Source organism: Myotis daubentonii, chromosome 3 (genome assembly GCF_963259705.1).
Source record: "Myotis daubentonii chromosome 3, mMyoDau2.1, whole genome shotgun sequence".
Lineage (NCBI taxonomy): Eukaryota > Metazoa > Chordata > Mammalia > Chiroptera > Vespertilionidae > Myotis > Myotis daubentonii.
This window is the reverse complement of record NC_081842.1, coordinates 11,444,092-11,516,180: the sequence shown is the minus strand read 5'-3', so window position 1 is coordinate 11,516,180 and position 72,089 is coordinate 11,444,092. Positions and strand designations below refer to the sequence as shown.

Sequence of the window (72,089 nt, the reverse complement as noted above, 5' to 3'; positions counted from 1 at the left end):
AGAAGCAGACACATGCAATTAATTTTAAGACAAGGCAAAATAGAAGAGTATAATAATACAAGTACCCATAATATGGGTATTTAGAAGACAGGGTTTTTTACAGGGAGTGTGTGTGTGTGTGTGTGTGTGTGTGTGTGTGTGTGTGTGTGTGCATGTGCATGCACACACCCCTATGAGGTAGATTTAAGCAGTCTTCATGCAAAATGTGACTTTTAACTGTGTAGAGTTTTTTAAGGAGAGATGATGGAAAGACAAACTGAAGGAATGAAATGACAAAGGCACAGAGACTTGGGAATACAGAGAAAATTCAGGAATTCAGGAAAGGAGACAGCTTTTGTGGCAGAATCGTAAGTGTGCATGATTTGGTACAATAGTCAGACTTGTGGCTGGAAAAGTTGGTAGGAATTTGAATGTTATAAGTACCCATCATCAGCTGGATTCCAGAGTCTGGTCCTCTGGGGTGAGGAACAGAGCTGTAAACACCCTTTAAAGTTTGGAGTCCCCACAAATGAGAATCCACTGAGTTTCTAAATGCAACAGTGTTTGGGAAGTTGGTAGCTCTGACCTGGTAAACTTCGCCAAGAAGGTTTAGTTAAACATCGAGGGAAACACACTGCCTCCAGAATTTAGCTTTGAAATGACAAAAGCCACTATTCACTCCCCATCTATGTCACGTGCACAGTGAATCAGAACAAAGGTGACACATTTTTAGCGATTGGCCTCAGGTTGGGTGGCTCATGAGTGATACCATTCACTGTGTAACAGGTTTTTGAATGAAGCCAGGATTGACTCTTAGGATGGAAAAGAATTTCTGTGAGAGAAAAACAAAGCACATCAAAGAGCAATCATTTTTCAAATTGTACACTCGCTTCTGGAGATGTAGCGTTTTTGGCTTTGACTTGAAAGCTGTGGTGTTGAGTCTGGGAGGAGGTGGAAGGTAATGGCTGTAGACAGCAGCAATAAACGAGAACCTCAGGAACCCTTCTGGTTTGGCATGATGGAATCCAGTGGCAAGTACACTGTATGTATCTAAAATGAATAATAACCTCATAAAAATGTAAGCAAATTTTGTTGTGTGTCCTCCCCTGATCTTACCTGACCTTAACCATGACACTTGTGACTCTCTCTCTCTCTCTCTCTCTCTCTCTCTTCTACTTAATTTCTAAGATACTGTGTATTGTGTTTCCTTTTTGGTTTTGACCAAATTTCCATCTATTGATTATTGGCGATTTTCTTACTACATTAGAATATTGTGGTTGGAAATAAAGAAAAGAAAACCCCCACTTTTTTCTCTTTTGTCAATTAGAATAGAATTAGGGGTGTTCTAAATGGCCAAGTCTAAGAATGTATAATTTGGCTCTATAAAGCCCTTATTTAACTCTTATTCTTAAACAAAAATATTTGAAAGGGAAACAAAAGCCCAATATCTATAGCTAGTGACTCATGTAAAAGTTGGACTGGGATTGTTTATTGTATGACTGTATTTTTGTATTATTTAGAGTTCTTGTATTTCTAGAATTCTCTAGAAACTAAAATATGCTCACTAACAGTGCTTGCTATTTAAAAATAAGTGCTATTTGCACCTAAAATAAAATGTTGCTTAAAAATGGGCTTGAAGGAACAAAACTTTCATTCTTCTCCATTTCTTCATTTGGCTATATGGAAAACATTCCACTGAGCTCATTCAGAAAATGTGCAAACCTGGCTTTGGGCGCAATACTAATTTTCTAAAGTGGATGGGCCAGGACTGGTTTCCGTACATTTCTTGCAATCAGTTGCACGTGGCTGGAAGACTAACGGTGATTTATAGTAATTGCCTGTCATCAGTCTATGGCATGCTCACCTGCATAATCCATCAATTGTCCCAACAATGTCCAGAGCTCATAACCTCTCTGAGGTTATTTGGTTCTTGTGTGAGAAGACACACGCCAAGTGCCAATGTTCCAAGAATGAAGCCCTGGCCCCCTGTGCCTGCTGCTCCAACTGCCACAGCAGCAAGGAGAAAAGAGTCCCAGGCATGTTGCCTCACAGCTAATTGGAAGGTAAGAAGCCGTCCCCTGAGATTGCACATTACACAGGCAGAGCAGGGCAGGCATGGTCTACTACGGCAGGGTTCTTCAGCCTCACCACCACTGGCATTTAGGATGGGGATAATTCTTTGTGGTAGGGACTGTCCTCTGCAATGCAGCATCCTTTGATTCTACCCACTACATGCCCCACCCCCGGCCCTGTATTGTGACAATAAAATATAGCCCCAAACATTGCCAACTATCTCCTAGGGGGACTCAATTTCTCTGGAATGAGAACTGTATTGTACTAGGAGAAAAGTAAAATAGCTTTCATAATTGGCCAGCATTGCGTACTCAATGCATGATGTCTATAGCAGTCTACATCATGGAAAGGAATAAGACAAGTATTAATTAAATATATTTAAAAGCAATGTATATGCACACAAAGCATAGAGCAACACTTTTAGAAAACTTTTCACTGGAGAAGGGAGTGGTAAAAATAAATCTCCACAGTTACAGTATTTCTGAAGCACCTGTATTTGGGAGAAAAGTGAATGGTAGAAAGTTTTTCTACATTGGTTACTATTTTGACCAACTCACTGATTTGTTTTATTTTTTTTCCAACTCACTGATTTTAATTCTACTCTTCTGTTATATAAAACTAGGGGCCCGGTGCACGAAATTCGTGCACTGGGTGTGGGGCGGGGGCGAGTGTCCCTCAGCCCAGCCTGCCCCCTCTCACATACTGGGAACCCTCAGGCATTGACCCCCATCACCCTCCAATTGCAGAATCGGCCCCTTGCCCAGGCCTGACGCCTCTCACAGAGGCGTCAGGCCTGGGCAGGGGACCCTCATTTCCTCCCATTACTGGTTCTGCCCCCAGCCCAGGCCAGATGCCTCTGGCCTAGGCGTCCGGCCCGGGCAGCGGGGACCCGCAGTGGCAGCGGGGGGTGCCACAATCACACGGGCTCCGCCCCTGCCCCTGCAGGATGCCTCTGGCTGAGGCGTTCGGCCTGGGCAGCAGGGACCCACAGCTGCAGCAGCCCCGTGATCGTGGGCTCCGCTTTAGGCCCAGGCAAGGGGCCCCTAGGTCCTGGGACTGCCAGCTTCGACCGTGTCCAGCTCCCATCGCTGGCTCCACCCCTACTTCCTGCTATCACTGGCCAGGGTGGAAAAGGCGCCTGATTCTCTGATCATGGCTGGGGGGCAGTTCTTAGCTCCCCCCTGGGTTTCCGATCACTGTCAGTGGCAGGGGGCTTCTTCCTGCTTTCCCTTTCGCCTCCCTGCATTGTGCCTACATATGCAAATTAACTGCCATCTTAGTTGGCAGTTAACTGCCAATCTTAGTTGGCAGTTAATTTGCATATAGCCCTGATTAGCCAATGAAAAGGGTATCGTCGTACGCCAATTACCATTTTTCTCTTTTATTAGTGTAGATAATTATAATTTTTCTTCCCCATGGTAGTCCATCAACTATTTGAAAGCGTATACTATATCATTCTAAAGGCCCTTTCCAACCTTTTTATCCTATAATATAGGATGTAGTTTTAAGTTCCTTCATCTTTCTCATTTCTTTCCCCTAATAGAGACAATCTATTTATATTATTCTTAAATTATGATTCCCAGGATTGAAATGAGAACTTGAATCAATTAGAAATGCTTTTGTTTGCAAGAAAGAGAAAATTCAGTGCAAATTTAAAACTTTTAAAAATGTTCTCACAAAATAAGAATTTCAAAGATGGTTGATTGTTAGCATTAGTTCAGCTGTTCCAGGACCCAGTCTCTTGCTGATTATCTGTCCTACACTTGTTCATACAGAGTAAAAAGGGAGGGTAAATGATGTTAGCACCAGCAGTATCTGCAACATATGTTATCACTGTATAATAGGAAGAGCATCACTGTATATATACAGTGTGTATGTAACTGCATCAATACACTTGAAAAACCTAATTGCTTCTTACTATATTACATTACTGCCACTGTATTTAACTATATTGTAGAAACTATTCCATAGCAATATAATTTGTCTCTCCCTATCTTGAGATCATTGATTACTGGAACCCTATATTATTGTTATTGCACCCTAATATTATTACAGCTTACATACATAAGTAATTACTAAAAATATTTTAAAATTATCCATGTATATAAATATGTTCTCACCTTAAGAGCAAAATTTTCACTTGCAAGAAGTTGTTTATTAGAAAATTTCTATTTACAACATATTTATTTTTCCTTCTGCTACACTGGAATTTCTTGTGGAGGTCCATGAATTCTCTAGAAACTGTATATAGTATTTTGTGTGCATGTGCATTTAGGAAGTGAACCACAGCTTTAATCAGGTTCTTAAAGAGGTATTTGGCTCAAGAAATTGTAAGTTCTCATACAATATGGATTTTTCAAAAAAAGGAGAAATAGAAGAACAAAGGAAAAATACTCTGAGAGAAGAAAACTGTTGGGAAATCTAGACAGCCAGAAAAAGCCTCTATTTGAAGAGATTTCCATTCTTAAAAGTTTAAAAATGTTTTAAAAAGAAAAAAAGTATGTTCAGTGACAATCCTGATTTCATATTAAATTCTATCACTGAGCTCCCATAATGGAGACTAGTTAATGCCAAAATCCAAAAAAAAAAAAAAAAAAACGGTTTAGGAGTCTAATCTCTATTGGATTATGAGTTTAAAAATAATAGACTCCAGAAACACTCCCAAAATTAAAATGCATTTATTCTTTCAATAGGATAAAGATGCAATATATAACTGTCTTTTCTATGGGTTCTAGATCCATTTTCAGCAAATGCCTTTTAAATTCTATGTTGATGGATTTATACAGATTCAGCAAATATGTGACTGGCCCACAGTAGGACCAACGTAGAGGAACTGGTAGGATTTAGGAGTGAGGTCTATCACTTGAAAGGAACAGGAACTTGACCACAGCTACAATAAAGAGCCAAATTAAGGAGGTAGACACATTTATTCTATGGCACATTTCCTAAGTTTTCATCCTCCTAATTAGAGGGATTTTAGTTTCTTATGAAATGACCTGCAGACGACTAAACAATTTATTATGCTATTGTATACATTCAGCTTAATATATTTTGGAAAATAAAGACGTCCAATTTCCACATGTACAACTGATACCAAAAGCTTTCTTTGCAGTCTTAAATTGGAGGCTGCCTTAAGTCAGACACTCCTGACGCATGCACGTTGAAATGATTTTTCAGGGAAAGGCATGCAGACTTGGAAAACAAAACAACAATAAAAATAACAGTGAGAATCAATTCATCTTCCCCACCCAAGGAAGAAGATTCCCTGGAGTCGGGGCTGGTGCACCAAGTGAATTAGGACTGTCTGACTTACTGTCTGTGGCTTGCTTGTTTTGTACTCAAATGAATATTGAGGCTAATAATTTCCACTTGATTGTTAACTATTATGCTTTTATATTTCTAAACATTGTTGTTTTTAAAATGAATACTTCCATTGATTTGAATGTTGAAATACATTTGCAAAGAAAAAAAGACTTTAAAATGCTGATAACCAAAGTGCAAAAAATGGCATCTTTTAACTTTCAGAAAATCAAGGAAGGATCTTTGAGTGTCACTGGTTTACACACTGGTACATTTTTAATTAGTTGTGTTAAAACGGGATACTCCAGGGCTCCCAAGTCTCTGCCATAAGAATTTCAGGTTGTACTTGGTTCTCTTGAAATATCTGCTCTTATATTTTTAATATATTTTTATTGATTTCAGAGAGGAGAGGAGATTAAAAACATCAATGATGAGAGGAAAGGAGAAAGAAACACCAATGATCAGCTGCCTGCTGCACACCTCACACTGGGTATCAAACACGCAACCTGGGCATGTGCCCTGTCTGGGAATCAAACCTTGACCTCCTGGTTCATGAGTCGATGCTCAACCATTGAGCCAAGTCAGCTGGGCTGGAAACACCTGCTCTGGGAACCCTGAGCCACCTTGTGAGAAGACTGACTGCAATTTGCTGAAGAGATCACAGGAAAAGGCTGAGACTCTGTGAAAAGGGAGGGGCATAGCTGAGACTGACCTTCTCTCAGTCATGGCCAAGGCACCAGACATACGAGTGAACCTGTGTTGGGTCCTTCAGCCCAGGCAAGCTTCCAGATGAATCTCATCAAATGACCCCAGGCGATGTGAAGGGCAGACACACGAGCCTTGACACATGAAATCAATAAAATGTCATCTTAAACTACTAAATTTTGGGGTGATTTGTTAAGAGCAATGCATAATCAGAACACCTTTGTTACCATTTTAATTTATTTGATCAAAACCTTTCTTCACTTATTTAATGCCAAAGAAAGATTTCTTAGTTGCATTTTGGAAAACATTAATCCAGGCAACCGATCCCCCCCATCCATAAACTCCCATTCCTTTTGCCCCTGTTTTCAACCTTGTTTTTGCTTATTCATATCACTGCGGCTACAGATTCTGATTTTACTAATATGTCCTTGAGTCAGAGTGTTTATATGTCTAGCAGCCCAAGAGATTCCCTATCAAAGGTAGCTTAAATGGTCTTATTCCAAGACATTGTGCCAGTTCCAGTAAGTAAGATTCTGTGTTTTGCTTTTGCACGCCCCTCCCTCTGTACTGTATGAAGTCCTAGTAACTGCGTCTTACCCTGTTCATTCTGCTTATGCACCTAAGTTGATAGCCTAATACTCCACTGTAAATTGAGATCTTTCCTGGTTTTCATTTTCTGTTAAGTACTGTAACAAATTGCTACACATTTAGCAGCTTAAAACAGTACCAATTTATTCTCTCACAGTTCTACAGATGTCTAGGCTCAGCATGGCTCAACTGGGTCTCTGCTCTGGGTGTTACCAGGTGGGAATCAAGATATCAACAGGGCTGCCTCCCTTTCTGGAGGCTGTGCGGATGAATCTGATTCCAAGCATCTTCATGTTGTTGTTGTTGTTTAGTTCCTTGCATCTGTAGAACTGAGATCCCTGTTGCTTTGCTGGCTGTTGGCTGGGGGTTGTTCTCAGCTTCTAGACACCACCTGCATTTCTTGGCTTGCGGCTCCATTTCTCCGTCTTCAAAGCCAGCAATGGAGTACAAAATGCTTCTCATGCTTCAGAATGCCTCTGATTTCTCCTTCTGCCCTTCTCTTCTGCTGTTAAGAGTTCATATGATTCCATTGCCCCCTCTCCTCTCCAGTTAATCCAGGAAAACTTACCATTTTGAGGTTTGTTGGTTTAGTGACATTGATTCCCTCTGCAAAATACTTTCACAGTAATATCTGGACTAGTGTTTGATTGAATGATGAAGGGATGAGAATTATGAAGGAAATTCTTTGGAATTCTGCTTCCACCACATATCATCTCAGGAACTGAAGATCTGTCTTAAAATCAAGCCCTAACCGGTTTGGCTCAGTGGGTAGAGCATCAGCCTGCGGACTGAAGGGTCCCAGGTTCGATTCCGGTCAAGGGCATGTACCTTGGTTGTGGGCACATCCCCAGTAGGAGGTGTGCAGGAGGCAGCTGATCGATGTTTCTCTCTCATCAATGTTTCTAACTCTTTATCCCTCTCCCTTCCTCTCTGTAAAAAGTCAATAAAATATATTTTAAAAAAATCAAGGAGCTGAGTTCTTGCTACCACCCATCTCTTCTGGTTTCTCTACTTTCCTGGCCTACCCCTGGTTTGCTTTTTGTCTTAAATGTCAGTGTCACACATTTAAAATATTTTCAATATCCCATTTTGTCCACTTGCAAAGACACTGTTGACCATTTTCTGAACTCCCTTCATAATGATTATCTGTCTGGATTGCTATCTATTCATTCATCCGTTCACTCATTCATACATTGTAAAATTTCTTACTAAGTACTTATTATATGTCAGGCGCCTTTTAGGAGCTGGCAATATGGCAGTGAAAAAAAACCAGAAAACAAAACAAAAACAGAGCCCTCAAAATACATATATTTGTGTTCATAAATGCATATATGTGGTATGAAACATAAAAAATGAGCATATAATGAAATTTCAAGTGTTAAGTATCATGAGGAACAATGAAGGATGAATGGTTCTAGTGAGGGATGGCCTCTCTGAGAGATAACATTTAAGCACAGGTGTGAAGGGAGAGAAGAAGCAAGCCTCTCTCTGGGGAAGAATGTTCTAGGCCAGTGGTTCTCAACCTGTGGGTCGTGACCCCTTTGGCGGTCAAACGACCCTTTCACAGGGGTCGCCTAAGACCATCCTGCATATCAGATATTTACATTACAGTTCATAACAGTAGCAACATTACAGTTATGAAGTAGCAATGAAAATAATTTTATGGTTGGGTCACAACATGAGGAACTGTATTTAAAGGGCCAGAAAGTTGAGAACCACTATTCTAGGCAAATGGTTCTGGACAGGATGCCTGCTTAGTACAGTAAGTAAACAGCAAGACGATAGAGCAGCTGAAGCCCTGGACCAGGGGGAAGAAAATAGGAGAGGAAGTCTGATAGGAGGCGGGACCCTGGTCCCATGGGGCTTTAAGGTCATGGAATGTACACTTTTTCATTTTGACTAAGACAAGAAGGGATGGGAGACATTTTTGCTAAGGAGTTAAATGATCTGACATGGCCCTAATGTGTCTTGCTGCTGAAGAAAACAGGAGGCCCTATTAGGAAGCATTTGCTGTTGTCCATGGTAGAAAGATTGATGGCTTGAACTACGGTGGCAGCCGTGCAGAAGCTAAGAAGTGGCTGTTCAGCATAACCTTGAAGGAAGGGACAGCTACTGCTTATTCCTGTACACGAATATTCTGTCTGACATACCTGCAGTGGGTCACGGCTCCAGTCCCTTCTTCAATTATATAGGTTCTTATGTCTTTTGTATTTTCTGCCTGATCCTTTCCCGCTCTCAAATCTGAGCTCCCATCTCAAAACTGCCCACAACAATACAACTAAGATCTGAGGAGCAAGACAAAACATTTTTAATGGGCAAATAGAGCAGAGGAGCTGGGGAGTAAAGAAAAAATGTGGATACATTCCTTACAATGTCTAGGAGGAGCCAGACTTACCAGTATTTGGAAGATGAATAAATTAGTATTCCCAACTGTAGAGATATATATTTTTTTTAACCAAAAACTAGTTCAGCCACTGTTTTGTGATTAGTCTACTTACAAGCAACTTAAAAAGATACTTTCCTGCTGTCCAATAGGTAGATGTTTTTAATAATAACAACAGCAAAAGGTGGGTAGCTACAATTCAAGACAAATGCCAAAGAAAGCTGAAATAGGGAGACAAAATGATGTAGGCGTCTAGAAGTGGAAAGAGAAATCTATATTACAAATATTATAACTTCCTGTTACAAGGAGGTTCTCAGAGTGTTTCCTATCTTCCTCCTTCCCTGGGAACGGCCCCAAAGGGTTAATCATTCTGGGATTTGATGCTATTAACCTATGAGAGGGCCCTGGAGTGGAACTAAGGGAAAGCAACGCCCCTTCGCTTGTGTCTACATTAAGACCCATAATATTTCATTCTGTGGGAAAACATAAGTTTAATTGAACAGATTAAACAATAATATATCAAGGAACACCCTACACAATCTAGGAATTAAAGACAGTTTTGACTTTCCCAACATCTCTAGTTCCCTTTCTAACCATCTTCTTTGTTCATTCTACTACAAATCTAAAATCTACCCCCAGGGCCATTTTTATGCCTTGGACCTTGTCTGAACTAGCTCATTATTAGCTGTGAGGGAGTTTGTAAGGTTAAATACCATAAGTTTTTGTTTTAATCCTTCCGAGAAATTTACTAGTTTTCTAAATCAAATTCTCTCTCCTTAAACAACAGTCCTTTGTACACGCTAAGCTCTTGCCTCTAGTCTTGCTGCTTTGCCTGATTCCCCAGAGTTTCCTTGCCATTTTTATTGGAATTTTAGGACCCCCCTTGGTTTTACACAGGAGGCCCACACATTAGGGCATCTAAACACTTCCCCTCATTTCTCTAACTAACACAGTCCTCCACCCAACCTAAAATCCTTCCATCAGGCTCACAGTCTAAAAGGATTTAAGACTCTCAGTGCTTAAAAAAGCTAATAATTGAAAATAAATGTCTAACGTGCTTATGACAGTGCCTGGCACTTGGCAACAGCTGGATGACCATTAACAGTTATTATGGTGTGATAGTCATCCATGATATTGGACTCTTAAGACTAAGGTCAAAATGGTCACGGAGAAGAACATGTGGGAGGAAGCTGGTGAGGTAATACCTCTGGGCCTGACCCAAGAGATGTTCAACAAATCTTAGCCACTTAGGGTGGTTCTTTATGTATGATATTTTTAAAAGTATAGGTGTCTTAAATTATTTCTTAAAAAGTAGACATCTTACTAAGATGAAAAAATACACAATTCTGCAATATTATTTGATATGAGAGAGAAATGGAATGTTTGCAATGCATACTGAATAGTTAGGATTTCAGGTTTAAAAGGAAATGATGTCCTTAGGAACCTAATACCACACATTTGTGGTAATAAATAGGGTTTTGCTAGTGAATGTCAATTCTTTTTGAATTTCCATGCATGCATAGCTAGAAAAAGTGCACCTTTAAAAAAGTAGGTGATCCAGGTAGATTATGTTGCTTGCTCTTTTAATTAAATACCAAAATTTTGATACTAGACAGACATAGGGGATGGCAGCCTGGTAAGAAGACTTACAGCAATAGTTCCATAGAACCTTAAGACAGAGAAAGTATTACTTGTCTGTGCCGAAGTGGATGAGGGATGGTAGAAATTATAGAGAGCCTAGAATTTCCTTAAGACCTAGCTGGGTTCTACTGCTATTATAAGAATATTTAAAATAAGTGGACAATAGTTTCCAGCTCTAAAACATATTATATGCAGTACATACTTTACCCTAGTTTACAGTTTACATTTATTATGCTCACTGAAACCACAAAGCCAATGTTTAATTTTACAGTTTGAAGTCACACATAGGGAAATGCTTTACAAAATAGGATATTGTTCCTCAATGAAAAATATTACAGTATAGGTCCCAAATGACTCAGTTCAAGTGCTTTACCCGAATAACAGAGCTGTTGTGGAATGCAGGCTATAGGACATAGTAATGCTTTCAATAGTCAATTCTGGTTTGAAATTTGCCAAAGCTGAAGAGACATTTTAAATGAGATCTGTCTTAGATTTCAAAGATTTTTTGCTTTTTCAACGGCATTATATTTACAGAAAGATGTCATTACTTCTGGAAAAACAGGGCTCATGAGCAGCTTGTATTTTACTGCTTATATACATGTAAATCTTCACTGTTTTATTCTACCTTGCAAGCACCTTTCAAGAATTAAAAATACTCAGTTCTACCTACGTAGATTTATTACCTGAATTTATTCACAGACTTGAATACAGAAACCAAATATTTGTGCCACTGCTCACATCAAATTGAACATATTTCTACAACCTGTTTAATTATCGGCAATCTATTTACAAAGCATGTGCGTGATTTTCTCTGACAGATATGTGATACTAAAATGTAAGCAGTGTTTGTCAACTCCGACATTTATGTCATGCTAAATGTATAATGCAAACACACCATCCAGAGGACTAGGCATTTCTTAGTCAAAAGTCTAGTCTCACAAAGTACACAGAGTGTGATCTAGTCTCAATATGCTCTCGGTGTGGGGCGGAGTGTTTCTAATATATTGTGAATTATTAAAGCTAAGACTGAGATACAGTAGCCATGTGTTTACTATAGACAAAAAAATGTTGCAAAGCTTAAACAAAGTCAGGTCAAATATACATAGACATTTGTTTGTGTCTAAGAACCAAATAAGTATGTTGAAAAGGAATGTTTGAGAAGAATTCTGATGCCTTAGTAAAAGGATGAAACATGACCTCTAACAGTCAGCTACTCCAGCCTGCTACTCTTCAAGTTTTGATGTCACCTGAAATATTTTCCATGTACATACAGCTTGTGTCACTGTACCCTGCTGATCAGAATGACCATTAGATGCAACTCCCTTAACTTTGCGTATCAAGGTATGCCCAGCCTTGACAAAAACAGAAAAGCCAAAACAAAACTTAGTTCTTTCTTGAAAACAGAAACATCACGTAGAATAAAATAGTAACTCAGAAATACCACATTTGATAGTTGATCACTGAAGCTGTTAGCACCTCGATAGGAAATTATCATTGTTTATTGGATGTGCCAAAGGAAAATGGAAAAAAAAGAATGCCCTGTTTTATTCCTAAATCACAGTTTTCTCACAGTGTTAGACTTGGTTCACTCCGATGTGACAGTGCCTTATAGGGCGATGGGCCACTATTGTTTTTTCATCCACCTGTGACTGTCTGCATGGACCAGTTGGAGCTATGGCACAAGGACCACAAACAGCAGGCTTATTGCTAAAGTGCTAGTATGTTAGGAAGGTGCAATTAACTGCGTTAGCTAGCACATACATTTAAATCTTATTCTCTTGTAAAATCAGCATCTTCTAAAAAAATATGTATTTTTTCCCCCACAAAATCTGTATTGAGTTACAGTATCATGGCACCAGAAAGCCATTTCCCAGACTAAATGCTTTTCTGGTCTGAACACCATGTCTACTTCCTTGTATTATTTCACTAATGCATGGGTTTTATTTCATTATGTTCCCATACATTAATGGACCAGAACACAATTATGAGTTATCGATTGATGTGTTTCATGATGATATAACTTGAGAAGTCATTTCTGTAGTTCCTGCTAGCAGGAAGCTCTTAGAAAGACTGTTTTTTTTCCAGTGGACTAGTGAGTTCAGTTGATCTACTTGTTAGACAATCTAAAACGACAGGTTGTTGGTGAATGAAAAAAATAATAGAGAAAACATCCAAGTTCCTTTTCTGCGTGTCTAAATGATAGATCACCTTGACCCAGAACTTGGTTCTATTACAGCTTTGGATCCTCATTTCTGGACTCATGGTTATTCATTTCTTTTGTAGCTTTGAAATGTTAAAAATATAAGGTATTCTTATGGTCTCAAGTTTAATTATAAATAGGGTGGTAGTATTTACCAATCCTGCCAATGAGATTTCACACTCAGCCACAAACTATCAGCAAAATTTGGTCATTATCACATTCAATCTTATTTCACAAACAGTGAACTTTAAGTCATGGCACAAGTCCTGAGCTTTGTTAAATTTGGCTGCTATCCTCATCTAAACCACAACAAATGTCCCTGATAATATGGAAGGAGTCAATGGGAAAAACATTAGAGCCAGAGTTTGATCTGGCCAATTGTGTGTCCCAGGATGCTTTGCCTTATTGCTGTGACCAGACTGTGAAGTCGTAATCAGGGGTAAGCTGATGTGACCTGAGAGGTCCCTGCCTGTCCCAAGCCCTGTTACCACACCATGAGAGGCATTGGTAGTAGTAAAAAGTCACCCTTTATCAAATTAGACCCCATATTTGTAGAACCAGTTAGGACTGCTAACAGTGGAATCAATTAAATCCAATTTGTTTACTCTCATCTACAGAATTCTATAGATACTAGAGACTAAGTGATATTCATTTTTAAAGCAGCAAAAGGCAATATTTGGTTTTATTATCATTGATATCACTTGGAGGTTGTGTGTATACAACTTTCATATAACTCATCAACAACTCTTTGTCCAAGTTTATCAGTGAAATGATAGACGTGATTCTCAACTGTGTCTCAGCTTCAGTGGGAAGCTTCCAGGTTATCTATGTACCCAAGTTTAAAACTTGGACCAAAGTTACTTAAATAAGCGTTTGTTTTTATTTGTGACTTGGAAAAATCAGTATTTATGGAACCCAAAAGACTTGTTAATATAACTACAACTAATGAACACTACTGGTCATGAAATATTAAATTAATGTCTTAGAAAGGAAAGCTATAGTATCAGAATAAAGATGCATGAGGAATATATACATATACACCTGTTTCACACAGAAAGCTCTCTGTAAAAAAAATACAAAAGCAAACAGTGCTGTATATTATGTAAACTCACAAAGTGTACTTCATACACAAACATGAAGCATAAATTATAAAAGAGGACAACAGCAAAACATTTTAAATATAGAATTTGCACATATTTTTGTTAAATAAGAATAAATAATTTTATCACACAAATTCACATACCAGTTGCAAAAACAATAAATTACTTTTTTTCAGTGCTGCAACTTTGTTTGTTTGTGATTAATCCCTTAATTCTTAGTTTAATGTGATAAAACTGTTTCCACAGGAAGGCAAAGTAAATTGAATTCATTGAATAAATTCAACCAATTCCCTTAAGTCCCTAAAAAACAAGGCAGGGCTTAATTTGACCTTTACTGTTCTAGAAGAAATAAATGCTATTTTTTTTCTGGGCTACCTTTTATTTAATAAAACTTAATCTGGACTGTTTAGTTTATGAGTGAGGTTAGATTCTTACTAACCTGAGCGTTTTCAGACAAACTTTTTTAGGAAGCAGCCTCTAGCATCATGAATCCCAGATTCTTTATTCAATATGCAACTACCATAAGTGAAAGGAATAGTCCTAAGTCAAACTGGACTGAACTAGGTTGTGTTATAGAGGATTTTCCCTTTGCTTATCATTCCTTATATCCACCAAATACTCAATTTACCTGACTTCAGTTTCCAGTCTATATCCTATATCACTTATATCAGGAGTTTAGACATACATTCCTTAGTCAATCTATTGATACTCATGTAAAAACAAAACAAAACAACAACAAAAAATAAACACCAAAAAAATAAAATAAAGAAACTTCCTTAAAATCATGGAATAGTGGTTTATTCATTCTAAGCTTTCTAGGATTGTTCAAATCAAAAGTGTAAAAGTTCATTATTTGGGGGAAAATGAATCATTGATAAATCATATTAAAAATCTATGAATCCAGTATAGAGAAGCAGAGTAGGAGACAATCATGTTTGCTCTTCAATTATCTTTTAATGTTGCCGTCAATATACCCACAAAAGATAAAATCAAACTTTGTCAAAACCGAATTACTTGATTATAATTATTTTGAAATTTGTAAAAAATAATGTTGGCCTCTCTAATAATTCTCTCTGCATAGTCAAATGGTCAGTATGATTTTAATTTTTTTCCTGACTACTCTGAATAGATTTGTTCCCTGTCCCTGATATCTGGTTGATCTCCATCAAATGTAGGTTACCTGGCTTGTACAGGCCTCATTTCTCCAACTGATAATTTATTAAGAAAATATTACTACATTTAAAGCAAAATCAGTTTATAAAAATCCAAATGATGGTGATCAGTTTTGTAAAATAATTATTTGTTCTACCAAATAATTTCTTAAGAAAACACTTAAAACAGTGAGACCCACTGAAATGAATGTGATGTAGCAAGATGAATTACATAATTATTTTATATTAAAAATATCTTATAATAAAAATAAACTCTCATGAGCTTAAGGGAACTCAAACAATGGTCCCCTAATATCCTTATATGCAAATCTTCACAATAGGCACATTTGGTATTATTATTATACAATTTTATAAAAACAATTGGCTTTGTGATATTTCAAAAAGAAAACAAAATCCAAATGAAATGAAACACTTTAGATTTTCTGAGCTATGGGGTGAAGGGATACAGTTTACTATCTAAAAAGAGATTTCTGGCATCTGATTGCAAAAATTTTCCATGTCTAACTATTAAAACTTACAACCTGTCTAGACAGGCTATGAAAATAAAAGCAACACACTTCTCAAAAATCATCATATTTCATCACTTAAACACGTACTTGTACAACCAAATGCTTTCCAATTGGGAAAAATCTTAAGTGCAGTATCAGTATACTTGGATTTTTTTTTAAAAAATGCAAGAAATTATTGCCTATATGGTGTGGAAACAGTCTTATTAATAACCACTTTTTTTCTTGCACTAGCCACATTAATGGTAATCACTTCTAGATGTAGCTAACTATTAAGTGATCTTTAATATTCCTATTAAACTAAGTCAACAAGAAGGAGAAAACCTTGAAGATCTTACCCAACCTTTGAACAAAACAAATACGCAAAAACAAACACATTTTTAAAGGCTTGCTGGTAAGAGGCATACCAGTAGTGAGAGTGTTGAATGTGATTAGAAAACTCTTTGCCGGGTGTATTTCATATATATTACACATTGTGAGATACCAGATGAGAGCCACGGAAAGGGAAAGCAATTGTGAAAATATACATGGAAAATATGGTGGAGTGTGATTTTTTTGCCCCTTTTAAATTCTAACAGGAGCGAACTAATTTTTAGACTCGTGAATACCAATAACATACACACACGCAAACACTATTTCTACAACCTAATTATGCAATAATTTGGCTGTCTGCCTGAAAAAATACAGGCCATCAAATGTTTAAGCAGATGGACCCGTGTATGTATTTAAATGACTAGATACACTGAGATCCTTTTCCTTTTCGGAATTTCTAGAAGATGCTTGCTGTCAAAATGATTTTTGACTAAAATGTGATCTCCGTTGTCTGAAAGTTTACTAAGTCTTATTAAAACAGCAGCAAGGTCTTAAATTTCCAGTAAAACATCCACAGCTCTTTCCAGAAACTGGAAGGAGTTGAAATAGCTGCAGACCTACTTTGGTCAAGCACTTTTTTTTATAGAAATATATATATATATGTACATATATATTTTTTAATAGAACCAAGTGATATAAAGTGACATACCAAGGGAGAATGTATTTACAAACAGTAAAAAGAAGCTACTGTGTATTGTGGGTGAAAATGACTACAGTGCCTTTGAAGACATTCTGTAAGAGGTAGGTGACAAGGGGGAGACTCTTGTTCTGCCTTCTTCAAATGTCGCCTGATTCTACATTCATCATGTTTGTTCATTCTCATAGGCCCAGGGGATGTTGGCCAACTCCCGAGTTGTTACTGTCTTCCGGGGTCGCCACTGTCCCACGAAATGGTGCACACCTTCGTTTGTCGCAGAGAGCAGATTCCGCCCATAATCGGACCCCTGTTGACAATGACTCTGAAGCGTGACCTTCTGCGCCCGAGGCGGACCTCGTGTCCACCAGGACGGATCGGCGATGACTCATCCAGTTAGCTCTGCATCAGAGCAGGCCCGCAGGCTAGCATTTCTTGAGCAGACACTGCTTAAATGCGGAAGGCCTCTGGGAGAGAAGACATCCCTTCGCTAATTTGCGGTTCCCATCCTGGCACTGCACCGTCCGGGTGTGCCAGCCCGTGTCACAGGACCGAGAGCAGGCGAGCCACGGGCCCGTCACCCACTGCAGCTGCGGGGCGTGCGAGCCCACTTTATTGCTGCCATGGTTAGTCACAGAGTTTCCTTTCAGCGTGGACTTCTTGGGAACAAAGAAGCTGTAGCGGACATCTAGCGCTTTCGTTGGGTCTGTCGCAAGAATCTGCACGATGAGAATTTCCTTGGTGGCGGCGTAGCCCATCCCGTGCAAGAAGTCATCGCGGTGGCTCCAGCCGCTGTAGTTCATGACTGTTCCGTTGAGGTCAACGATTGTTTCCGAAGTGGAGATCATGTACTTTCCATTGATGAGGTACTCACCGTTCTTCTTCTTCAGGGCTAAGTAGGCAGTGAATCTGGTCTGGTCTTTGGCTTTGAACTGTCGGACTTTTATGTGCGTTGCCCCTTCGGGGATCCTCACAACATCAGTGTAACCCTTACTGGAAGCAGGAATGTCCACAGGGGAGACGGAAAGAGAGAGGGAGAGAGAAAAAGAAGCAAACACTTAACAAATGGATAAACCAAAAGAGATTCTCTAAAAGTCTTACCTTAAAAAAAAATCTTACTTTAGGGTAACACAAAGTTTCAATGTATTTAAGAGTGTACTTTAAAATTGGTTTCAAAAATTATTATTTTTTTGCCCTGGCTGGTGTTTCCCAATGGTTAGAGCATCAGACGGTGCACTGAAGTGCCTCGGGTTGGATTCTGATCAAGGGCATGCACCTGGGTTGCAGGTTCAATCCCCAGCCCCAGCTGGGGTGTGAACAGGAGGCAACCAATCGATGTGTCTCTCTCACATCAATGTCTCTCTCTTTCTCTCCCCCTCCCTTCCACTCCCTCTAAAAATCAATGGAAAAAATACCCACTGGTGAAGATTAACTAAAAAAATAAATAAAATTTAATTTTCTTTAAAAAAAATAGAATTGCGGTTAGACTATTATATACATTTTTTATTAGATGTTCAAAATTAGGGTAATGTTAGCAACCTGCCTTTGTTTTAAAAATGTATACTCACTTCACTTAAAAATTTACAAAACATAACACATCCTTATTAAATCCTGTCATCTTTACAAAACTCCTGGATACTCTTCTGGAACAACCTGGGATAAATGTAAACACAAACTCACAAAAACCTGCCCTCAACCTCCTAGAAATCTTTAAATTAACTTGTTTACGTATCAGAATCACTTGGGATCTTTTAAAAATGTCAATCCGCAGGCCCCAGACCAGTTCAATCTCTGCCCTTCAGGACAGGACAGAGGCAGCAGTAACCTGGAGCTCCTCACGTTGTTCCAAATGTGCAGATTAGTTGGGGAATGAGTTTCACAGACTAGAGACAGGGTGGAGGCTCTGCTGCCCTTTCTACTAGAACTCTGGATTCACTGGGTGACCACTGCTTACGAGTATCATCAAAAGAAAAAAAAAATGAATCTTTAATGCCTGAGCAAATTTCCCCAGATGCTTAGTGTCCATGAAGCATCCTGATAGAATGAGCAAGGCTTTATGGGGGGTGGCAAGAAAGATAGGTTGCCAAAGATCCATTATCGGTCCAGAGAAATGGGCAAAGGCATAAATGGTGCTAATCCCCATAAGCTAGTGGCAGATGCTAAGAAAGGAATGCTAATTAAGCAACAAGGAGCTACCCCAGAGAGAGGGAGTCATCTATTGTCCAAATATTTGCCTCTATAAGTAATTTCATAGCAAGGTGTCCCTTTGTTCTACTTTCCTAGTTATTTGAATAGAGATAAGTAAATTGCTTATGCAGTTTGACTAATGGGTGTAAAATTTAATTATTTACTTTCAAATTCTTACTCAAGTTCAGATTGTTGGGGCAACTGATTCATACACTAAAACTCCACCTTGTGTTTCCCCCTGAATTTTTTTTTCTGAATTGGAAAGGAGGCTCCTCCCCTGGGAAGTTCCCATCTCCTGGGCATCTGGTCTATAGTGACTGGCAAATAGGTGTCAGACTTCTGTGTTGAAGACAGAAGATGCAATGCTGATGATGCTGCTTATCCATTCAACTTGAGCCATCATTTTTATTTTTGTAATACACTTTGGATTATACTTCATTACAGGACTGTTTTGTAGAGATGATGTGTAAACCTATAGTAGCTTCACAAGCAAAGCTAGGAGAGCTGCTGGAGATATCTTGTCTTGTGTACAAAGCATAGCAAGTGGGCATAGATTATAGCATTTGAACAATTTCACTCCAGCACTGATTTCATGGTAGTGCTGGGTTTAAAATCCAGGCCTCCTGACCCTGAATCTGTGCTCCTTTCAATCATCTCCCCATGCATATAACCCTTACCTCTGCCATTTGTATTTTATAACAATGAAATGAAAATAAGTTCTGGTTATATTCAGATACCAGACATGGTATAAAGGAGATTAAGAGGGAAAGGTAAGGGAATCAGGTAGGAGATTTTGTTTGTTTTTAATCCCATTCTTTACAGTCTGTGTCATATTCATGATAATCACTGGGGACTGTCAGCATTGCAACAGGCTTCCAAACTAAGCTCACAAGACAAGTACATGAATTAGTGCCATGATTTCTTGGTGCCTTGGTAAAAAATAATTCTCTTTGTACTCTTCCATTTTCTTTACACCGTGCTGGACATCATTTAACTTCGGACATCAAGCATCTCCCCTGGCTACCATGAATGAATGCAGTTGTTTTCATTTAACTGCTGGGAAGTACGGCAGGCAGGACAAGGGACTCTTGGTTGGTGCAGGGCGAGGTCCACAGCACTCAGAACAGTGCGTGTTATAGGGGAACAGATTCATCCTCCATACTAGGCATGCTGTCATGGCAGGGACGTTCCAGTGAGGGGCAGTCAGATCCCCGGCTCCTCCCCGCAAACAAAATATGTGACAGTACCTACTGATAAGAGCTGTGAAGAAACACAGAGCAGGGTAAGAAGGTAACGATGGGGATGGAGGTTTTCATTTAGGACAGACACTACCTGGGGAGGTGACATCTGACAGACACCTACAGGGCTTCTTAGGAGAAGCATGGCTCATTAATTGGGGAAATGGGTTCCAGGCAGAGGACACAGTGCACACTCATCCGCTTGCCATGTTTGAGAAGCTTCGGGAAGTCCAGTGAGGGTGGAGCAGAGCCAGAGAAGGGAAGGTATAGAAGAGATGCAAAACGGGGCCGAGCCAAAACTTTTAGGACCTTATAAGTTACAAAACAGTGAAATAGAATCCATGGGAGGGTGTTGAGCCAAGGAATGTCATGGTCTGACATGTAACAAATGAAGGCTCTCCCTGCTCTGTGAAGAAGAGGCTAGAAGGGCAAGGGGACTGGAGACCTGTGGGAATACTGTTGGATTGGTCCAGGCAAGAGGCAATGATCACTGGATTGGGGTGGTAGTGATCTTGGTGGTGGTGAGGGGCAACCAAATGCTGGATATATGTTGGAAGTGGGACTGACAGGACATGCTGATGGATGAATGTGGGGTGAGAGAGAAAATGCGGAGTAAAGGATGACTTCAAGCTTTTGCACCTAAGCTGGAGAAGGACTGAGTTGGCATTTGCTGATGTGAGGAGAACTGAAAGAGGATAGAATTAAGAGTAGGGTCATATTCCTGAAGAGGTTTGAACTTGATGAAATATTTTAATATGCATCGCCTCCCTTGATCCTCAAAGCAATCATAATTTGCAAGATAATTAGTATCATTTCCATTCTACTGTCAGGAGTTCTATAGTAAAGAAATTTAGTGTCTCTTCTAGGGTCACATGGCTAGTGAGTCACTGAGCCAGAGCTTGAGAGCAAATATTCCAGCTCCAAGATCAATGTTTATTTAATAAATCACACCAGGCCAAGATGATGTATTTGGGAGACTTAAACAGGCCATTTGTATCACATAATATCATCTTGGGCAAAGCAATCTGTAATTGGTCATGTTGCATCCACCTGTTGGCATCATGAAACTCTTCATCTTTTTATGTTATGTCAAATATGCAGACATTGATTGTCATTACAAAAAACTTAAAACACTAAATTTAGCATTCAAAAAGTAGTTTATAAGTTTATGTAGGAAGAATATATAATATATAGGACATAAGGTATATTTAAAAAAATGTTATTTCTCATTTGGTTCCTGAATTTCTTTCCCTCTCTCCCTTCCTTCCTTCCTTCCTTCCTTCCTTCCTTCCTTCCTTCCTTCCTTCCTTCCTTCCTTCCTTCCTCCCTTTATTCCCTCCTTCTTTCCTTCCTTCTTATTTTCATTTGAACAGATGGCCTGTGCATCCCATGAGCTCAGTTATAGTCTTACTCTGGCATTCACCAACCATGTAAAATTGGGTAAATCCTACATTTTCAGAGTCCCAGTTCCCTCATTTGTAAAGAAAAAAAAGGGTTAGACTTGACCATTTTTTAAATCTTTTTTTTAATTTTTATTTTTAATTTATTGATTTCAGAGAGGAAGAGAGAGGAGAGACAGATAGAAACATCAATGATGAGAGAGAATCATTGATTGATTGCCTCCTGCACGCCCCCTACTGTGTACTGAGCCCGCAACCTGGGCATGTGCCCTTGGCCAGATTCGAACCTGGGACCCTTTAGTCTGCAGGCTGATACTCTATCCATGACCCAAACCAGCTAGGGCTAGACTTGATCATTTTTAAGGTGTCTTGCACCTTTGAAATGTATAAAAATGCAGGATATAATTAGACTTGCAGGTTTTTCAACCTAGATGGCCCAACACAATTAGAGGAATAATTATATCACCAGAAAATAGGAATAGCAATGCATATATTAATTCAGAATAAATTCTTCATCGCTTCTCGGCCTTTTGGCTAAGATCAAGTGTAGAATAAATTCTTCAGCCATACAAACTTTTATCATATCAAAGATAATTTTTTACAACAATATGGCACACACTTGCTTTAAAAAAACCTTACTGTTCGTTTGTTTGCCTATCACTCTCCAGTTAAAGACAACACAGCACATACCTGAAGACAATAGGCATGCTTTCCCAATTGCACTCAGGATAAGAGTGTTCTGGTGAAGAAGAAAAACAGTACTGCATCCAGCAGACCCTTTAGCTGAATCAGCCATCCTAGCTGATAGCATAATATTTTATGCCAGAAATTGGTACTTTAAAAACTTACATGTTTAAAGCAAGAATGTAATCAAGGACCATGAGAAGAATCAGGAAGCAGACATTACTCTTTATCGAGTCAACTGAAACCAGGAAAGTTAAAATTGGACTGTTGTCTATACCACAGCAATTAACATTTTTCAGTAAGAAATGTTTTCTCAAGAAAAATACAGCCCAAAGAGAATGGGCTTGTAAAAAGGAAAGAAGAGCAGGTGAGATGGAAACCAGCCACCCTTCTCTACATTATGGTTCAGGAATGACAGACCCGCAGGATATGGCTCAAGTGCAATGTCACTGCCTTTCTTTAAGTGTTCATACTGCAAGACCTTGACCTCATGGCCACCGCAAGTCACCTGCTTCCAGAGGTGCCATGAGTTTCCACTGGGGAGAAATTTTTTCATCTCCTCTTTTTCCCTTCTCATATTCGTAATGTGTTAGAGCCCTGCTAGCCCTCCTGTCTTAGATAGTCCATGAGTCCTCCTTTATCAATTTTGCAAGAGTCTAAAGCTTCATTCAATTCACATACGGGCAATTGTTCCATCACATTACCTTTTTTTGTTGAAGGTTCCAATAATTTTCGTGCAACTGGAGTTGTCTCCTCCACACACTCCACACTTGTCATACTGCAGCTTTGAGCCAATGATGCCATCACAGCCAGTCCGCACACATTTCCCCCGAACGCAGACGGAATTACTGTACGGCCTACATTCCGTTCCATCGGTCACCTGAGTGGGAGAAACACGTTAGCAGTGGGCAGTACTTGTGCCCACGTACTAGGTTTCTTTGGTAAAAGATCACATTCTAATTGGTGAGTTTTGAGTTTGATTGGAATAGATAGTACATTGAGAAATAAATAAAGAACCAAAAAACCATAGTTTTCAGAAGCATCTAACTGAAAAATCATTTACATGTTGGCAGAAGATCTGAGATAAATCTCAGTTATACACTTTCTCTCTTGGGCTTAACTCCAAATGTGTTGAGACACCCAAGGTATTCATCTCCATTTCTCTATGGATATCACGTTCCCATTGTACAGCCTCTCCTTATCACCCTGAGCGAAGTGATCTTTCCACTCAGCCTGTGGGACTGTCACTTGCTTCAAGAGCAGAATATGAGCAGTAGATCTTTCTTTGTCGCATAATTATTAACATAGCAGTAAATCTGAAAACCTAAACCTGGCCTCCTTCAAAACCACGTAATGGTTGGAAAACAGTCCCTGGTGTGTCCAACTGACAGATGCTGAAATCGAGACAAATTAGTGTAGGAAAAGGGATCTGGGGAAGTCACTGAGAACTACTTACTAGAAGAAAATGACTTAACTATATATATAAAAGCCCAGCAACTGGAACAACGGCAGAATGACCAGAACAATCAGAATGACCAGAACAACCAGTGGTTATGACACACACTGCAGCAGCCAACCAGCCTGATCTGGGCCCTGATCGCAACTCCCCCCCCCCCCCCGCCACCTGGCCTGGCCCCCAATCGGCCCCCAACACCTTGATCAGGGGTGGGGCTGGCTGGCCAACCACCTGCAGCCCCTCCCCCCAGCTGGCCCTGCCCCTGACCAGCCCCCAACACCCTGATCAGGGCAGGGCCAGCCAGCCAATCACCTGTGGCCCTCCCTCCCACTGGCACAGCCCAGTGGGCCCCCATAGGGGTGGTCTAGTCGGGCCCCACCCATGCAGAATTCGTGTACCAGGTCTCTTGTATATTCATAAAGCTAGTTATAAAAGAATGTGCATGGACTACTTGTGGTTTGTGCATGTGAGTGTAGATAAATAACATGTCATATATATATATATATATATATATATATATATATATATATATAGAGAGAGAGAGAGAGAGAGAGAGAGAGAGAGAGATTTTGTATTTGTGAATATACAAAAGTCTTCATACATGTGTGTGTATGTGAGTGTGTATATACTGAAGTAGGGTATACTTCAGCAGGTTAACTGCTGTCTAGTTGGCTATATTTCCAGGTGATGTTTTTGTTTTTATTTCCCTGTACTATTTTTAAAAATGAAAATGCATTTTTTTGGAAATAAAAAATATAGTTTTAAATTACATTAGTTAGACATGAACTTATTTTTCAATAATGTGTCAGAAATATCTGAAGGTCAGGTACAGAGGTGGATTTAAATGTAGCACCTGCTGTGAAGGGATGAAGAAGTACAGATTGGTAGTTTCAAAATAATCATGGGGATGTAATACATGGCATAAGGAATATAGTCAATAACTATGTATAGTGCCAGCTGGGTACTAGAAATATCAGGGGAAACACTTTGTAAAGCATGTGATTGTCTAACCACTATGCTGTATACCTGCAACTAATACAAAATAATATTAATGTAACTGTTACTGAAAAAAATTAAAAAATAATGAATGTAGCATCTGTTTGCAAATTAGATAAACAGTATTAGATAAATTGCTGCATAATATTGATTGTGAGAAGTAAAGCTGCAGTAATTTAGAAAATGTTCTTCAGTGAAAAATAAGGGATAATTCCACACTCATATATTATGTGTACAAGTAGAGGGACATTGATTCATACTAAGAGTGCAAGGCATTTAAAAGTCTAGTTCAGAGACAATAATCTTGAGAACTATCTTCATGAATCACTACCAAAATTCTTAAGTAAATGATAAAGGGATAGAAAAGCTTTCTTGCTATATAGTCCCCTTTACAAACGTGCCTTGGGAATACCAGCTGTTTTCAAGGCTATTTTGAACTTAAGGTAGCATCTGACCTGATTTGATGAGTTACCCTTTTCAAAAACAGCTTTTAAAACATGTACTGGTTCTGCTTATAAAAATTTTGTATTCATTGCATAAAGTTTGAAGATAGAAATTATAGAGATGAAAATAAAGTCCTTCTAAATCTAGACACCCCTCCCCCCCAAAATAATGACTGTTTACAGTTGGTGTCTGTAGGCTTCCTTCTACCAAATGATTTCCACCAACGATGCCTATTATGTCTGGACAGTTACTTACCTTTGGAGAAAACACCACATAGTAGCCGGTGCCCTTGGCCCTGCAGGTCAGCTTGCACACGTCCCCCGGCAGGACGCCGGCATACTTGGGAACCCATTCCACAAATGTTTTGACTCCTTTCGCATCAGACTGATATCCATTTTTGGCCTCACATTGCTCATGACGAAAAGATTTACCTAAAAAACAAACATGTCACATTATTACTCTACTGTTCCGAAACTTACATTCATTCTTGTGCATTTAAATAATTTTAAGAAGAGGCTGTTTTCTTTCAGAGCCTCTTCACATACCAGTGTCGAACGACTTTTATTTATACATGGAGTTGAAAATAGCAATTATTTTCTTTCAACTTCCTGGATACTCAAATGTTTATAATAATAATTTTTAAAATCACACATGTAGTGGATATTGATTTGCACACTGGTAGAATGATGAAGTTCAAGATGAACAGGCTATTCCACCAGAATAGCTAGAATAGGCTATTCTAGCCCTGTCCATTTCTGCTAGAATAGGATTTGCAGGTGACACATGGCGGTTGCTGACACCTGGGAGCGGCGTACCATTTGCGGGGCAGGGTGTAACACTGCAGGATCGGTAGATGGCCCTCTTTCCTGTGCAGTAGCGGCCACTGTTTCTGGGTGCTGGGTTATTGCAGTGGCGATAGGCAAATTGTACTCCTCCCCCACATGAGCGGGAACACTGGCCCCAGGACCCCCAGGATCCCCAGTTGCCATGGCTTGATGTCTGAAATAGAAAATAGAAGACATGTTAACTCAGAAGGGAAGAAAACATTCAAATGTACATTTGGACATCACTTGCATATATGACAATGGACACTTCATTTAGAGTTAAATTGTCAGTGAATGTTCTGGAATTACAACGTGTTTCTGATTCTAAGCAATTCATCTTCTCTGCTTCCCCTCTCTCTGGCATTAGGGAGTGGTTCTCAACCTTCTGGCCCTTTAAATACAGTTCCTCATGTTGTGACCCAACCATAAAACTATTTTCGTTGCTACTTCATCACTGTAATGTTGCTACTGTTATGAATCGTAATGTAAATATTGGATATGAAGGATGGTCTTAGGCGACCCTGTGAAAGGGTTGTTTGACCGCCAAAGGGGTCGCGACCCACAGGTTGAGAACCGCTGCACTAGAGGTTCTGAGTGCTTCACCCTAAGCACTTAGCGCACTGCAAGAATGACCGCCTGGTTTCTCTGACCATTTTAACTGACGCATCCCGACACTGCACATTTCTGTCAATCACCACTGAACCCTGCTTGATGTTCTATCCACTCTGATCTCGTACCTTTAACAAAAGGTATGATGCTAAAGATTTTGCATGGCACCAGGTGTGAGTTCCTCATGCTTGTGTACCTGTTCTCCCTCTTTCGCACGAAAGTTCTGCAGTGCCTCTGGCATCACACATCCTGTCTGTGACAGACCCTCTGCCACATGCATCCATGTACTTGACCTGGGAATTCCTAACTAGATTAGGGTCTCAGGGCTTAGAGAGGAAATGTGGTGGATATTGAGGTGCACACACACCACATGCACACACACCACGGGAAACGAAGAGCCCTGTCATGACACCCCAGGCCTATTACGCTGGAAACATTGCAGCACGGAAGCTGTGACTCTTAAAGGAAGAATATTACAAACTCTTTTGGAGGGGACTTGTGAAGAACATTGGCGGGCTGCCTGTGTCAGGGGATCCGAGAAGGTGTTAGCCTTTGAAGATACAGGCCACATGCATATGGCATCATTCTTCTAGGGCAGCCATCTGCAACTGGTATGCTATAAGGTTTTAAAACATGCAACACCTGCCTATTTAGTCAGGGGTGGCCTCTCTTCCCTTAGCTTGTCAAATAAAACATGGCAACAGCCAACACAATAATAGCCGTCTGGTATGAGACATGGATACAGGGAACAGGCTGACAATTGTCAGAGGGGAGGATGTTGGGAGGGACTGGATGGAAGAAGGTGAAGGGATTAACCAAAGAATATATATGCATAGTCCATGGACACAGACAACAGTGTGGTGAAGGCCAGATGAGGGGGGCAGGGGCTGAGTGGAGGTGGACAAAATTGGGGTGGGGGGATGGAGGACATCTGTAATAGTGTCAACAGTGAAAAATAAATAAAATTTAAGAACAGGAAAAAAAATTATACTTTTTTTTTTTTTTTGGTCAGATAGAGAAAAAAATATGTTGTGCCACAGAAGTTTAGTAATTAGTGTATATGTGCCGGGAGATGAAAAAGGTTGAAAACCGCTGTTCTAGGGACTGTGGGTGAGTGTCAACAGAAACTTTGGGCCTTAAAATGAAGGTGGCAGCCTGGCTGGCGTGGGTCAGTGGTTGAGTGTCGACCTATGAACCAGGAGGTCACGGTTCGATTTCCGGTAAGGGCATATACTCGGATTTCGGGCTCAATCCCTAGTCTCGGGCATGCAGGAAGCAGCTGATCAATGATTCTCTCTCATCATTGATGTTTCTATTTCTCTCTCCCTCTCCCTTCCTCTCTGAAATCAATAAAAAAAAAATATAAAAAAAAATAAAAGGGGAAGGCAACAAGAGATGTTCGATTCCAGTCAAGGGAACATGCTCTGGTTGCGGGCTCATTACCCAGTAGTAGGGGGAGGTGCAAGAGGCAGCTGATTCTCTTTCATCATTGATATTTCTATCTCTCTTTCCCTGTCCCTTCCTCTCTGAAATCAATAAAAATAGATTTAAAAGATGAAGTGCTCCAGCTGATGTTGAAACATGATGCGCCCACAGATCTGCAGACTCTATTGTCTCCTCATCATTTACCTCTTTAAAAAAATGAAGGTGGCAGTTGCTGACATAAAGGTGGACTATTGAGGGGCGGAGGGGCAGGGAGGAGTGTGTCCCTGGAGCAGGTGTGGGCTGCTTTAGCTGCTAAAGATAGATGAACTGGCTAAGCAGGGGAAGCAGGGCGATTTTGGCTCTCCCCGAGTATGTGTGAGGACCATGTGTCAGGTCTATTGCTATTTCCTTAATGAATTAAAAAAAAAATGCCATCTCATAACATGGCTAAGAGAAGCCTGAAAGTAACTTCCCCACAGTGGGCCTTACTGGGTCTCAGGCAAGTAGAATCTGGGCTGTACCCTTATTTGTCACCGGACATAACCTGGGCAGAGCACCTGTGGCCTGCATTGCCTCCAGTTTTTCCATGGCTGGACCTGGCTGCTGTGGTTAAAGGAGGAAGCAGGAAATAGCTCTCTCAAGAAAACACAGTTTAACTCGGAAATGAAGCCTCCTGCTGACAGCCCCACACATGTCAGGGGAACGTGCTCCAGGTCTCGGGTCTCCAGGCATCGCGTGGCAGGAAAACCACTTACCGAATAATATTTTTTCTTGGTTTTGTCCACACACTTGCCCTGCAGGCAGATCCTCCCTTTCCCACACGGGGTCCCTTCCACAGCGGGCAGCTTCTTGGTCAGACACACCATCTGGCCCTGGCGCACCACGGCGCACCAGAGGCGGGCGCAGACGTCCATGCCCGGGCACACCGAGTACTCGGGCCCGAAGGTCAAGTTGCACTGCTGGGTGGCATCGTAGGTCTGTCCTGGGAGCTCTTCGGGGCCCAGGATCTGCTTGCGAGGCAGGTCTAGCAAACAGTTACCTGAAAGAATAACCAAGATTGACCACTGCTCCGTGTGTAGGTTTTAAACCACTAACGTCACGGATCTAAAGATGAAGTGCTCCAGCCCTAGCAGGTTTGGCTCAATGGATAGAACCTCAGCCTGCAGACTGAGGGGTCCTAGGTTCGATTCCGGTCAAGGGCACATGCCCTGGTTGCAGGCTCATTACCCAGTAGCGTGGGGGAGGTGCAGGAGGCAGCTGATTCTCTTTCATCATTGATATTTCTATCTCTCTTTCCCTGTCCCTTCCTCTCTGAAATCAATAAAAATAGATTTAAAAGATGAAGTGCTCCAGCTGATGTTGGATCTGCAGTGTGATGCCCTCGGGAAGGGAGGGACTCCGTGGGGGGAGGCTGGGTGCCTCCATGTAATGTATTGACTCTGGGGTATCTTAATGATGGCAGTGGCATGACTGAATAAACGCAGTTTGTAATAACTAGTTGTGAAAATAGCCATTGTGCTAAGAGACTAAAAAAAATTGGGATTGCCCGGCCAGCTGGCATGGCTCAGTGGTTGAGCGCCAACCTATGAACCAGGAGGTTGGATTGTGGGCTCGATCCCCAGCGTGGGGTGTGCACAAGGCAGCCAATCAATGATTCTCTCTCATCATTGATGTTTCTATCTCTCTCCCTTCCTCTCTGAAATCAATAAAAATATATACATATTTTTAAAAAGAAACTGGGATAGATCTAGAGGAAATAAAATAATGGACATAACAGCAACAACAATATATAAACATTTACATCAGTAAGAAATAGTGTGCCCTTGGCATTCTATTTATACCCCATTGTCCACTTTCACCTTCTCTCTTCCTCATGTGCCTTCCCTTGTCCCCTTCTCATTAACTCCATAAATAATAAACAGTGGATCCCTCCTTCATTCTTGCACTCACTGAAAACAATGACAATGGGTAGGATGTCCAACGTATTTGGTTAGCACCTACAATGTCCTAGTAAACATACTAGAATTGGGAAAACAGAAAAATAACCCAGATCTAGCCTTCAAGGCCTCCCAATAAAGTGAAAGAAATAGACTAAATAATGTATTTCTCCCAGACTGATAAGACTTGGAATAAAGGGCTTTCAAGAGTCACCGAATAAAGGAGGAGTGGGAAAAATCGAGAAATAATCTTTGGTGATTTGGGCCGAGACCCAACTTTTACTCGTCTCCATTTTTCCACCTTTGTGTCAGTTTTTAATGTAATTCATATTTGTTGCTTGGAGTGTGTCTGCCCCCCAACAAGTTGGTGCCCTTATTACAGAGTAATGTGGGAAATATATAGTAAGCTGGGGGTCAACAGAAGCCACCACTCCACGTGAATGATGCAATCTCAGAAGCTCAAGCCTACCTGCAACACGCTTCCCTAAGAATCCCTGCTCAGGGAGTAATATCATTGATTATCTCCCATGATTTGGGTGCATGCACATTGCCCACCATTTTCTGTATTTTTTTTATTTACTTGATTTTAGAATTTACTTGCTGATGATTAAGAGCACTAAAAATAACAAAGATTTCTTACACATTTACACTATTCTCAACTACTTAAATGTATTAGTTTACTTAATCCTCATGAGAACTCTGCCAAGCAGACTCTATTGTCTCATCATTGACCAACTTACTTCTGCTTTGCACGTGGATAGATTTTTCTGATTTTATTGCTGAAGGGAAAGCACAGGTAGGGATCCTTTAAATGGTGGGTATTGTGCCTCCTCGTAGAAACACCAGGTCTAAAGTCTAACTCTGGCAAAACACGAAGGGCTGAGTGTTCTTGGCCAACTTAGTTAACCTCTCCCTAATTTATTTTTCAAGCTCTGTGAAATGTTTCTCTTTTCACTGTGACACCGTAAGGGTAAAATTAACTAAAAGAGAAATAAGAGACCACTAGAAAAATACAAAACAATGGTAGTTGCTCTTATGTCCAGCATCTGTAACAACCATTTAGATATATTCGAGTTATTCTTTTTCTTCAACAAAATAGAGATATTTAAATCCTACTTTCCACCGAGAAATTAAATACTCAGCACATTTTAAATATATAGCAAATGTTTTTACAACTACTACACTCACATTTCTTCAAAGTGAATACCTTAGAATGTGTCGATCTGTGATGGAGGCATTATATGAAAATGAATAAAGAGCAAAATTCCTATTTAACTTCTGAGCCAGAATGTTTGAAGAGGTAAAACTTCTTAAGGCAAGCCAGAAAAAGCATTAAAAAAGAAGTACCCAGCCAAAGAGAACTTGGGGAGAAAAACATCGAGTTAAAAGAAAAACATCAACATCAAGTCAATAGGAAAGAATGATAGTAAAACCCCACGAAGCTTTGTTTAGGAGACAGAGGAAGATTGGGCCCTTTGGAACCCCCTGGAAAGCCTATCTTCATTGCTACATAGAAAGAGCATTGTGTAAACCAGGGAAAGCTCAACAGATTGCTGACATTAGGAGACTGTCCACGGATCTCTGAGACAGCAAGAATGCTTTCCAATTCTTCAAAAGTACTGCTTTAAAAAAAACATTTTAATTTTACTAAAAAGCACAGACCATAAGACTGGGTAACTAAATATTAGCTGGGAAGTCTTTACATGTGTGGGTGCATGTGGCAATGGTCTACCTGGTATGGCTCCAGCCAAAATAACTCCCCACCTCTCTGTGGACATGCAGTCACCGACATCCTTTCTACCTTACTGGTAGATGATGAGTGAAAAGAAATGTATAATGCAAACAGTTTGAAATCAGCTTACACAAAGGCAAGTTCAAGAGGTGACATCTCTTTATAATGCTTAACACCAAAGGATGAATTTTGAAAATGAATAACACATTTGTTTTGCTATGAAAAAGTTGGTATCTCTGCTGCATGGTTTCCAGGGAGAGGTCACCAGGGGATGACCTTTACTTGCTTAAAGTGACTTATTTCAGAATTGCCATTAATGTATCACTCTAGGATTTGATGCTGCATTCCTTTCTTTTGACTCTGAAATGTACAGTCTGCTGATTTCATCTATTTGTTGAATTACATCCTTTAGCTATAAAATAGGTACAGGCATCTCTACCAAATGGCAGACTGTGCCACAGAACAATACAAAATAAAAAGCCTTATTCTGAATCTCACAGGATAAAATATTTAAAATCTCAGTAATAGTGGATTGGATATAGATTTTCCATCTTAAAAACTGTGTACGTTTTGGGGGAGGGATGAAAGAGGAATTGATCAAACTTTTAGTATCATTCATGTTAACCTCTAAAAGTATTCAGTCTACGGTTGACTTTTCTTGCTCATTTTTACTTTTATTCTCAGCCACTTTTTTTACATTTACTTAATGCGTTTTTTAATTTACCTTTGTCTGAAATCCTATCTGGGCTTGGCTGCCCACATTGGTCTGTTTGCTGTGTGCCACAAACTGCCAAGTTGCTTTTTCCTTTCTCCCTCCTTTTTCTCCCTCCCTCTTTTCTTCCTTCCTTTCGTTTTAACATTTGGTGCATATAAATGATGGTTTCTAAAAGGTATATGAATGCCGAATCATTATATTGTACACCTGAAACTAACATGATATTGTATAGCAACTATATTTAAATTAAAAAAAAGAGCCTAGCCTGACTGGTGTAGCTCAGTGGTTTAATGCTGACCAATGAACCAATAAGTCACTGGTTCCATTCCTGGTCAGGGGTCAGGGCACATGCCCAGGTTTCTCTCAATCTCCAGTAGGAGGCATGCGGGAGGCAGCCCACTGATGATGTTTCTCTCTCATCACTTTTTGTATCTCTCTCTCCCTGCCTCTCTAAAATCAATAAAAACATTTTTAAAAAAAGAACTTAGAAACAAACAAACAAATAACAGGATGTAAGTACAGAGGCACTAGATATTAAAAACATAATGAGGATGTTATAAACAACTTTATGCCAATACATTTGGATCGAGATGAAAAGAAATTGAGCATTAAGATCATATTACTAGCTTTATCGTCTATATTTACAAGGGATTTCTGCAATTGATTTTCTAATACCATTTTATCTCCAAAAGTCTGTGGTTCAGTAAGTGACTGTAAATGAGACCTTCAAATATGCTCCAGGTTAATGTTTCAAAGCTGTCCCTCGGTTTTCCTGGGCAGCCTGTGTCATGGGTGTATACTTGAGCTGTGGCTACTAGTACTTAGGTGGCAGCCTTTCTCATCACCTGGCACTGAGACTTAGGGATACAGTGGGGGTTGAGCTATTGTTTCTGGCTTCAAGGTTACAGAGCATTTAAGAAAGGAAATTCAATAACCTGCTTTCACTGCACAATTTCTCTGCCAGTGCTTCCCTTCATTTTTGAGGATCACACCCTAGCCAGCTTGCCTGGAGCTAACTTGTATAAACACGACAGAATGTCTACAAGTATCTCAGCCAGGTTGGTGGGGGCTGGGGATCCCCATGAGATATGGCTTCTGCTTTTCTGAATCACAAATGTGCAGGCACAGTTATTTTCAAGTGTGCATACTGACTTTCAATCATAACCGAATTGCTACATAGTTCTTGTTGGAACTAAATCAGGAAACACTCAGTATTAATGAATTTTAATTTGGCAATGGTTGAGTGCTATAAATGTCTGGCTGCTTATGGCTAATAATTTTAAAAATAAAGCAAATGATTTGAGTGTAATCACACTCTAAGACCTCATTTCTCCAGCATTGCTGGAGGGAGACAGGTGAGCTATTTTTTTTTTACCCATAGAGTTTTCCAGATAATAAATTCCTTAGGCACCATCTAAAAATTGTATATATTTTGTGAGAATATATATTTAAAACAGTTGTTGCTTTGCTGCCTTTATATTGGTGTCAAAATTTAATCTTCTTAAAATAAAGGAGTATCAATTTTTGTATCATGCTGAAATACAGAGGTACCTTCATGGATCTTGCTGGTAGGATAGGGTTTTTTACTTTTGGAAAAATGGTGCCAGACCTCTAAGCTTTAAATGTTTTAGGACCACATCTTACAGCTTTTCTGGTTTCTCCCTTATTGTCAAACTAGAGGCTCAGTGCATGAAATTTGTGCAGGGGGGGGGGAGATGGTTCCCTCAGCCCAACCTGCACTCTCTCCAATCCGGGACCCCTCGGACATCCCTCTCGCAATCTGGGGCTGCTGGCTCCTAATTGCTCACCTGCCTGCCTGCCTGATCACCCCTAACCACTCACCTGCCTGCCTGATTGCCCCTAACCACTAGCCTGCCTGCCTGATCGCCCCTAACCACCCCTGCCTGCCTACCTGATTGTCCCTAACCGCTTCTGCCTGCCTGCCTGATCACCTCTAACCACGCGCCTGCCTGCCTGATCGCCCCTAACTGCTTCCTGGGGGGTGGGGCCAGCTGGGGAGAGGGGCCGTGGTCATTCTGATCTCTGGTCGTTCTGGTCATTCCACCGTTTCGGTCACTGAGCTTTTATTATATAGGATGACATCATTTCTTGCTTTCAGTTTACCTGTCTGAAGTGCACCCCACCCCCACCATGATTATATTATTGCTTAAAATTTTTGGTGGCCAAGAAATTTAGAACAAAAAATAGTAGTTTGGCCAGTGTGGCTCAGTGGTTGAGTGTCGACCTATGAATGAGTTGGTCATGGTTTGATTCCTGGTCCAGGCACATGCCTGGGTTGTGCCTTGATCCCTGGTGGGTAGTGTGCAGGAGGCAGGTGATCAATGATTCCCTCTCACCATTGATGTTTCTATCTCTGTCCTTCTCCCTTCCTCTCTAAAATCAATAAAAACCATATATTTTTTAAAAATAAAAAGAGAAAAAATAATTATTTCTACCAAATATGAGTAAGTGGGCTCGGATGGGAAGCCTGAGTAGCTCTCTATAAGCAAAGTGAAAGGATTTTATGATATGATTTCATTATATCAGTTCAGCCTTCTGACAAAGATGTGTTTGTTTATTTGTTTGTTTTTCCATTGTCTTGGACTTCAACTTTCTTCTTGGTTCTCTCCTGAGCTCTGAAGTGGAAGTGTCAGAATCTCAATCATCTGGAAATTGCATTTACTAGTTCTGACTGCCACACTTCCACTTAAGTCAGTTTTCCAGGTTGCAATTTAAAAGTTATTATATTATTTGAATTCACATTTACAGAGAGCACTGCTCTGCATGCTATTTTGAAATGCACATAGTTGAAAGCTTTGCCATTGTATCATAGGACCTTTTTGTTTTCCTCTCCTTATTCTGAAATTACTTGATTCATTATAGGCTACTGAAAAAGGCTTTGTTGTTAAAAGGCAAGATTGCCTAACAATATATTTTAAAGTGAGAGTCTAAGCTTCACGAAATGAATAAATCAACTGAGAGAATTTGCTATCAAAATTCAATTTAGGGAAATGAATTTAGTTATTTAACATATAAATGAGAAATTCAGATAAGACTTTATCATTGCAAGTGAAGTAGGTCTGTTTCCACTAAAAATATGTTCTTGGTTGTTATATCCCATGAGATCCTTTGGAATAGACATAGAGATATATAAAACATGTAAATTAGTTGCAAAAATTTAACAAATCTGAGCATGGACTCTTTTAAATACAGAAGTAATATTAAAATATGAAGATAATACTAAAAGCATATTTACTGCACAGAAAGTAAGATCATGGATTCCACAAATGTGAAATAAATGAATCATTCCAAAATTATGGTAATAAGAAATAAAATTCTGCACAGCATTGTAATTAACTGACCTAATACTTGCACAGGGAAAAAAATTTGGTCCCATTTTAGCCATAAGTATTTGCTGCCTTAGCAACTAAATCCACCCATTTAGTGATTCAAAGTTTAACTCAACATTTTGGAATGTGTAACGTGTGATGCTGAAATAAAACATTAATGTGATTTCATTTTTAGAAAGCCCGAGAAAAAAAATCCCAGAAAAAGCAATAGTAAGAGTAGAGAATACATGCTTGGCTGGCGTGGCTCAGAGGCTGAGTGTCGAGCTATGAACCAAGAGGTCACACAGTTCGATTCCCAGTCAGGGCACATGCCTGGGTTGCAGGCTCTAACCCCACTGTGTGGCGTGCAGGAGGCAGCCAATCAATTATTCTCTTTCATCATTGATATTTCTATCTCTCTCTTCCTCTCCCTTCCTCTCTGAAATCAATAATATATATATATATGTATTTTTTAAAAGGCATTTGAAAGAAAGAAAGAAAGAAAGAAAGAAAGAAAGAAAGAAAGAAAGAAAGAAAGAAAGAAAGAAAGAGGAGAATATGATTCTACCCAAGAGGGACTTTACTAGACATTCACTTGATCCATGTAGACAGGCAGATAATTAAATAAACATTAATTTTGGGAATTTATCAATATTTAATCAACATTGTAAACTGAGCTAAACAGAAAATTACCACTTTATTATTAATCTAAAGGAAAAGCCTAGTTCTTTGATTCTCAGTATTATCTCAAATCTTTGAGATATTGAGATGTCCTTTCAATGAACAAAGAACATGTATTTTGTATTGAGGAAAATTTTAAACCAAGTTGGGCATGGACTATATTCAGAAATAGGAAATTTTAAAATTCCCAAGTGGATAAAGCATTTCCACTAACAGAGCGAGAAAAATGAGTTAATGAACAGATTTTGCCTATAAGCCACCAAAGGACATGGAACATAATTTATTTTTGTCTGAAAAAAAATTAAATTTTTAATTGTTTTGACATTATGGAGTCAAAGTTGAAGATGGTGATCTCACTAAGAAATTACAAAAATATTAAACCTTAACTTTGTGGAACTAGGAAAAAGCAGTTATTACAGATTCTCTTTATCCAACTTTGAAGCAATCATTATTAAGTTAAATTTATGGACAATCATTATGCTCAACAATTTCTGTCATACTCAATTCAACCATGAGTTTTACAAAGAGACAAATTTTAAGAGAAAAAAAAGCCACAAGAAATGAGAATATGTCCTTTTCTGTAATATGAGAAACTTGAACTAAGTGGTCTCTGAAGTTCTCTTTCAACTCTAATGAACCTATTCTCCAGTGTTTCTAGTATTTTAAAATAATAAGGAATGCTAGGAAATTTGCAACTTCTTGTTTCAGAATACTTATGGGTCAGAACTTATTTCTAAAAACTATTACTTCCTTAGTGTTTTCATAAAATTCACTAATCCTAGGCTTACAGAATTTAATAAAGCATGCTGTGCTCTTGAACTGTATCTGAATGAGAAAGCCAAAGATTTTCGTTTGAAGTTCTTGAAGTATTTTCCCACCATTCAGATGGATTTTCTATTTCTGTTCTTCAGTTTTTACTCCACTTTCAGGAGAATCTGCCATCAGGATGAAATCAAATTCATCCAGTGAATGCAAACCTTTCCTGGCTTTCTGTTGCCATAAAGAGAATCTGACAGAATTGTCACCTACACCTGAACCACACCCCTATAATAGGCATGTAACAAGTAATCCTGCGAGTTGTATTAATAGCAGGGATATAAGATGTCTGCCAGCATTCTCACAGGAAGCCAGTGGTGAAAGAAGGAATAAAAGCCAGGCTTTCAGGCCACGAGCAGGCCTTCTGTGTGGTCTCCCACATTGCTTCTCTTTTGAACTTTTCAATTCAAAAGCAAAAATATCATTGCTATAATGCCACCAAGGATGTTGGCATTATAGCCCAACAGACAGTCAGTTCTCTTGCTTCTTTTTTTCTTCACACTATCTAAACATCCATTGTCTTGGAGGGCAAGGTGAATGTCATGAGGATATCATGAAGGAAAACTCGTAATAATCCTAAGTTTTGTTTCTGAGCCTCTGTTGTCCTGGACAATACCTACCGTGGCCATCGTCCAGGAATTCTGTGATGGTGGCTGAGGCACATTTGGACCAGGGCTTGGATGCATCGATGCTGGTTAGGATGGAAGACATTAAGCGCTTATCTTCTGTGGAGCCAAAGTTCTCTTCACAGTATTTGGAATCATCATGGGAGAGGCCAAGGAGATGTCCTACCGGAGAGATTACAGGAAGTGCGGATCAGAGTGATTTTGCGATTCTACTTTTCTGTGTCAATTACGCTAGCACTTGATTTCCTCCCCCCACAACATTTGTACATGAGTTCATTGTAACTGCCTTTCTCACACAGAGACCGGACCCCCGGGGAAATCAAAGCTGCATATAGTTAGAAGCAGTCACTTTGGGTAAACATTTAGGGGAAACATGAAAGTGACACTAAGGAGTAGATGTTCCCATAATGCATCTGGATCACACATGCTCAATGATATGTAGAAATGAGGCCTTATTTAGAATCAAGAATTTGCAAGACAACTGTGGGATTATGTCATAGCCCTCACTACATATTATTGTGATTATTTGTCTAATTTTCCATCTTCTCTGGTCAATCAAAATCCCCATGAGATCAGAGAACATTTCCCTCCATTGACTGTTGAATCCTCTGTATTTAACTCAATGTTCTGCAAGTTGTAAACACTTAGTAGATGGCTTCTATTTCCTTAGCCAAGTAGCTATATGAGATGAGTGGGGGTGGAGTGGGAAAGAAAGAGAAGTGAAATGAGTAACTTTCTGCTTGCATGCAAATGTAAGCTTGTCTCACCCTTTCATTTCTCTTTGTTATTTAGTGAGTTATGAATGTTTACTAATCTCACACATAAATGGCACAGTTTCATTTACATTTAAGAAAAGCCCAAAATACCAAGATGCTCATCATGGAGTGTTAGAGCTTGAAGAGAAAAGAAAAATATTGGGAAGGTAAGTGATTGTCTAAAGCCACTCAGCTAGGTGATGTTTGTACTTATCCCTCTCAGCCATGTTTCCCTGGCTCCCAGTCACTGCCATCTCCATTCTACAAGACAGATATTATATCACAGAGTTCATAACCGTGGTCTTGTAATCCCACTGAATTATTTATCACATAAGATTAATTTTTACATAGTCTACAGATAAAGAGTCATTGTCCAATAAATCTAAAATGTTCTGCAAGAATAAATTCGGGGCAGCAGTGTAGAAACTCTGAAAAATAGGAAATAGATACTCCTGGTAGCATTTTTGCAAAAGTTTATAGAATCATACGCAAACCACTACACAGGAATGCAGGACATCCTATAGAAAAATGATGACTGCATTTTCTGTGGGTTTCTGAATGCCAAAGGCAAGAACTTGGATCATTCCACCAAAAAAGTCCAGTGTGTACCAGTAAAACCCAACAGAGATGAAGTCTTTCACGCATTCCAACTACTTTTGGCCAACTTGTTAAATCACCAACACCTCATAACAAAGTTGTCCACTGAGCAGCTGGTTGCTGTTGTGGCTGAAATGAAGTAGCTAGGACTTGGTGACCTTCCGAGGCTCAACATGTTCATGCTATTTAAGCAGTTATTTACTTCAATAGCATTTACTAGGCTAGCAAGTTTTCTTAGGGAAAACCTCCCACCAGCAGTCACGTTTTATTTGGTAAGGAACATGAAAGCCCATCACGATCTGCAGAGTGCACCCCAAATCACATGCAACAGGAGATTGGAGGGGTTCTTCCAGTTTTTTGGGGGAGGGTATGTTGAGTTTTCCAGGGAACCCACAGCTCAGCTCACAGAAAAACAGAATCTGTCATTCATGCCCTATTGAACGTGGCTTAAAGTTACTTAGTATATCAAACACGGGTTGAGAATACACTCTGTGCTGCCTGAATTTTTCCAAGGCACAATGTTTCTCAGCTAACACTGGGATTTGTAGGGAAATTTCACACTTGAGTTTTTCCCCCTGGCATAAATGAGAGGGGAAATGGCTTTAAGTGACCTCTGCAACATAATATTTATTTTATATTGGAAAAAAAAAACATGTACTTTTTGCATTCTATTTCATAAAATAGTCATATTTATTTAAAGGACTAAGAGCCTTTTCCCCCCTCCAAATCTACATACATAAATAGCACTTGCCATGCGCATTTTTATTAAGGGATTTTCACTTCCTATGGAGGGTAGGTATTAGGTTTCGGATTTAAAATGCAGGCCATGTGGCAAATACCAATTTAACTTTGAGGGGCCTGGGAGAGTACCTCAATTTTTTTCTTTCATATAGTGGTAAGGCATATCATTTTAAAGATTTCAGTTATATAAGCAAAGCAGTTGATTTTAAAATTCTTTGGTATAATTTTATGAGTATTTTGGCATGCTACTTGGCATACTATTGTGACTTGTACACTCCCTACATTTACTAATTTAGCACTGCAACTTCATTTCTGCTGAAGATACAGATAGGAAATTCTTATTTGGCCCTCAGAGAACATTGCCATTCTGAGCATGAACGAATCTGAGTCCCACTTCAGCGAGAGCTAAAAGGAGATGGGGATTTTGTAAGATCCTCAAGAGTCGGTCAGGAGCTGACTTGCTTGAGCATCCATTGAAAGAGAGGCGGACTCTTCCTAGGGCAGAGGAATGGTCCCTCCTCCATGAAAAAGTATGTCAGCTGGCTGGGACAGGCACGCTCGCTCAAGGGCAATGAGAGTCATGGGCAATCTGAAGACCTTTTAAGCGCCCAAAGAAACGGGCAGCCAGTTCCACAGTAGCTGGAGCCAGGGCACAGTGAGAGAAACCCATGTGACTTCCCCGCAGGAGCTGGACAGGAATGAAAATGGAAGATCAATGTGAGGGATGTTGGATCCCTGTCAGGAAAGACGTGACACACATAGCAAAGGCTGTGAGCAGGAAAAGTGGCGATTTGCAAATGGGACCCTCCAATCATTATGCTAAGACATCCAATGCCAGGCATGATATTTGCCAATACCTTTGAGCCCTAAAATGGCAAGGTACACATAAAAGCATAAGCTATTTTAAATTTTGTTGTTGTTCATCCTCAGCTGAGGATATTTTTTCCATAGATTTTTTTTCAGACAGAGTGAAAGGGAGAGGGATAGACAGAGAGAGAGAGAAACATCGATGTGAGAGAGACACATTGATCGGTTGCCTTCTGCACACATTCCTACCAGGATTGAGCCTGCACCTGTGATACGTGCCCTTTACCCGAGACCCTTCGGTCGTGGGCTGATGCTCTAGTCTAACCACTGAACAAAACCTGCCAGGGCAGCATTACCTATTTTAAAAGGACATTCTCAGTAAAGACAACACATAAGAATACTAAAAGCTGACTCAAAGAGAAAAATCCAGAATCTAGGAAATTTAAAAAGCAACGTCCCAGCTGAAAACAATATATTTCAAGTACATGATGTGAAGGGGAATCAGAATATATCATGATGTCATTGACTGCCTAGGACATTGCCTTTTCCAGTGAGAGTTTGCTCATAAATCACTCACAGAGATTTTTTAAATTACAGATGTGGATGGGAGACTAAGCATTTCTCCGACGAGCTGCCTCCAGCAGGCTTAGCATGGCTGATATTCATACATGTGCCCCAGAGAGTAAAACAGCCAATGTAAGAAAATGTTGGAGAAATTGTTTACAACTCTTTAAAGTGATTCATTGTTGTTTTCATTAAATATGTATTTTATGATGAGTTTTTAGAACAGAGCGAAGTTATTTGAGGGGTGAAGTCTTGGAGGAGGCAGGGGGATGGATTCCAGAAAGTCACAGAAAAGCCATTGTTACCCTGGGAAAGAGAGAGAGATAGATCTTTCTCAAGTCAAAGTATAGGAAAAGAAAGATAAAGAGGTCTCAAAGCAATTTTGGAGGGTAAAAGAAGATATTAGAGAAATTTTAACCAAGTTTCCTCAGTATAACAGGAAGTGAAAACTCCTAGTGGATTTAGGGCAACAATTCACTATTAGGGTTTCGAGTAGAGGTTCTGGAGTCTTGATTTATGGAAAACTTAGTATTTGTATTTGCAACCATTTATTAATTAGTAGATTGTAAAAGATTGAAGAAGTTCATTTGCTTGAACTAAGTTAAGCAATCTTGTTTACATTACTATTTTTATTAGTGAATCTCTTATTCTCAATTGATGTAATTGCAAACTTCTCACCTAAAATCCTGAGGCAATTAAGGACCAAATACACTTGCGTAGTGGGTGCACTTGTTAATGGTATTTGCATTTATACACTAAATAAGGAAGAAAAGGTATTAGAGAGGTCAGAGTAAAATTTAGAGACTCATGTAACTGTCTGATCCGGTCTTTGCTCAAGTGAGGCAGCCACCAGAACTGTATCTTGCTGTTTAAAATCAAGGTGTCATTTGTAAGTGCCTTTTGGAGAAAATACTGATCTATTCCTAAGAGACACGAAAGCACGTCATAAATACAAACGTCATGCTATGAAGTGCCCATCACCCATCAAGAAGGAGCTTATTTCAGTTAGGCTAAGGAAATGCACTTCATGGTAGATTATGGCAAAGCAAAGACTATGGGGTAAGAGTTTGAGTTATGCTGTTAGCTCAGATAGCAAACAATTAGTCACATGATACTTTTTCTAGTATGATAACCGTCTTTTAAAATTGGCAAGTGGGCCGAAACCGGTTTGGCTCAGTGGATAGAGCATCGGCCTGTGGACTGAAGGGTCCCAGGTTCGATTCCGGTCAAGGGCATGTACCTGGGTTGCGGGCACATCGCCAGTAGGAGATGTGCAGGAGGCAGCTGATCGATGTTTCTCTCTCATCGATGTTTCTAACTCTCTGTTCTCTCTCCCTTCCTCTCTGTAAAAAATCAATAAAATATATTTTAAAAAAATTGGCAAGTGGATGTGATTGTATTAAATAAATTTCATCTCTAATGTTCAAAATATAGATTTAAATCACTTTGCCTTTCTAAATTCACAAGTGAGTCTGCTGATAGAAAACCTGAGACAATGTTCACCTGGGTAAAGACATGCTACTTGAAAGGAAAATGTTAGTTCAGCTTCTTATTCAGCTCAGGTATTACTGTACAACCAGGGCTGACTTATAACATTAACCTCAGGAAGGAAATTGGTTGTTTTTCTAAACTTTGGTCTGCAAGTTAAACAGAATTTCAGGCTCTTGACCCCAGAGTGACCAATGGACAAGGGGACACAGCAAGCTCCTAAAATGTGTCACAAAACTCTGTAATGTGTTTACTTAAGAAAGCACTGGTCAAATGAAGCATCTGTCTCTTCATGAAATCATGTTTTTATTTTACCTAATTTTCCAGCTTGGATTATTGAGGTGCAAGAAGGTCATGCCAAGGGGTTGAAAAGTGAGTCAATAGCTCAAATGGGATGAGAGTCTAGAATCCTTGAAGAAGACATCTAGGAGCTCCAATAGCAGGAGAGCTCATGTGCATTCAAATGCAGTTTTATGTAAAAATAATAAAACTCTGGAACTCCCATTTCAAAACAGTAAACATAAATGCCAAATACTGCATCAATTGAAAGGAACAAAACTTAATTTTTTTTTACCTTATAACTAGCTGTGTCAATATCCTTCTGAATCAAATTCAAGATTATCGCCTTCAAAATGAGCACCAACAAACCATTAGAGGATAGTATCAAAATCTTGGGGTCTGTGGCCAGATGAAATGGGTTAGAATTTTACCAGTTTACTAGTTGTTGACCTTAGACAAGTTTAGAAATGTCTCTGTATGTCAGTTTCCTGTCTCTTGGGCGACTCATTAAAAGTGCTTACTTCATGGTGTTTTGTGAGGACTCAATGATATTAAAGATGCAAAGTGCTCAATATACAGACCTGACAAATATCTATTGCCCAGTAATTGTTAGCTATTTTGTTGTTCTCATTGACATCCTGGGCTTATTATACTTTTACTTATGAGTATTCCAATACTCAGTCATTTTGATGAATTTTGACATTTCTAGACACTCTTGATTTGGGAGAGAAAAGGACATTTCTTATCATAAGGAGAAAAAAAATCATGCATTAAGTGTGTGAGATATTTACTTCTTAGGCCACCTTCAACTGGTTGGGTTTCCACATATGGCAAACAATCTATAGGCCTCCCTTAGAGAAATATTAATTGGGATTTGATTTATAAAACAAACAACTGATGCTAAACACTAAATCTCTCAATGTTGCCAGACCTACAACAAAGTCCTATTCCCACCTTTCATCTGGGGGCCAAGAAAGACACAGTGTGGCACTGGCCCAAACTGGATTGAAAAAATGCTCAGTTTGTGTTGATTAAAGCTATGGTTTGGGGGAAAATACCAAGTTTAATCCTAGCTTCCTTTCATTTCACATCTCACAGCCAGTCCTGACATCTGATTCTGTGCACTTGGCGTTGGTCTATGGTGTTTCCAGGGCCTCTGCAGCTTTTCAAAACACGGCCTTGTTTAATCTAATCATCGATGGGAGCACAGTCCCACGCAGATCAGCACAACCAGAGAACGCACTCTAACCACAGCAAAACGCAGGCAGCTATGCTGTTGTGTCTCAACCACTTCCTAGGTCTCCAGCCAAACATTTGGCTTCAGCTTTTTCAGTTGCCTGCTTTCAGCTGAGGAAGCATTTTGGAATCTTTCATGGTGAAGAGAGTCACTTAGCACATTTTATAATTAACTACCATAAAGCAAAGCTTCGGCAAGTTTGCAAATCATGGATTTCATCAGTCTAAATAAAGTCAGATTGTCCCCCATGCTGTATTAGAAGCTGGCCCAACATCAATAAAATTATTATTTTGAGCAAGCATGTGTGCAGCAGGTGAAATCTTTATTATTACAAGCCGATAATAAAAGTTTGACAAGTTAAAAATATAAACTCAAAATATAAACTTACATTCACTTGGAACTTTCTCCAGTTCACATTTGGATTGTAAAATGGCTGTAACCACATTCCTGCCTCCACTCAAGGAACAGAGATGGGGACTGGGTTCTTGATGGTTTAAAGCAACTTTCATAAATGTTCTCAAAATTTAGTCAGTGTTTACATGCACATAACATCGACAGGAGGAAGGCAAAGACTTGCTGCCTATGGAGAATCTAAGGTCATCAAAATTTACTTTCCAGAAGCCTGTATGGGCACCAGTTGAGTAGGTACCTCCAACATCTAGCTCTTTCTTAGAAAGAATTAGCAGGGAAAGAAAAGTATTCCAGTTAACATGCGGGGCATGAAAAGAGTCACTTTCCCAATTGTTCACTTAACCCACTTCTTTCTGACTTTAACACCATGGATAGAACAGGTGCCAGAAGGCACTTCAGGCTGGCCTCTTTATCTTTCCTGTTAATTCTCAATGCAAACATGTTTCAGATGGAGGAGGGAAAAGAACAGAGAAAATTCTGATTCAAGTACAATGGCTTTGTGTTTTAAACCACTATGTATAAAAGAGGATGCAGTGGGGCACTCCATGAGAAAATTTAAGTCGGTTCATGAAAGTGTTATTCTTAACCAAATATAGCCTTTAGAGCAGTGGTTCTCAACCTGTGGGTCGCGACCCCTTTGGCGGTCAAACGACCCTTTCACAGGGGTCGCCTAAGACCATCCTGCATATCAGATATTTACATTACAATTCATACAGTAGCAACATTACAGTTATGTAGTAGCAACGAAAATAATTTTATGGTTGGGGGTCACCACAACATGAGGAACTGTATTTAAAGGGCCAGAAGGTTGAGAACCACTGCTTTAGCGCTTATAGAAGAAATAAAAAAGAAAACATATGGAAACAGCCTGGACATTTTCTCCACAGCTTATGTTTTAAGCTAGTAACATATTCACAGTCTGTGTACATGAAGCAAACTGCACCTTCTGAAATGGGCTCAAGGAAATTCAAAACACTCTAGCGCACCCGGGGATTCACAAGGTTTTTCATCACCAGACATAGCCTGTATCGTTAACCTCCAAATCTGGGAGGTAGTATATGTCTAATAAAAGGGAAGGGAGGAAATCACATGAGAAGGATGGCGTAGAATTAGAATCCAGAGCATGGATAGCTCATTACATGGCCTCATGCAACAACCTAAAAATAAAGCACTGGAAACAGACCCAAGAACACACTGGCTGCGGAGGGGCGACTGTAATCACATACAGATGATTAGGAAATATTTTGTAAGGTTATCTTCTCTAAGTTTTGTAAGGCTCAGACTTTATAACACATGTTCACAATTTTTTAGGCAAAAAGTGAAATTAAAGAATAATAAAGCAATTAGAGAATGAATGAAAGCCAGATCTCTTTATGAAATGGGAATTAAATCCATATTCCTCTATGCCCAGATCTTAAATGTCTCAGATGGGGCCATATGTCATGCAAAAAGGAAAATTAAGTAGGCAGAGTTTGATTGGAGAATGAATTATAGAGAAGTTTAAAGAAGTAAATAGAGGTGATTCAACCAAGAAATGAAAGGGGGGACGGACAGGTGTAGTCATATGTCAACAATTCAGGTTTGATTTTTCACATAGAAACCCACATTTCTCCTACATCGTTGTCTTGTAAAACGATGTTCAATATTCTTGTCCCGTTAAGAAAAGTTTGTATTGCACACATTTAGTTTTAATAAAACGTCTGTTCTCATTGGTATCTGGCTGCTCCCCTTTCAGACGGTTGCATCTGTCTGTGTGACCCCAGACCCTTGGTTTAGGATTCAGGAGGGCTGGGAAAGGTGATGCTGGGAGCCTTTTCATTCCAGCCCAGTTGGCTTGAGAGTCAATGCAGCCCCAAAGAAGGTGCACTTACTGCTGCAGGGTGCTCTTCCAGGGAAGTCTCCCAGATGCTGTCCAAGTGTGAAAAGGGATCAGTACAGGATTGAAGGAAGTAATAGCCCTTCCTTCAAGAAGTTTCTAATCTCTTCTTTGGAAGATCAGAAATTGGCTCATAGTCTTATAGATGGGTGATGCCAAAATTCAGCTCTGTTCCTTATTCCTCACCATCCCTCTACCCAGACAGAGAAGAACTACCCCTGCCTTCCCAGGGATTCAGAATCTTATGGGGCTTCTCTCACTCTGAATGATGGTGATTAATTACTGGTGTTGCTTTTTAAATCTTCTGTTTAATTACAATCCTCTTGAGTGTTTGGACTAATCTCTCTTAGGTTCTGATGCAGAATTGGAAGGTTGCCAATTTTTGGGCAGCTTTCATGTTTCTGCCTCTTACTCACTCATGGACACAGAGACATGTAATAAATATTGAGTTAGGATCTATATGAGGTTATAGTTTTGTTTTTCTTTTTTTAATTCTCACCCAAGGATATGTTTTCATTGATTTTTAGAAAGAGAGAAAGAGGAAGAGAGAGAGGGAGATAGGAAGGGAGGGAAGGAGAGAGAGAGAGTAAGGGGAAGAGAGAGAAAGAGAGAGAGAGAGAGAGAGAGAGAGAGAGAGATAGGTTGCCTCATATACCCGACCCTACTGGGGCTTGAACCTGCAAACTTTTGGTGCATAGGACAACACTCCACCCAACCAAGTCACCCAACCAATTCGAGGCTGTAGTTTTAATTACTTTAATATGCGTGAGTGAGAGACAGGTGAAGACATAATCCCATCCCTGAAGCTCAAATGGCATATGGATCTTAAAAATACTTTCAACTCTTCTAGCCCTGCACAACAGAAAGCCATGGATTCTGAGAGTGTCTAAATGACGCACCTGACATAAAACACAGAATACTAAGGCAGAGCTGGGATTTCATCTCAGATCATGGGTTCCTTAAGCTAAAGATGCTCAATTCATGAGATGTTATATTGAATTATTATCAGCAGTGCCTCTGAGTGGTTATTTAGGCAACAAATACTTTATGTTTGTTCCTTTTTTTGCTTAGATGATAAGAAGAGTGTCAGTTAAGAAAATTAAAGTCACGATTAACACATAAGAATTGAAATTTGACTACAAGATCTCTATTTTACTGCTGCGATACACTGATGCATGCAATTAATTACACCTCTGATTTGAAGTATTTAAAGAACACATAGAAGCAAGAAATCAACACCTTGTGGAATATTCTTTCCCTACTGGGGATGTGAAAAAAATTTTTAATTTCTATTTTAAAATTAGGGTTTCAGCTTAAAAAACGAAATCTATTTAATTAAATACAGCAAAAAATAACAATTATCAAGTCATACTCTGCCCTTCCAAAAAAAATGATGCTAAAAGGTGATACATGCATTTAAAAATGGAAATGAACTATTTAATTAAAAAGCAAAACAGATGATTATGTGGATAACGATAACAGCTGATATCTATAATTTACCCAACTTGGTCCTGAAAATAACTCCATGAAATAGGCAATGTTGTTTCTATACTTCAGGTATAAAAACTGAAGCTTAGAAAGTTTAAATAGGAAGACCAATGTGACAGAGATAGAAAGTACTTTAGCAAGAAGTGAGCCCAGACGTGTCTAATTCTAACATCTAATCCTAAGTACTGAACTAACCTCTCATTTACCTACCTAGTAGTCTATATCAATGTTAGAAAACACATATTCCTAACTGCTGGGATATTTTTCAACAACTAACTCAGCCCTAAACTTCTAGTTTTAGGATTTAGGTGTGTTTCGTATGACAAACACACCAGCTAAGTGACATTTTAAAACAAACTCTGTTGACCACTGAGCTTGGCTTTGCTATTAAAAACAAGAGAGGCATGTTTACCATAAGCTATTGATTACCTTTGACAGGACCAAGCTTTTATCAGCCACAGTGGAAGAAAACATGATAAATTTGTGTGCAAACCGCTTAGCCCTGGATGAGTCAGTAGAGTCTTGAGTAACTCCTAAGAGGAACATCTCTGCATTCCTAGCCAACTGTGACAAATCTCTACGAGTCATTTAAGGATGCTTAAAAGACAGTGGCAGTAGCAAATTTCTCTTATGCTTTTAAATGACAAGTGTCAGACAGGAAACATCTACCGTGTGCCTGACTTTGCCTTCCGTCTCCCTTATTAGTTAACCCCGAAAGTGCAAATATAAACAAATTTAATCCCTAAGGCCGCATCTGAACCAGGAGAAATCTGGAATTCATTGCCAAGTATTTCAGTTCCTGCTGCAGCTGTTACAAGTGTTTGATTTGGCGAGGGAAGAGAAAGGGCGCTGCATACCAATTTCGTGAGCCACAGTGAAAGCTGCGTGGAGGCCATCGTCTTCAATCACAGCACAGCTGCGCTCCGGAGAACATATGGTCCCAACGTCTGCCATTCCCAGGGTGTCACATGAATGATGCCCACATAAATCCTTCCCAGGAGAAAGAAAGAAATCATTAAAATCAATTACCAGCCAGAAGGGTCCACCTTGGAGAACCACTTGCTCACTGCAAAAGGCAGCACGGGGGTATGTTTATGGTATCACCTGTTCGGCTCTGGAAATGTGCCAAAGACAAACCAATGGCATCGACTCTTCTAAGCTTCTCTGAGCCCCAGAGGCACAGGAGGATGAGGGGACTCAATTACATTTAAAAAGATATCGGAGGATGGTAGCTTGTCCATTATAGTAACAGCTGGAGCCTTCACCGAGCTGGAGCCCATGTATGCAGACACATATGTCATGGACCACTTTCACATATGGTCATGCTTAGGAAAGCCTTAATAGTCCGACCTAAATGCATGCTAACTTTATCAGAAGCCCCGCCTAATAATGTATTTTCCATCACAGGGGCAAATTGCAACCACATATTTGTGGCAGAATATCAATATATCAGTAATTTCGATAGGAAACTAAATTTTAATCTAAAAGCATGATTCCTTGAAAGAGCAACTCTTAATTTCCAAATTGAGTTGTAATTTCACAGGTCGTGTCTTCAGAAATGTATGCATTTAATGAAGCATTTCTCAACCAGATCCGTACTCAGAAAATATATTGTGTTTATATAAGTGAGCATATGCATTTTTCTGGTGGGAAGTTGTATATTAAGAGATTCTTAAAGGGGAACATGATCATCTCCCACTAATGGTTACAAGTTATAGATTTAGATAAAAGAGACATCAACAGACAATTGAAAATGGGGAAGTGTAAAGAGAAAATATAAGCCAATTTTTTTTGCATGATAGATGTATCATGATAAACTTTCCCTTAAATGCTATTTGAGTATTAATATACATTAGAAGTTCTTGTGCTTGCCTATGGTTTTCAATAAAAATTAATTGACAGTGTGCACATTTATATCTGAAAAAGCAAGATAGTATCCTAGTAAGCCATAGGTAAATAACTGGAGAAAAGATTTTTTATAAAATTATTAATTATTATGAAAGATGACAATGTACTAGTTGAAATAACATGCACAGTTTCTAGTACAGCTATCATCTTAGTATCTCCAGTACCACAGTGTCTGGCTTATGAAAGGAGCTCAACAAACATTTGCTTAATTGAGGTGAATTATGATGTACAGTCAGACGCAATGTAGACCTCACACACCTTTAACAAGCTATACGCTAGCTAAGCTAGTAAGACCTCAATGGACTTCTGGAAGCCAGCACAAGATGTTATTACTACATAACTAATGCCACCTCCTCATTGTCAACATTCTTCTAACTCTTCTCTATTTTGCTGCATAAAAATCCAACCACCGTGAAAAATGTTTAAATGATATATCCTATGATCTCTCTAGTACATTTTCTAGTACATTTTCATTTTTTACTGTGTTCCATGCATTATGAAATCCCAACTGTAATGAATTACTCTGTGGCTGCCATCTTATTATAGTTCCAGACAGTGGAAATCTCGGCCAAGGAGGCTTGGTGAATCAAATCACCAAACCAACAAGTAGCCTACCAAAGTTTCCTGTGTATCCTTATATGTCATCCTGTGGGATCTCAAATTACAGCTGTTGAAAACAAATTAGTAGTTTTTAAAATTGAAACTGGAACACACTTTTGCATAATAATAAGTCTTAGATTTAATAATATAGTACAATACATTTTTTAATCCACCCCCCCCCCCCAATCCTTTTAGTAGCTTTAAGACCAAAAGTCCAGGTTAAGTTTATTTCTGCACACACATACTTTTTAAAACCAAGACTTATGTTTATCTCCACAACTGAGATTCCTTATCTTCAAGTAGAATGTTAAAATTCAATATTGTTTCCTCTTCTTGCCCCTTACTTCATTAACAAGTTTGAAGAGCCACAGCAAATGGAAATGGTCCTCCTGTTCTGAACAAAGTTTAATCTGGATTTTTAATTTCTATATGTGTGCTGGTAATCAATTGCTCATTAGAGGCCATCAGTCCTCCTTGTCATCCTTGAATTGCATTAAATGCATTTGGCCCTTTGCCATGGAAATGTGTGCATGTGACAAAATTATGAACAGAAGCAGCTATTTTTTCACTGATTAAACCCCTTGATGACATAGTCACACTATATTTCTGTAACTATAATTATGTAAACTGGCAGTCTTTCCATTTAATTCACACAGTTTCAAACACTGGCAGCCCCGTTATGATTTCATCCTCAAGATTCACAGTAAATGCATGTGTTTCTTTGTGATCCAATGTTCATTCCAATGTATTAAAACTCAACTTGTGCACCAAATTAGTAAGAGTATAGCACATCACACTCACGTCTATTTTTGTGGTGATTTATAGCAATGTTTATAGGTGAGAATCTTATTTGAAATTTATAGGAATGTGTGTTATTATTCACAGAAGTAAGAATACTGTTGGGGCAATAGCATTTATCTATCCATCTATCTAGATTTGGGGAGGGGATAATGAAGAAATGTGAGTCACATACAGTATTTACACAAGAGATAAATGAATTAAAAGTGCTGACAAGAGTTTTTCTGATTGATTAGTGTAGATATCAAGGTAAATTACATCTTTGTTATGTTAAAGAGGTTTTTTTCATACAGGATCAATATTTTATCACCATGGTGTAAACAGACAGTAATGCAATGGGAGATTTAGTAAAAACTAAAAAGTGAGGGTTGCAAGAGTATGCAGAGATTTAACAAGTGGGCTTGTGGTGTGGCATTGGCCAGGAGATAAGACCGGGACATTGTATCTAACTCAAAAATAGAGCTGAAATAGGCAGCAAGACTGATGAAGACTTGACAGGGAGGTCATTGGCATGGCGACCATTCAATGGTTTGGCCATTATGAATATGGCAATATCTGTGACTTATGGAATTTAGAAGAACTACTTGTTCCCCAGACTATTCCTGCAGTTGGAGTTGGGGACTGGGAGCCAGCAAAGTATAAAACCTTAACAAGCAGATGCCGAGAAGACAGTACAACTTGGGGAATCGTGATGGTCAGGACTGGGTGAGAAAAATGAACCAAGCAGGTGTGTGAACATGCAAAGTGAAACAAATAACAGGAGATGTAGGATTTCTTGCCTTGCTCAGGAGATAGGTCTCTCTGTGCTGCTAAGAAAAGGAGCTAAAAGGAAACACATGCTGATAAGAGCACAAATCATCACAACTGCAGTAACAGCAGCCAGGATGAAGGAACAATACCTTGTAGAAGAGAAACTTGCATTAAATAACAGCAGCTTCTGTTTCTATGTATATCACCACCTGGGAAGGGCAAGTGTGGAGCTCAAGGGGAGGGCATAAAGAAAAGTTCAACTAGCCTCAGATGTCTATCTATCTGTCTACCCAATTCCTATGAAGAGGGATTGATAGAAGATTAGTCTGATGTGGAACATATTTTAGCCATAGTATTACACAAACATACATTTACACACCACAATCCCCCATACCTGTGAATCCAATTCTTGATGTGTCATTTGGCTTTCTGGCTATCCCAATTATAAAGGCCTTGATTTGGATCTCAGTAGAGACTACATTAATTGTGCCTGTTGGTCCACCCATTACAATAACCCATGTTTATACAATCATTATCCATGCTTCTGATGCAACTAAGTAATACCCCACCCCCACCCCCACCACACACACACACACACACACACACACACACACACACACACACACACACACACACACACAGAGCCCAGCTGGATTAGGAGCCAAGAGATCCAAGTTCATTTATTCCTCAAACAATTATGGTGTGCCCATAATCTGCCAGACACTGTGCTAGGTGCTGACACTGTGGTACACAATAAAATAAGAGCTGATCCTGACCCTTAAGAAACATGAGGATCTGGTGGCAAAACAGATACGCTATGAGAGGAGCAGGTTGTGACATGCTGTTATGAATAGATTGTTGAGGGAGCGCAGAAGAGGATTTGGGGGAATCAATAAAGGTATCTGGAAGGAGGTAATTGGATCTTGAGGGATAAACAGAAGGCTGACAGTCTCAGAGGAAGGGCACTCTAACAAGGAAAGATTGGTGAATCCATCAGGAGATGGTGAATGGCAGGGTCTGTTTTGGAAATGACAGGAAGTTTGTTGGGGACGGAGTAGACAGGATTTGTTAGATTCAGGGGACTTGGGGAAGCTGGAAAAATAGTCTGGGCCCACCCAGAGTTCCATGTTAGGAATTTTTCCCTGATAAATGTGTAGTAAGAAGAAGGGGGAGAAGGAATGGAGCAAGTTGGGGACTGAGGGAGTAGATGCTTGGAGGAGTCATTTTGGAGAACAGAATGAAAGCTAATTAGAGATAACAAATGGAAGGTTACTGCTTTTTAATTCTAACTCTATTATTAAGAATCATTATGTAAGTCATTTATATGCTTTCAGACAAAGTTCCTTCATCATTAACATAAGGAATTTGGACCAGGTGATCTCTATGGCTTTCCAACTATACATGTGTTAGTATTCAATGAAAACATTCAATTTATAGATGGAGAAATTAAAGCTCAGGGGCAATAAGTGTTCAAAGTGGGAAGCTTGAGACTAGTGAAGCTGACATTCAACCAATGTCTACAGACTCCAATTCCTGAACCTATTTTGCCATGGTACTGTTAGATCACCATATATGTTATTCTTGACATTACTCTTATTTTTTACATTCATAAATTATGCTTGGTCAAGCAAATTCCTTTTTTGCAACAGATAATACAGCATAGTCTTTATCTCTATGTTCTGTTTGGTATAATTCAACAATTTAGAGGCATACTAAATATACAAAGTGCACAAAGTTGTTCCAGGAAAGAATATAGAAGTGCAGGATAAGAAAGCAGTGACATCATTAACGTGCCTCTCTCTCTCACCTGCCATATCTGATAGGTCACTGTAAGTCACTGACTCCATCTACCAAAAGTCTCCTGTAACTGTCCTCTCTTTCTCATTCATTCTATTATTCCTTCCTGACTAGACTATCATCCAAGGCTGGTCCCATTGCCTCTTGTAACTTCCCTACCTATATGTTTACACCCCAGATCTTTTTTTAATATATTTTATTTTTCAATTACAATTTACATTCAATATTCTTTTGTACTAGTTTCATATGCCATAAATCATACACCATAGTGGTTAGACAATCACATACTTTACTAAGTGTTCTCTGATATTTCCAAAACACTAATTCAAAAGAATATATGCACCCCTATGTTCATTGCAGCGCTATTTACAATAGCCAAGATATGAAAGCAATCCAAGTGGCCATCAGCAGAGGAGTGTATAAAAAGGTTGTGGTACATATATACAATAGACCCCGGATCTTATAAGATTCCTCCATTCCTCCAAAATTTAAAAGACACAATCTTAGCCTCCATTCATCCATGCACAATGCAACTCAAGCTTCCTGTCAGCCTCAGCTGCACTTTCATGATCCATTATTTCTTGCATAACTCATCAATTTTGGTCCCAAATCTTAACCTCAATATTCCTCTTGCCAAAAAGGATGAATTAACTCACATCCACCTTAATTTACACTTCTTAACTTGATCTCTGCTTCTCTATTTCCTGGTGCCATTGCTTTCATTTAGACCACTCCAAGTCTCTTCTTGAAGATTACTGGATCCACACAACCATATAGGCCAGAAGGTTTTTTCCAGAACACACCTCTGGTCACTGTTGTTTCCTTCCATAGATATTCTTTGAATTTAGTTTACAATTTGAGCTCTTTAGCACAATGCTATAAACTGACTTGGGTTCCCCCAGCCCCAAATTTGTATGTTGAACCCTTAAATTCCCAGTGTGATTGTATTTGGAGATAGGGCCCATAAGGAGGTAATTAAGAATTAAGAATAAATGAGAACATAAGGGTGGGGCCCTGATCCATTAGGATTAGTGTCCTAAAGGAAGAGATACTATAGTTCTCCTTCTCATTCTCCCTCTATAATTTGATTGTTATTGTCTTCTCTAGATTAACCTACCACCCTTCCACTCTGATATTGTCTGTCCTATCACATATCACCCCATTTCACAAAATCACCATATTACCTCTGGGCCATGATCGTTTGGTGTGTCTGCAATGCCTTTCTCCTCCTTATGAGTCTGGCTATCTCCTACTCTTTCTTCCAAATTGAACCAAATGGGTCAGTCAACCTTCTTATGTACTTGCATGATATCTAATGACCTCATCTATCATACAAGTTATCATGCTGCACAGCAATGACCCATTTCCTTATCTCTTTCCTTAAAGGATTCTTAGGAAAGTGGCCACTTTTTAAGCCTCTGAATCCCTCTCTGCCTATTAAGAACATATTGAATATCTGCATATTTTAATTATAACATTTTTAGGTTAGAGAACACTAGATATAGACCAGACAATCTTCTCTGTCATTTGTCATCTGTAGCTCTTAAGATTATCTCTATTTCTCTTTGTATAAGTGTCCTTCTCTGTCAAATCACAACAATGATACTAGGTTGCAGATTGTTGAAAGATTCATTGTAAAACTGTTAATGATTATGGATAGTATGTAAAAAATGTTCATTGAAAGCTCGGTGGTTCCAAAAAATATCTAACCATCCTTCAATGGTCAATTCAATTGTACATGTGCAATGAAGCCTGTATAAAGATCCATAGATAAAATTGATTGTTCCCTCTCCTCTCCTTTTGCAGACTTTGTTTTTAGCTCAGTTGTAGCATTGATTAGAGATTCCTAACATTAGAATGACTTATACATTTATTTGCTTCATCTCCCCTGGTTATAAGACCTGGTGGGAAGGAACTAGTATTTTCAATCTGCAGTATTGGCATGTACTCTATAAGAAAGACAATAATGAAATAGGCTCTGCGTATCGTGCTATATTGTCTCTAATAGATTTTAGATTTTTCAGAATATTCTTCACAATGTCTTTATTTTTAATTGTTATATAATTGACTTATAATGTTATATTAGTTTCAATTATACAACATAATGATTAGACAAATGTACTTATCGTGAAATTATTACCATGGTAAGTGTAGTTAACATCCATTTCCACACGATGACAGTTTTTTTTCTTGTGATGAAAATTTTTAAGGTCTACTCTCTTAGCAACTTTCAATTCATCAATCATTTTTCAAATGTCAACTAGAGCTGCTCAATCTGCCCCAATCTTCCCATTTCTGAGTTATTTTGCCTTTTATTAATTGGGGTTGACCTATAGGCTATAAATTCTTGCTAAGGGTTCATTTCGGCTTTAAATGGGATTTGAACTCAAATATGAGATGGATTTTGCCAGTCCAGTCAGCAAGCAAATAAGAAAAAGCACATCCTTCTGCCTCCTTCAAGCGTCTGGCCTCCTTGTAGGGCCCCCTACTGTCTGCACCTAACAAGAAGCCAGATGGGAAAGAAGAAACGCTATCAGTGGAGTCCCCACCACAGCATTATAACACACAACATAAAGAGGTGTTAGCTGAGAGGCAACTGCCTATTGACTGCCACACTGATAATTAATAATGAAAGTGAATGAACCTTTTATATTGCATAGTCTCGTAGCTGGTTCAATGACAATCCAATGCTTTCCATCCACGAATGAGTGAAGCTTTCATTGGTGTTGTCCCAGTTGGGGGATGTTAAACACCTGCCAATTTTCTCATCAAGCAGGTAGGGGTTTTGCTTCTAAAGAAAAGTGCATGGTCTCCAAAATGGGCTTAAGAGTTTATCTTTAAAGAAACTACTTTCAAATAAAAGAAGAAGCTAGGAATAAGGAAAGAACTCTGGAAAGTACAATTAAATCCTGGGGAGATTGGATTTCGGCTGCTTGATGGCACAAGTGGTGTGAATTCCAGCATAAGTGCCATTCCAGAATGAAAAACGACTCTTGGGCCAGAAAACTGACTGGTGCTAAAGTTTCTCTAATTGGTACAGTACTGAGTGCTGGGGGACAGTCCTGACAATGAAGCGTGTCAGTTTGATAAATGAATTACTAGCGCTATTCTGCTGACTCCCGGACACAACGCTCAAGGTGGCCTCGGCTAGTAAACAGGGGTGGAAAACACATCCTCACACAGTTGCTTCATGCCCGAAAAACAAGTAATTTAGCAGAAGACAGCTGGACACAAAATTTGAACAGAGCTCGGAGCCCATCAAAACATGGATTTCATGGCTTGGCGTCTGGCTGCTAAGCAACGGATTTATGACATCAAAACAGAGTTGTAAAAGTAGGATCCTGGTGCCAACTCTGGGTAGCTCCCATTGAAAAGAAATAGCTGCGAACACATTTCTCTAGGTCTTAAGAGATCTGATTTCCCTGGGATAGGAGAGCTCAGATCATTTCTCCTCTAGCCCAGAATGTGTTTTCCACATTCTGAAGCATTAGGTGGAGATTAACTTTGCATTTTTGAAGTACGCTCAAGTGCATGCTGCATAAGGGTCTCAGAGTATTTTTCTCAGCTCCTTAATTAATAGCACTCTTTTAAATTAGGTGCATGTATGCATAACACACATGCTTTTCAGATATTTGGTCCTCATCCAGTTTGATGTATATACCAGAAGGCCAGCCCCAAACTAAATGGCAACTGCTTCACTGAAAGTGTGATTCTGCTTGGTGAGCAGGCCAGAGAGGGCCCATGCAAAAAGCTTTCCATGTGTGGACCAAATAAGAAATAAGTGTTATTATGATACTTATGAGCAATAAGATAGACTGTTCATTTATTTCTCCCTTGCGTTCATCTATTTAAAATATACTGGTAGGTTTCAGAGCTTGGAAAATAGAAAATGTTAGCTACCCAAACTAAAAACAAATCCAGAAAAAGCAACAGACATCATTTAGAATCACTGACTAGTTTTCCCTTTTCCAGGGAAGCAATTAGGAAAACTGTGGGGCAGGAGGTAAGAAGTAACAGTTTTCTATTAATTTTTTAAAAAGTATGGAATGTGCATTTGCATTTAAAAAGGAAAGTGAAGCATTAAAATGACCTACTCTTTGGAGCAGTTTGCCTACAAAAGTATTTTTCCCTTTGTCTTTACAGAACTTCCTTCCATAAACTCTCTGGAGCCTCCTTCTTGGCAGCCTCTTGTGATGTAGCAAAGCAAGAAATCCAGACATGGAAAGTTGCTCAAAAAAAAAAAAAAAAGAAAAGAAAAGAAAGAACTTGGAAACCAAAGAAGAAAGAAATAGTTCTACAGAACTTCACACTGAAGAATGCAAAACGAATGTTCTTCCGTTTCAAAGGTGAATGTTGTGCAGAGAAATGAAAGGATGTTTCCAGGAGATCAGTTCATGAGGAGACAGATTTTCCATGGTGCATAGCACTGTGTCCTGCTGGGTTCTCCCTAAGCTGCTGCCCTCTGCTGTCTTTGTTTACTTGTGGTTTACATTTATGTCTACCCCAGAAACCACAAGTTTTTCTCCACTCCAAATTTATCAACACGTTTTCTTCATGCCAAGGGTACCTTAGTGAAAAAAAAAGGGGAGGAGGGGGGGAATTTGGTAGTGGAGCTCTGTGATTCTAAAACCTCCTGCAAGCCACCATTGAATTTCCTATCCTAGCTCTGGTTGCTCCATTTCGTCCCAAGGTTTTGCATACTCTTTCAAAGTTTCTAATCCTTCATCTATACTGGGTGGATCTCAAACACTTAAAGAATGAGCTTTAAAAGTCGCTTCTTACCAGGTATCTGAGAGGCACAACTTAAAACTACCAGTTAGAGAAGAGTTGTGCAAATTGAGGCTCAGAGCTGAGCAAGCCAGGCTCAGAACCAGCCCAGACTTTGGTGTCTGCATGTCACACTCACATGGTGTCTGATGATTGTGCAAATAGAAATTGTTCAAATAGAACCTCTGGGCCTATAAAGATCAATGTCTTTCCCTTTCTGTAACCGTCTTCCTTAAAAGAGGAAAACATGAGAAAACATTCTGCCCCATGTCTTAACTCTGCCCAGATCTTTCCACACTGGAGCTTCAGAAACATTCATCCCAAACACAAAAAATGTAAGCTGAGTGTGACCTTTCACTGAGCAGGCAGTGCTGGCAGTGCACTGGGCATCCAAGCCAAAGGCGTTACCAAGAAACCTCACAAGATTGGGTTTCTAACCAAGGAACCTCACAAAATTGGGTTTCTACATCCTCCTCATCCTCCTGCATTCCTTCCTTCCCAGGAATGAGATTCCAACAGGGTGGACATGCAAGAACCTCATCCGGGAGCCAGACTGACTAAAGAGTCCTTGCTTCCCAAACTCTTCCCTCAACTGAATGTGGAAGAGGTTTAAGTACGAATGTATAAACATCACAAAGGAAGGTGAATGGATAAAAATGACTACAGTGGATGGCCCATCAAGCCCATTCCATGGAGTTGGACAAAGTTCTATTTGCCCTGATTTCCAAGACACACTTGCTTTTCCCTTCCCCACTTAGCTATCTTCATTTCCCCTAGCATTCTAGTCCCTTCTTATCCTATTGATGCATCCATGACACCATATCTTGGACTAGAGACATCCTGCCTGCCTGCCTGATTGATTGATTGACTGATTGATTGGCTAAGCAGCTCTGGTTCTTTAAGGCTGGGGCGGCTGCTGGGGTTACCCTGAATACAGGAGCAGAGTGGGTGTCCTGCAAGAAGCAGGTCAGCATATCCAGAGGGGCAGGTGGTTTTCGGAAGACGCCAGCAACCAGTATGGCTGTCCCACGGCCCGACCTCCGTCCACCCGGCTGGACCTACCTGGCGAGTGAAGAGGATGGCGGCATCGTAGTGCTCCTCGTGGTCGTCCCCCAGCTGGTTGTGCTGGTGCTGCCACTTGCAGAAGTTCTTGAGCGTGGTGGCCGCGTTCTTGCTCACCTCCAGGCTCTTGTCCTTGTCGCCCAGCACCACCACCTTCACCACGGCCAGGCGGATGTGGTTCTCGATGCTGGCGTGGCTGTACAGCCGGTTGGCGATGGAGGCCAAGGTCAGCAAGTAATGCTGCAGGCCCCGGCCATACAGCCGCGCCATGGACGCGTCGGCCACCAGCAGCAGCTCCACCTGGCGGGCCCGGGAGATGGAGCGGCGTCGCCGCCGCCACCAGGTCTGTGGTCCCTGGTCCCCGTCCGACGGCGGAGCCGACCGGTCCAGGAGCTGCGGCGCCAGCGTCCAGCGTCGGTCCGGGCTGCTGCGCCGCGAGGGGCGCTCGAGGGGTCCCGTCGGGGACGCGGGGGTCTCGCAGCTCGCGCGCGGCGGCAGGGCCTCGAAGCTGAAGCCCTCGCGGGTGTAGGCGTGCAGGACCCGCGTGGACCCGTCTCCGTACACGCGCCCGACCTCCGCCTCGGCCCGGGGCCCGCGCAGCAGGGGCTTCAGGGTGTAGCGCGCGTGCTTGACGGCGAAGAAGCCGTCCAGGCCGCCGCAGAGGTCAAAGACGGCCAGGGACCGGGGGCTGCCGTCCACCGTGCCCCGGTAGAAGCAGTGGCCCCGGTGGCGCGCGGTGGCGCTCGGCCCGCCTCCCGAGGGCACCAAGCCAGCGGCGCCCACCGATCCATCCCGCTCCAGGTCCAGGAGGAACCTCCGGCCGCCCGCGTAGACGAGGTAGCCCACCTTGCCGCCGCCGGAGTAGATCTGGTCGATGTTCTGCACCAGCCCGCGGCTCCGGCGCTGCGGCGCCAGGGGGTGCGGGTGGCCGGGAGGCTCGGCCCGCTCCCGCGCCTCCTCCCCCTGCCGCCGGCGGGGCTGGGCGGCCGCTGCCGCTGCCGCAGCCCGAGGCTGCCCGGCTTTATCCTGGGCAGGTGCGGCGGCGGGGCCGGCGGCGAGCAGGGGCAGGCGGAGCGCGCACAGCAGCAGGGACGCCCACCTGAGCAGCATAGTGCGCTGCCCGCGGGGAGGGGCTGCGCGCGGGGACTCTATGGGTATTTGTTATTCGCTCTGGAAGGTGCCGGGGCGGGAGGGGGTGGGGGGCACACACTCGCTTGCAAGTTGAGTCAAGTGTCCTGGGAGGGGGACCCAGCAGCAGCGCCGGCCCGTCCGTCCGGGCTGCCGTGCCAGCGTGCGAACTTTTCTTTGTTGGTTTGGAAAATGTTTGGATTCGTGCTCCGGAAAGAGGGAGGGGGAAATAATAAAAAGGAGAAAAGCCGGATGGTGGAGATTCAGCAAATATGAGAAAAAGGAGGAAGGAGGGGGGACCCAAATCCTCCCCAAATGCAGCCACGAAAAGTAAGGAAGGTGATGTGCGCCGCCTCCCGCCCCCGGGACCCGTGGGCAGCGGGGGCTCCACGCTCCGGAGCTCACTTTCTTGCTTATTGGGTGGCTTTCTTCGACTCGAAGGAAACCAAGAGGAAAGGAAGCAAGAAAGAGAAAAAGGCCATAAAAAATTAAAACAAAAACGCCGGGGGCGGCCTGCAGCGAGCCAGCGAAGCGGCGCGTCCGTGTCCCCTCGGATGCGGTGTCCTCCTGGCCGCGGTCATCCCCAGTCGGCCGCTGCGAGCGCCGAGAGCAGCGCGAGCGCTGTGAAGATGCGAGGAGGTGGAACAATGAATTTATAGCGGCATGCCATCCTGCAATGGCAATTTCAACAATTCGTCACTGCAAGCTGCCTCTTAAAGGGAGAGCTTCCCCCACCACTCCCACCCTTCCCGGTCCGCGCCTAATCAGATGGGGGAGGGCGGGCGAGGGGGGTGATCGAGGAAAGGGAGACCAGGAAGGAGGAAGGAACCCGGCGAGGTGGAAGGAGGGAGCAAGGACGGGGGGGGGGGGGGCGGGGGGGGGGAGAGCAAGTATTTGGGTAAGAAAAACAGAAGATTTCCTTGGCCTCATTTAAAGCCACAGCAGCTCCGGATTCGTCTGATATTTCACAACGAATTGGGGTTGGCTAACCTCGGCTTACCTCATCTCCTGAAGGGGTGTTTGGTGTGTTTTGAAAGTTACTGAGACATTTCAAGTCTCTCCCTGCCTCCTTCTCTCCAGCTTTTCTTTCCTTGGGTAGGAAATTCCTGCCGAAAGTTTTTCCCCTTTGCACACCCGCGAGCTCCGGCCTCTTAAACGTTGCCACTCCATCCACCAGCAAATGGCTTTCGGCTTCCCATGCGCCCCCCGCGTCCAGCTTCCCGTGCGCCCCCTGGTCCCGCGCGCCACTCGCCTCCTCCCAGACGTCCCGGGACCGAATTTCTCCCCCCTCTCCCACCCCCCACCTCCCACCCCCATTCCCGGGTCTGAGGCTCCCGACAGTCGCCAGTCTCCGGGTTAGGGCTCCGGGTGACTAACTTCTCCCAGCCACCAGCAGAGGGGCCGGGCCGCCCGAGTGCCGCAGGCGCTTCCTGGCGCGTCGCTGCGCCCAGAGCGCTTCTGTGCCCCCAGCTGGGCCGCCCTCGGCCTGGGAACTCCACGCCTTTGTGTGCGAGCCCTGGGCTCCCCCCTTTCTCAAGCGTGCTTTGCATCAGTGCCCACAATCTGTCACCTAATCCCGGATGTCTGGAACTTCTTTTGCTTTGCTTTAAGAAGGCTGGGCCAGAAGGAGTTAACTCTTGAAGGGAATTGCGCTCATTTTTTACATATGTGTACCCACACTTTTCTTCTTTCAGCCTAAGTGATAATAAAATGATCAATACTGCTATTGGCATTTATCTCTCCTAAAACAACTAGTTATCGCCCTAGGCTCTGACTTGCTATCATTCTCAGAAATTCCTTTCAGGAGGAAAAGAAGACTTGGTTGGGGTGGGCTGTAGGGTGATGCAGATTAGTGGTTCTTAGTACCTCAGTGGTATTGTCACTGTGCCTTGGTTGTCCCTTCTTTGTTTCTTCTGATTGTCCACTCTAATAGGAAGAAAAAAATATCCAATGACTTTGTAACCATTACCTGGCAACTGTCAGAAGGCCTACTCTAGGGGCAGGAGTGTCCTCCTCCCGCCATTATTCCTCACACAAATAAATGAATAAACGGGTGAAAACTGGATCCGGTATTATTAGCACACTTCTGTCTTTCCTTGTGTGTTTAACTTACAGGGATGTGGAGGCCTCAGTGGACCCCAAGCTGCTGGTGGTATTCCTCGATCCTTGGTAAGCGAGCTGATCGCTTTTCACGGAGAGGATCAGGAGTCCTGGGCTGATGTGAGGTCCTCCGAGTGGGAATGAACCCAGGGATGGAATCCTGGAAGTGCCCAGCAATGGTTCCCATGGCCTGTGCCTGGTGCACCCTCTGGAGCATCTGGGTGGCACGGGAGTGAAACATGTCCTGAGTTTAGTGCACGTTTATAATTGAAGTGATCACTGAGGTGGGGGTTTACCCAACCATCCCCAGTGGATTCTGAAATACCTCTAGAACTGGGAGGAAGTTGCTGTTGCTGAAAGCCATTGTCTTTTAATCAACCAACCCCTCAGTGTCTCCTCAGTCAGCGAGTTGCCCATGGCCAATACTACCAGTTGAATATTTTGAGGAAACAGACATTCAGGATGAGTATAGAAAGGAGAACCTAGGTTTCTGCAGGCTTCTCTGTGCCGCCAATAGCCTTCAAGTGTTGTGGGTTTGTGCCTAGAGAAAGCAATGTCTCTCCGGCCAATGCCAGTGAAAAGTAGTCCGATATTTGACACTAAGCACCATCTCTAAAACAATTTCAGTCATTTTAACAATTTCATCATTGTTACTCAAAGGAGCACTTTGATAGGCAGCTTAAATGACAGTGGTTTATATTTATTAATTACAACTAGAGGCCCCTCAGCCCAGATTGTGAGAGGGCATAGGCCAGGCCAAGGGACCCCACCAGTGCACTATCAGGGCCAGGGAGGGCCAGCCAGGTAGGGACTGCAGGAGGGCTCCAGGGCATGTCCAGCCCATCCCGCTCAGTCCTGATCGGCCAGACCCCAGCAGCAAGCTAACCTACTAGTCGGAGCATCTGCCCCCTGGTGGTCAGTGCATGTCATAGTGAGTGGTTGAGCGGCCTTAGCATATCATTAGCATCTTACGCTTTGGTTGGTTGAACGGAGGCCCAGATGATGGGACACTTAGCATATTAGGCTTTTATTATATAAGAGATTATTTAGCATGTAAAGAAATTCTAACTGAATTTTCTTCTTAGTGAACGTTTTTCTGTTCTTTCTAAAACACTACATTTCTCACATGAATCATGTCTCTGAATTTTATGCCTAACTCTAAATTTAATTTAATAATGCATTTGTACTCATACAGATTATTTAAATGTTTAGAAATACATCGAAGAAAATGATAGAAGCAGATAGAGCTCCAAATGTGAACATCAAGAACTAAATATTTATAGAACCATATATCCACAAGGTAAGGAATTCTTCCAGTTTATAAATATAATGAGAAATTCTTACATATTCAGATAATTTCTACTTGGATTTAACTTTATTTTTTGTAAAAGTAATTTGGATACTTTATGAAGTACATTTGGCTATACTTTTAAAATATAACCCTAGTGGGTTAGGATGAACTGCTATGTTCCAAAAAGAATTCATGCCTTTCAGTCCAAGGAAGTAATTTGCACTGAATGAAAGTAGCTTGCAATTATTTATTTATTTATTTTTTTGACAGTAGAACGACAAAATCTATTAGCAATCATGTTCAAGTGGACTAATGGCTAGGTTATTATTTCATTATTCCGGGTAGCAGTTTTACTTGTGCATATTTAATGAGGAATTCCCACTGGGTTTACAGAGTGTCTGATCAAACCTGAGACATAAGTTTACATTTTCCAAAAGGAAGAGAGACTTTTGCTGCCGACTGTTACAGTGGCAAGTTATCTTGGAGGTTATTTAAGGCAACTGCCTCCACTTACCAGTGAGAAACTGAGAGTAGAGACCGAAGTGCTTAAAGAGCCCACAAGTGGCCAGCTCCTCCGAACCTAAATCTCTTCCCCCCTTGATTGGTGCTCAGTCTACAACACCTCTTAAAACTTATCCAGTTCAACAAATATCCATCGAGGGACCGTTGCAAAGTGCTCTATGAGGGTCTCTGAAGGCGTATAAAGATGAATTAGCCATGATTAATGTTCAGAGCAGCTCATGGTTCAGAAATGGAGCCAATTTCCCAAGAGAGACTTGGAATATGAGCCGGAAGCTACAAGTATAGAGGGAAGAAAGCAAGAGAATGGCTCCTGCAGGTCCTCCAAGATTTGTGTCTCCAGTACAGCTTCACTCCACAGGATTTGTGCATCCTTGTAGGTTGTATTTTCTCAAATTTCCATTTGCCGAAGTATCATTTCCTTCCTCTCTTGCATCTATGATTTTAATGGGAAGAGTGAGGAAGTAACAGACAATAAAACATTCCCCTCCAAACAACACCTGCTCCTTACCTCCCATGTAGGAGAGTTGCAGTCTCTCAAGATCTCTACCTGGTTTTTTTTCTCTTCCCTAGACCTTGCAGTATTTTCAGCTCCGTGACCATCATCTTCCTCAGTGGGAGGATGGTAGAAGCTGGGAGCCGAGCACTCCACCAGGACTTGAGGCCATGCAAGCCGCCCGAGAGACCTTGGGCCAGCCTTTTCCTCCAGTGTCACTTAGCTTTGCCAATTCTAGTTTTCATAAGACTTTCCTCAAAACCACAGGTTATTTTAGGGACCTCGTATAAATGCAATCAAGCAGTGTTTGTTCTGTGACTGGCTTAGTTTTCACTTATAATATCTTGCAGGGCCACCATGTCATCACACACAAAATAGTCAAACTCACAGAGGCAGAGAGTAGAATGATGGTTGCCAGGGGCCAGGGCAGGGGAAGTGGGGAGTTGTTACTCAATGAGTATAAAGTTTGAGTCTTGCCAGAAGAATAAGTTGTCAAGATCTGTACAACATCGCGCCTGCAGTTAACAGCACTATATTGTACACTTCAAACACTGCTAAGGGTAGATTTTGTGTTTGGTTCTTACTACAAAACCAAACCAAACGAAACATAACACTTTGGGAATAAGAAAAGGAAATGGATGAACTATGCTAGCTTTGATAGGAGTCCTGATGTTGTAAAAGGTGAAACTATATCTGAACAGTCCTTCTCTTCTTTTCCAGCCTTTCACCTCCATCTGTATCTCCTCTAATGTTCCTCAGTGGTCCAACATGCATCTTTAATATATATTGATTTCAGAGAGGAAGGGAGAGGGAGAGAGAGAGATAGAAACATCAATGATGAGAGAGAATCATTAATTGGCTGCCTCCTGCATGCCCCACACTGGGGATTGAGCCCACAAACGGGGCATGTGCCCTGACTGGGACTCAGACCATTGCCCCCTGGTTCATAGATCAATGCTCATCCACTAAGCCACACTGGCTGGGCCTAACGTGCATCTTGATCTTGACACACTGGTGCACGCCCACAATCTCCCACACATTAGACACACCAGGCATGTCAGTATGGGTGTGCTCACACACACTCATCCAAACTCAGTTTCCCCTCTAGGCTGCACGGATGGTGAGTAGAAAGTCCTGATCAAAGCTGAGATAATAGGAAAGGGGGTTCTACCAACTCTACCTTGCCCCTTGCAAACAAAACTTCCTTGGGACCTGCAGTGTGGACATTTTATTTTTCCAGGGACCATTCCTGCATTCCTGATAAAACTCACATCATTTTACCTGCTATCTGCTTAGAAGCAGGCCCTCTGTGCTGATGGATAACATATGCTTCAGAATCAGTTTTCCCTAATAAAAGAAAAGAAAATTTTGGAAAAGCTACATTTTCATTTTTCTTATACACAGGAATTTTATACTGTCTAAAAGTCTTCGAATGAATAATGTACATGTGTATTATTTAAGACATACAGGTGCTCTTGGTAAAGCCAAACCGACAAGTCAGTTTTATGCTGACCAGCTGTGAAATGTTGTTTTAGCTTTTCTCACGCAATTATGTGCATATTACTTGCTTTTATGAGTTCCCCCAGTTCTGCTTTTTCCCTTTATTTTCCGGAAATCATCTCAAAATCAAACCTTACTGGAAACACATGGAAAATCAGGAATTTCCAGCCTAGAGTAATTCGAAACGTTTGAGGTTTTTATTTTTTCCTACATGATGGCAAATTCAAGCAGAGATTTCAGATTACTGAATGAGTAGTAGTCGTAGTTATAATTGTATCAGGTAAGAACTCTTGGTTCGCAGCCCTGCAATTAGGTGCTTAACTCAGGAGTATCACAGTCTTCCTCGAAACTATCCAGTCTTTCCCTATGAACTGCATTTCCCTTATTCTGATAGTAAAGTAACCTCATTAGCGACTACCTCATTTACCCCTGCGGGTAAGAAAATGAAAACAGTATCGGCCTAATCAATAAGGCTGCCTCCCACCCATGACGCTGGGGTCACTGCAAGTTGCTTACATGGTTCAAGAAAAAAGATACACAGTATTCTTTTCCCATGACTGCCCATAGACTATTATATCTCTCGAATACACACCTCCCTGATCAGGTACTAGCAGGTGGAAAACCAGTCATCCAGGTTTTGTTCCTACATGAGGATGGAGGTTCAGGGAAAGGCATTGCTGTTTTTCTTTCTTTTATTTAAGTGGTGTCACTCCTCCTATCATCCTCCTCCCAACCCCTGAATCATGTTGGAAACAGGAAGGGACAAGACCACCATTGCAGGTGGAATGAAGGAAGATTTGATTCTAAGACCCAGAAAGGAACCCCTTGTGTGGCAATCATCATGAACTCCCCTTTCACCACCAGCTGAAGTGCCCAGAGTCCCAACGAGGTTGCCACCTCTGACCCCTGAAGATAGGGGAAGATGAGTGTGAGGCAGCAGGAAGCCAGGAGGAAGTGGGACTTGACCGATGTACAGTTCAAGGTATTAACCTTGGTCCAGTTTCCTCTATTCTGCTCAGAAGCCAGACTTTCGATTTTGCACCTCTCTTTCTCATTTTGGGAAACTCTTCCAACTCAGAAACACCCTTTCCAGTCTATGTTAGCGATGAAACAAGATTTCCCCTGGTTCTTCAGGCATGGGATAAGGGGCTGCAAATTCAAGAACAGAGCGGGGTAGGAAAGCATGAGGATGTGGTTCTATCTCAGAAGGAGCCCTCCCGCACTGCATCTGCCCACAAAGGTGATCAGGCCCTTGCCAGCCCATGTGAGTCAGGGCCCAGATGTTTTAGGTGAATGTTTAATGAGATCTGGAAGATTTCTTTTAACTCGTGACTTTAGAATTAATTACCTATAGTTAGTTGTGAATTACTAAACATAATGAACTAGATCATCTTTAGCCTGTTTTTAAGCATCTCAGATCCCAACTCATTTCTGCCAAAGCGTTAACCAAACAGGTCATTATTTTGTTCATCTGTTTGCTGAAGAGATGCCTTTCTTTTAGAAAAATCAAATGAGGTGCAGATTGACACTAAAGAAGGTGGGGGCATCAACAGAGGGAAACTGTCAGGGATACTCTCACGTGTATCACACAGCTAACTCTACAGAACTTTTTAGAAAATATTGGTAGTCGGAGGATGAAAGGAAAGACTATCCCCATTGGCCTCTTTACTAACTTCCAGCCAAACAATTTACCATCCCCCAAGTGCAAAACAATGTCTTGGGATGATGGGGTGTTTTTGTGTTCCCTCTTCTCTCTTCACCATAGACCTTGTTTTTGTTTTGGTCATTGACTAGTCCAATGGTTGGGTTCCTCCCACACAGGTAAACGTTTTGCATGCTCAAAATAATGTTTCAGAATTATTCTTGGCCTTCCTCTCTTCCTTCTTTCCACACTCTTTTTTTATTCTCCTCCCTCTCCCTTTCTTCTGTATCTGTTCTTCCCACCAGAATGCATGCCCCAGGAGAACAGCAACAATGCTTGCCTTTGTCACCATTGTAGCTCCAGTTTCCAGCTCAGTAATTGGCAAATAGAAGGTAAAACATTTAGGTTAATAATTTTTAAAGGTTTGTTGATATTTGTCTATCACTCTTAACCACTCTTTCTCTAATAATACAGTCATACCTCTTCAGGGAAATCCAATCCACATATTTGAATAAAGCTGATCCCATTCCTGTCCCCTTTCCATAGGTCTGGTCACTTGATACCAAACCTGGCAACTCTGAGTGTCCCATGGATTTGGCCATGGCTGTTGTTTCCAGGAAAAGCTCTGCCCACTGGAGTCCCACTTGGGACATTTCCCCAAGTCAGTAGCCAAATGTACTCTTTCTCCATGATCGGCAGATATAAGACCATGCATTACAACAGAAATCTAACTGCTATAATAAACACCCATAAATCCTCAATGATCTCACACAACCGAAGTTTTGTTAATTGCTGTAATAAACACCATGAAATTCTCAGTGGTTTTACATAATCAAGTTTTATTCTTTGCTCATAGTACAGTTCTTCGTGGGGTGATAGCAGTCTATGCAATCATTTAGGAATTCAAGCTTGTTTCATTCTGTGATCCTACTCCATCCCCTACCTGTTTCCTGGAAGGCAGACTTAGAAAGGGAAAGTCGACAAGTCACCTTCTCTTACTTGCCTCATTCTACAAGTGGCATATTTCATTTCTGTTTGCAGTCCATTGGCTAAACTAGCCAAATGGCCCCACCAAGATGCAAGGTGTAGGAAGGCACCTGGGGAATATAGAACAGACGTTAGCACAAGAAGAAAGGGGGATTAAAAAAACCCCACCTCATTAGTCTCTGCTGATTACCATTTATTTACCTTAGGGATGTCGCCAAATAGAAACAAGACTAAGAGTAAAGCCAAGCAGTGGTGAGAAAGAGAACAAGAGGGAGAAAGTAAGGAAGAGGGAGAAAGAAAAAAAAAGAGCAAATAAAGAGAGAGAACACCATTAAAACCCTTGAGTCAGCAATGTCAATAAAATACTCATTTTTGTTTATGCTGTTTTAATTAGTTTTGTCAGCAAAAATGGATAGGATTTGGATGAGCACATTCCTGTTATGCTTGCCATATTGTCTAGTCTCAAGCCCAATGCTTTGCATATGGTAGACAGTCTAAATAATTTTTTTAAAATGTTGATTTCAGAGAGAGGAAGGGTCAGAGAGAGAAACATCTTTGAGGGAGAAACATCAATGAGCTGCCACCTGCATGGTCCCCACTGGGGATAGAGTCCACAACTTGGGCATATGTCCTGACCCAGAATCGAACCAACAATCTCCTGATGCATGGGACAATGCTCAACCAACTAAGCCACGCTGGCCAGGCTAAATAATACTTTTGAATCAAAGATTATAAAAATAAATACTCATTGTTAATATGTTAGCTATCAAACTTATCTCATACATTGTTCCTAAAAATTGTTGTCTCAAGTAATTAATAAATGCACACCAAATATTATATTATTGCATATCCTGTTATTTTGTTCTATGTGCCTCAGCTGTGCATGTCTCATGTTGGTTTATATCAAAATTGCCAACACATTTTATCTGGGTTGATATACTAATTACAGAATTTTTATATTTATGATTAGTTAAAATGGAGATTTTCGTTGTATTTCTGTTATTCTGAGTTTGTTTAATCTTATTAAATACTGCAAATATGTGAAATTCTGGAATATAACAACTTTCCAGGGTGCAGAAGAGGAAAGTAGCTCACCTGCCTCTTCTCTGTGCCTAACCCAGTGGGGGCACAAAGGCACTGATCACATAGCTCTTAGTAGCTAAAGCAGAAAGCCAGAGCTGAACATTATAACAACCTCCCACCCCACCCCCGCACCACCACCAAACAGTAAGGCATGGAAGTAGCAAAAGATGTACATTGTACTAACTACCTATATGGTTGGGCACACCCATCCAAGAATAACCATGGCAACAAGCCAAAATGCCCAAGTTTATATACCAACCTATTACTGTCTGTGATCCTGGGGAAGTTATGTAGACCCTTTGTGCACCTGATTCCTCGTCTGCAAAGTGTGACTATTGTAAAACCTGCCTTACTGGTCAGGTTAGGAGGGTTGGCCTCTCATACCCAGTAGGGTTTTTATTAAGATTAAGAGTTTAAATATGTATGAAGTACTTGGTTCATAGCAAAGAAATAACGAATGTGTTATTACGATGATGATGATGATGGTGGTGGTGATGATGATGATTCCATGTTAGCAGCTGAGGACTTTGTTTTAACTCTTTCATGTCCGTTTATATTTTGGCTGAAAGAATGTATCTCAGACTTCGTTCTGATAGGAGGTTTAGAAAGAGAATCACTCCGGCTGTGAAGAATAAAGATATTTGAGACATTCCTGGTACTAAAGTTGGAGAAAAGCTTGATGCAAAGTAGAAACTTCAAAAGGTTTTAGAGAGATGCACCTTCTAATGCTCATCATCTCTGATGTCTATGTGAACGGTAAAGCGGAGTGTTCAAAACCATTTTATTTGTCCCAGTCATGTCCTCTGGTGCTTAAACTCCCGGGTAGAAGTAAAGTCGTTTATGTGCTTGTCTTTCTCTCCCTCCTGCCATCGCAGAGTGTGAGAACTGCTACCCGCTTCTACACAGGCCTCCAGCATCGCACATCAGATCTTATGGTCTTGCAACAACAAAACATTTTCTTCTGCAAAAAGCTTTATTGTTTCATTTAGTCCAATGCATGGGAGAGGGCTTCAGGGTGGTTAAAAGAATGGCTATTAGTTTGGGGGAGACTCAGGTAAAAGCCAGAGACACCAGGGGATGCTGAGGGGCCCCTCAAAGGCCTCTGGGCTCCGAAGGCTGCTAGTCATGCTTGTGGCTCAGCCTTTCAAAGAGATACTCGCTCAGCCCAGCCTGGGGGCCGCAGCCTGCGGAGGTGACTCAGGTGTCGCCCATCTTCTTGGTGAGTTTCACCTCCTCACCCCGGAAGTGGTTCTCCAGGAAGTCACAGAGCTGAGGGTCTGGGGGTAGAACCCAGGGCCTGCAGCTCCAAAGGGCCTGGGCCAGGTTCCTCTCCAAGGCCAGGGCGGCTTCCATGGGCCCTGAGTTTTGCCCACTCACCTTGGGAGGCTTCAGCACGTCCTGGCAGGGAATGCGGCCATCATGCTGGTTTTGCAACTTTGAGAGAAGCTCAGCGCCCTTGGCTTCTTCTCCGCCAGCTCACGGAAGAAGTGGCCCACGCCCTCCAGAGCCACATCTTCATGGTCGCAATAGAAGCCCCGAGAGAGGTAGGTGTGGGAGGCCCGCAGAGGCGGGGGTGGGGGGAGGGTGGTGGGCAGCAGCTTCCGATTCGGTGGAATTATTCTGATGAATTTGGGAGCTTGTGGTTGGTGGTTGTTTGGCAATAAGG

At 41.0% G+C, this 72,089-nt stretch overlaps 1 protein-coding gene, 1 long non-coding RNA gene and 1 pseudogene across 2 annotated transcripts; 1 reads left to right on the top strand and 2 right to left on the bottom strand.

Annotated features, from left to right (window-relative positions):
* Positions 1-13,726: 13,726 nt before the first annotated feature.
* ADAMTS5 (ADAM metallopeptidase with thrombospondin type 1 motif 5) lies at positions 13,727-62,055 on the bottom strand. Its single transcript, XM_059686775.1, has 9 exons — positions 61,806-62,055; positions 59,678-61,476; positions 48,853-48,985; positions 37,747-37,914; positions 28,672-28,955; positions 25,874-26,057; positions 25,314-25,489; positions 22,867-23,042; positions 13,727-17,646 (listed from the first exon to the last, which is right to left on the bottom strand). The coding sequence occupies exons 2-9, from the start codon at positions 60,785-60,787 to the stop codon at positions 17,079-17,081; spliced, it is 2,799 nt and encodes a 932-aa protein (XP_059542758.1). The 5' UTR covers positions 60,788-61,476; positions 61,806-62,055; the 3' UTR covers positions 13,727-17,078.
* Positions 21,993-22,098, top strand: LOC132231960 (U2 spliceosomal RNA; annotated as a pseudogene).
* Positions 39,159-48,846, bottom strand: LOC132229999 (uncharacterized). Its single transcript, XR_009451782.1, has 2 exons — positions 43,279-48,846; positions 39,159-40,533 (listed from the first exon to the last, which is right to left on the bottom strand). It is a non-coding gene; the product is annotated as an uncharacterized LOC132229999 (long non-coding RNA).
* Positions 62,056-72,089: the final 10,034 nt, after the last annotated feature.

Bases quoted from the DNA above. Each gene is read 5' to 3' on its own strand.
- ADAMTS5 (XM_059686775.1), bottom strand. From the start codon at position 60,787: ATGCTGCTCAGGTGGGCGTCCCTGCTGCTGTGCGCGCTCCGCCTGCCC. The intron at 28,956-37,746 runs GTAGGTATTGTC...TTATTCTTTCAG, and splicing joins ATTCCTGGACGATGGCCACG to GTAACTGTTTGCTAGACCTG. The intron at 25,490-25,873 runs GTACGCCGCTCC...TTTGTTTTTTAG, and splicing joins TACACCCTGCCCCGCAAATG to GTAAATCTTTTCGTCATGAG.